Here is a 60948-nt window from a genome sequence, read left to right as displayed (position 1 = left end):
CTGATTTTTTAGCTAAGTCCGCCCTTGGGGTACCTATTGTCCCATTCGTCCCTAATACTGTCTTCTTGACTGCAGCACGCTTCCAGCGGTTCCAGCGCCTCCACTACTTGAGCCATGAGCTTCTCCTTGCTGTAGCGAATTTTCAACACCTGGCATTTCCTTGGAGTGTGCGGATGTGCAGTTCGAGGAAATGTGAGGTGTTCATGACCCTCTTGCGTTGCAGAATATCGCGACTAAATCTCTATTTATGTCGATCAGGGTTATCGCTGACCAACCTTTGTGAGTCTAGTGGCGAAATAGGGTCAACAGATCACTTTTTTTCCTTTTTTTGCCGGCGGCTCGCTTCCCTCCGTAGAACATACTGGGAGATCCCCTCGCTCGACTGGGGCTCTCTCTATCTATTCCGATCATACTCTCCTTTGGGGAAAGCGCCAAAGGATATGCCTTGAAACCTGTGTGCGATTTTATTCACGGGTATATAATTGCAACAGGTCGATTCTTATGCTAAAATGTGAATTCACAGTTTTTCATTTCCTTTTTGTTCACCTTTTCTCATCCAAATTTGCGTCTTCTTCACAAAATTGTCAAATTACTCCACTCCTTACCCATGTGTGCGTTTGTATCAACAATGAACCCTGGCCAATCCTCCACCGTGGATACGTGCCATTCAGCCAGAGGCCATCATCATCATCATCCATACAGGGCGCTTAAGAAACTGGTGCTCGCTAACACGTCTTCTCACAAAGTGGGTGCAACAGGGCCAGAACATTTATTTTTGTTTTTACAATAAACACAAGTTCCGCCATAACGCTTGCCTCTATAGGTGCTCATCACCGTCTAGGAATAATGTTCTGCTTGGGGCAGAATGCTAATTTCGCGGCTCGGACCAATCTAGATGATTATCGCTTGTCCCTTGTTCACCTGTGAAGGACAAGGCTACGAAGGACGCCATACTTAAGGGCCCCGGAAATTTCGACCACCTGAGATTCTTTAACGTGCACTGACATCGCACAGTACACGGGAATCTAGAATTTCGCCTCCATCGAAACTCGGCCGCCGCGGCCAGGATCGAGCCCGCGTATTTCGTGTTATCAGCTGAGCACCACAACCACTGAGCCACCGCGGCGGCCAGGAGTGGTACGAGGAATCCCAGGGATCTATGAATGTTAAGTAGTGAGAGACCAGTTCTGGATATTTGGGCATTAACCCATTAGCTGTAGCGTCATATACACTTAAAGGGGCTCTGAAACACCTTCCGAGGAGAGGACATTAACTTGCTCAATCGCTGCATTGTGTAGTCCTGAACACCTCAGCCAAATAATACACTTCTACAAGCAGCAGAGAGCTCACAATCAGGCGCAAAAGTTGGCGAGCCCTTCCCGGCGACTATTTCATGTTCGCACCCTCCTCCGTCGCTCGCATCTACGTATACTTGTTGAGAGACGGCTTAGATTATTTCAGACGTCAGGCAGCTACCAAGGCCGCGGTCAATAAGCCGGCGGGTCACGAAGCTCTCTCCTCCTCCCCCCCCCCCCCCCCCCCCCATCGGAGGAGGTGGGGCCGGCGGAGGAGCGCCGACCTTCCAATGTGCCAAAAGTGACGACAGGAGAAGGAAAGGCGCGAAGACGCTGAAATTCAGATTTTGACCACACATAACTCTGTTTCTTATAAAGCACATTTAAAAAATTTTCCTGGACAATATTCCTGAAGCGGCGTGCTTTCACATCTCAGGCATACCGCAACTTTATTCGAGCCCCTTTCAGAGCCTCTTTAAGGAGAAGCGTGGGCCGCGGTACGGTGGCGACAGCCTTCACGAAGTTAGCGCGCAGATCAAAATGCGTGCGGTCGCGGCTACGCAGAGCCATGCGGAGGTAGAATTGCCTGCTGCGTGGCATCGGGTTACATGACACCGCAGCGCGCAGAGACTGCGTTCACAAAGTGAGAGGGCGGGCTTACGCCTTCTCACATGTCAGCAGTCCGAAGTGTCTCTGCCAACTTTGTTTTGCAGTCAAATACTAAAAGTTTTGTATTGTCTTCTTGGAATCATTTTTTTTCATGACAAAAACTTTTCAGCAGAAAAACTACTGCATAAGTAAAGAAATACACTGCATACCTTAATCAGCAATGTTTTTATTCCTCGGGTACGAACAGTCAGGACATTTTTGCTGAGCCGCACTGCACATATGCTCGCGCCGTGTAAAAGCAGAAGCTCATCAAAATGGAAGGAACACAAGTTGCAGTCTTCGAAACATGGGGCTGCTGGAACTTAAAGCAGAACATCACATTGCAAATCACAGTGTAAAAGGCGAAAACGAGAGCAGCAGGCAATATGAAAGATTGGCAGAAATGTAGGCAAAAAATAAAACAAATATACAGGCATTGTTCGTAGAGTATTGTCGGCGCCTGGCATATAAATGCAGTACATTTCCGTGCAAAAAAGACGTCAAAAGCAGATCTACATGACTGCTGGCAGCAATAATAATTGGTGCATTAGCTGGCAGCATAAAAAAGTTAGATCTGTGCTCAGGCTCCCAAGAAAAGTGGTCAAGAAAGGACCGCATGAGGCAGTAGAAAAGTAGGGAAGATCCTCTGTTAAAATACCATGCTAAAGGCTGAGAGATTGCAGCAATAATGCAACCATAAAATCTGATGCTCTGGATCAGTGCAGCACTGCATTACTTTTTTGCATTGATAGCTGCATGAGATACTCTCTCCCAAGCAAGCAATGTTATGGTTAAAGCACCACTGCCAGTAAAATTATGTTCACAGCATGGAAAAATGACTTCCTGAATGCTTTCCAATTATGCCCGGTCAGGCCCAACTTAAAGGTGCACTAAAGTTCGTACTTTAAATGTAGTAACTAGATATACACGCTCCAAGCATTCTTAGAAACTTCGAATTATTATTCTCTGCGGCCGATTTCCTTATTAACTCGGATAAAACTTCCCGGTGCAAGCCTTCTTTTTTTTTTAGGAACTCACCACGAAGAGCAAGAGTCACCCAATATGGTTGTCATGGCGAAAACATGTGCGGAGTGCCTTTCAGCCAATCACGAGGTGCCTCGCCGCTCTGCCGTCGGCGGAGTAGTGTGCGCATCACCCTTGCGGCAGCAGGCGAGGATAAGACATAGTCCGATTGCTTCGGGCTCATTTGGTTATGTCCTCTGAACCACAAATATGTAGCGGTTTTATCAAACTGTTTTTTACGTCGTGTCCAAAAGAAGTTAAAATTTTACTCTTTTTACAAAACAGGCCCGTTCACTGTTAAGAAAAATGCGGATGCAGTACTATCACAACCAAATGATCGTGGCCAGTGTGAATGGTCCGTTGTCTTACATTTTGGGATGCAGTGAATGCTTTTCTGAGGAACAATGGATAAGAAAAACTGCAACTTACTAGAACCACCATGACTGGAGAGTAAAATTTCTTCAATGTTGCTCTGTCCATGTAATGAAACCATCCCAGCAACAACTACCATCTTGAACTCCTTCTCAAGCTTCTAGTTCAGCCTTTAGTGGAACAATGACTATTGAAAACAAATTATTCAGGGTTCAAGCCCTCGAATACTACTCTGTCACTGTAAACATGATACTGGAAATTTGAAACGACTGAAAATGTTGCTAATTATACTGAAGAAACCTAAATTCTGCCAAAATGCCCTATTCCCTCAAATTTTTTCTATCACCTCAAGGAAAACGGGCAGCGTGACAAGAATGTGCTTAATGTTTTCGATAGCTGCATGCTCACTGAACTTTGGAGGCAAATGACCACGAAGATGTTTGCATCCTTTCCCAAAATATGCACTGAACAAGTAATAAAGAACAAGGCACATTTTTTACCCTGGAAGTGCTTATACTTGAACTACTTTGGGTTATAAAAAGGTTTTGAGTGTTCCAGGAAATTCTTTGCGATTTCACAAGATACAACACAAGCTTTGCAGCCAGAAAGATGAGGCAATATATTTGGTAAAAAACTATGCAGCGAGTATCGAAGGCTCATCCCTTGTCCATAGATGTCAGGACAGCAACATACCAGGTTTATACACATTTCATGCATAAATAACAAAATGCTTAGTTAATTTTCTCAGAGTAGCAAGAGACTTGTATGCATTTCCAAATGTCCAGAAGTTTGTTTGCTGCGAGAATTTTGTGCTGAAATATATTGATGTCGATGGACAGTTGACGTATGAGGGACTCACTGCTCAAGTCACTATTAGCTAGTTGCAAATCTGACTGCGTGACGGTAACAAAATTATGTTTCCACGCTTGCCATACATCCAATAGACAGAATTTTGGAAAGTACACCGTACAAGATGTGCCTTATGTTTGCTTAAGAAGTTTTACAACTGGCCAGGTTGTTATTCCCGTGAGTGAGCCAGGCGCCGAGGGATGTATATGACGTTGCCAACCAATGACACTAGCCAATGCGTCGCATTCGCACATACAGCACCCATACGACCATATCAACTGCTGGCCAAAACATGCCGCAGCGGCCCTCGTGGTAAGCGAGACCTACAAGCTTCCCACACACAAAAAGAAGGGACACTGAGGACAATTTTATAAATTTTTTTTAGTTATCAAAACTCGATAGTTCGGCATTTTGTGGCTTTGTTGCCGCTTGTCCCCCAGCGAAAGGTGCATTATTACTAAGGGATTTGGATTCGAAGTTGAAAAACTTTTTCCCATCGCTACGATTCAAACTCGGGACTCTCTGATGACAAAATAGGAGAACAGTGATGTAAAGCAGCAGACACACAAATGAGCACTCCTTGACTACTGGAAGAATGCGCTGCTCGCCCGCTTAGCAGGACACTGAAGGCCTCTATCAGCTCCCTGATGGATCCCGTTCCCGATTCCGACATGGTAAAGATCCCCAGGTGGTCGAAATTTTGCCGGGGACCTCCACTACGGCACCTCTTTCTTCCTTCCTTCCTATATACCTTCTCTTACGGCGCGGTTCAGGTGTCCACCGAGATATGGGAGACAGCTACTGTCATTTCCCTTCCTCAAAAACCAGTTTTCATTTTCATGTTCTCGCAGAGAACTGCGGCCTGCATTCAGCGACCTCAACCCCACACAGCCTGCTATGAGAGCCGTTGCGCGAATTTCGTCCAAGGAGCACTTAGAGAGGCACTTGGAGGTCGTCTGCTTCTCCGCCATCGTAAATGAAGGCGCATACCGAAAATACGCGGGCATGCAGAACGCATGGCCACGAAGCACCCCACATACTGAAACTCAGCAGGCCGCCTGTTGCGCCGCCAACTGCAGGTTTTCTTTCGACTTCAAACATTCATGTTGTCTTTTTTTCTGCGTTCCTCGTCAGATAAAAGTGCACTGGTGGTTTCAGAACTAAACTTAAAAGCTTCAATATCGATCAAACACGTAACCTTCTTGGACGTTTGTCAACTTCAGAGATCTGTGGTCTTGCACCCCAAAACTTTCACTTGCGCTAGCGTGATAGTGAGATTATGACACCTACAAGAAAGCGGAGACGTGAACTTTCAGTGCATCATTGTAATGGCAGCGTATCGTTTTCTACATCTGCCATCTGTGGCATCTTCAACAGTTTAAAACCAGCTGCTTTGTTTGACTGCTATAGGGGGGTGGTGCAGATGGAGACTGGATTCCTGCTGCACTGAGTGGCTGCGGTGAAGGCGCACCGCCTAGATTGGAGTAGCGCCCACCACTTGGGTACAGCGCAGCTGGCTGCGGTGGATAAGGTGAAGGTGGAGGTGTAAACCTTCTGGAATTGACGGGATTCACATCGAAAGAGGCGTATGTTGTTGCACCATACGTCACCGGGCCTGGACCTGAAGCTGCTACCAGTAGAGGTGGCACATGGCACTGCTGCTGTCGCATTGCCTGCGATATGTTACATGACGAGCAACTCAGGTTAGAAAGTATGTTACAAATTCGTGTTGGTGCTCCTGCTCAAAAGGGGAATTTATATTTAGACCAGTATATATTATACAGAGCGTACCTCATATATTGTAGCATACCCATTTGTATCTTGTTTCTGAGTTTTGTTATAGTCCTTTGTTCTTTAGCCTCTTCGATCCGCAGACTGACAAATAACCTAATTGAACCCTAAATGAATTAATGAATGAACAAATGAACAAATGAATTAATGAAGCTGTAAAGGTGTTATCAGCAGTAAAATAAAAGGCAACGTCATTTATCTTGCCAAAAATCCCCCAAAGCTATTGTGACATTGCTGCAACAATGATAACCATAACGTGAACGTCATAGTTATAATACTGTACATACTCGCGTAAGATCGATTGTTCGCGCTGATCGCGCTGAGATTAATTTGGGGGAAAGGTACATTGTGCGGGTAAAAAGTGTTTTGGCAGATCTTTTTTGTAAAAGTCGAAATTTCATGTATGTTCATCCGCCAGCTCCCAGAGATCCGCAAACAATAAGGTGTTTCGTTAGTGTTCCAACAGAAAAAAAAAAATGAGTTCCCACAAAATTAGCAGGTCTGGTTTCCTGCATGTCATAATACCTGTGAGAAAAAACTGACAGGGTTTATTGACACAAATACGCGAAACAACACTGCTAGCTATCAGAAAGAAAACAGATTTGCTGCACGTCATGAAAAGTTATTTAGAGATTTTAACAGGCAGGCTCACATTCATTTATTTATTCAGAGTACCTCCAAAGGCGCTGGTTGTAAGAATGTTACTAGCAGGGGAGGAAAAGGTGTTATGCATCCAATAAATAAATAATATAATAAATATCTAATATGTTATACAGTTATTATGATAGGCACGTATTAAACAGAGTGGCATTATTCCTGCTAATTTCCTTCCTATTCATGTGTATCCTCATTCATATTTGTTCTATGTTAGGCACTTGTTCTATTACTGCTTTCCACCGGATCCTTAACCAGTTCTCATTTGAAACCAATTGCGTTACTGCTGTGGTCCTACAACCAGTGTTTGTCTTCAGAAATAAACTCAATAAGCAAATATAAAAGAAAGCAATGAAATAAATAAAATGCCTTTGTGCATTCATGTGGTGTTGGCAGATGTGTCCACTCACCCAGAACCACTGCTGCCTGCGGTATGCGATGCAGCAAATGATGATGCAGGATCCAAGAAACAACAGCACGATGACAACTGGCACGACAACAGGCACAATAGCGAAGGAGCTGTCAAAGCTTTTGAATTCTTCTTTCGCTGCATTGAGAATTTAAAAAAAAACGTATAAGAATGTTTTACGACTGCACTGGCAGTCATTTTCAGCACATAGCCTAATCAATCATTAGTCCAAATGAGCTAAACAATCAAGAAATGAATTCGCAACAACCACCTCCTGAAGATCTGGTAGCTTTAAACTGCCTTTTCTCGAAAGCGAGGGTGTCAAACACATGGCCCACTAGTGAGAAATAATTTCAGCTCCAATTCCGGAACAATGCCACTCCTTCCTGCTTTGCTCCTTGATCAATGCATAGCCATAAAAACATATCTTAATTTCCTGTAATCTGTGCCTAAGTTAGCAGTTAGCTAAACTTGAGGAGGGCGCTAGAAAAAAGAAAAAATATTGTTTTTATTGACGTGTGGCCGTCTTTGCTGGAGTTTCTGACTTAATAGCTTTTTTTGGGGGCTCGAATTCGATTCTGGATTCCAAACACTTTTGGATTTTGCCAATAATAAAGCTAGCTGCCTTGAGTGGTGAGAGTTCATAATATCCTAGCTGACTAGCGATTATTTTGCTTAACTTTATGAATATTTTCCCACTACAGGTACCACGAAGTATTACCGATAGCAATCAGTTAAATATGCATTCTTTGTGCCATTCTCAAGTATTTTGATGTCTGTTTCTTTACTGTGTATTCTTTTGTATTCATCTAATTCCCAGCTCTTCTAAATATTTTTTGCTGTTCGTCGTAAATGTCGTGCTACTGACTTGTTTTCGTCTGTTCCTGTGGCAGAGGTTTATTTCCTATTTACTAATTCGTTATAATTTCATAGACATTGTGCTCCTCCCATCAACCGAACGGAGTTCAATGGTAAAAAAAATAGACAAATTAGAAGTGCAGGACTAACTACAACGTTCATGAGGTTCAAGTTAAGGTGACAATAGGAGGAAACATTACCTCTCTCGTGTGTCTCTTGGAGTTCCTTCGATGCTTCTTGAAAATTCTTGTGTGATTCTTCATAATCAGCTCGTGCTTTCTCAAAATCAAGGGAGAGTACGACGTTCCAGAGGAGACTGCAGATGTAGACAACTCTAGCGGTATGCCTTATGAAGTACTCCATACTGCCTCTGCTCAGTTCAGATGAGCTGCTTCACGGAGGCCTGTCGCAGAAGAGCAGCACTGTGGTATTACAGCAAACATTGCTTGTTTCAATTAACAGCTGCTTAATAGCACAACTGAACGCCTGCCAAAAAAAACATTTATTTTTATCGGCTCGCTTAATATAGATGATTATCTAGCCAAATGGCAATTTCCTCCTAAAACGGACAGGAAAATTGTCCCCTCAATCGGCGGACTGAAGCCTTCTACGCACGAAGGCTTCAGTGATGCTGGCAGCCCTAAAAAAGAACTAGGAGTTCCGAGCTTTGAGTCAGGTGCCACTGAATATTGCTGAAAGTCTTTACAGTACGAATAAAAAGCAAGGGTTTACTTTCCATCCTGACATAATGAAAAAAAGATAAGGAAATGAGGTATTGCCGAACAGCCAAACCATTTTCCGACTCGTTGAAGAGGAAATGAGATAAAACACGCAAAACTTATAGCAAACAAAACAAAATCAATGCACTATCAGTGCCAAAGGAAAAGCGAACAGGATAACTGTGATGCAAATAAAAGAACTAAACAAAAAGTAGCTCTTGAAGAATAAACAGGGGCAGGATCCATTTGCTCATACAGATATCGTTGCGCCATCGATGTGAAAATCAAATGCGCAGATGTTCAGGGCCACTCACGTAAAAACTTCTGTTTTTGCCATTTCAAATTTCTTCCTCGCGTTTCATTTGATGCTCACAGTACTGCAAGCTCCCGCTAAAAAGGAGGAGTATTTCAAGGGTACTTCTAGAACTAAAAGTAATGCGCATGTGAACTGTGCCAGCACTATGTTCACGTGAGCATTTAATTTGTGCGTGCGCGCGTGCGCGTGTGTGTGTGTGTGTGTGTGTGTGTGTGTGTGTGTGTGTGTGTGTGTGTGTGTGTGTGTGTGTGTGTGTGTGTGTGTGTGTGTGTGTGTGTGTGTGTGTGTGTGTGTGTGTGTGTGTGTGTGTGTGTGTGTGTGTGTGTGTGTGTGTGTGTGCGCGCGCGCGCGCGCGTGCGTGTGTGTGTGTGTGTGTGTGGAAAAATTTGTGCTAAAGTTTAATCACTGTGTACAAGTAAATTAATTTATGGAGAGCTGATATTCTGCTGGTACGCAAGCCGAGACTTGTGTTAACCCTACCAGACTAGTGTTTTCTTAAAAGCATGTGAATGTGAAAACACCTTTTGAGAAGATATGTAGGCATGCCTAGATAATTTGGATAAATGTACTGCGCTCAATTGTGGAGTACTAGGGATAGTACGGAAAGGACGTTTACCATTTGTTACATAGATATCTGCAGTTAACCAGAATCTGAATGCATTCCGGGCTTTTTCCACGTCTGAAAGTTGAAAATGACTGCTTAAATATTTTAAACAACCATATTACTGCGACGAATACAGCTTCTGCCATCTCACACAAACTAAGGTTACCTCTGAATCATATCTGATCACTTAAGTAGTGCTATCAGGACAACTCTAGCACGCTGCGGGACACCATCTAGCGTTGTTAGTGCTGTCGCCTTCGGCGCGACGGCTATCGCACGTGCTGACAACAGCTGCGGTTGGCGCGGGAAATTCAAGGCAAGCTTCAACCTCGCATTTTCGAAAAACAGTGCACATTACGCGAATGATTTAAAAGTAAAAAACAGCGCCTTATAGATTTGTTGAATTGCTACTATTTAATTTATATCTTGACACGTATTCACGACGTCACCCGGAGGCATCGTGCCCGGAACTTATCGTTTACACCGACTGCAATCGAAGAAGCCAACCGGCATAGCGTTAGATGCAACTGGTGTTATGCTCGCTGTCAGAAAGATGTACGTCTTGAATGAAGCAGGACAGGACATATAAATATAGCAAGGAAAAGACCTAAGTAAGACGGTGTGTCCGTGTGCGTGCGTGTGCGCGCGTGTGTGTGCGTGATTAGCTGCTTTTCATTGCAGAACAGCGCTTAACGGAGTCGCGAACCGAAAACCAACCCAATTGCTCCTCATACCGTCGAATAATTTCCTACTGTCATGGAAGCAAACATCTTTGCCTAATATTAACCAGGCTAATAAAAAATTTCACCTATATATATAGCTCGTAGCTCAGTGCACAAGTGGTTATAACCGAGGATATCAGAGCTCCGCGTGAATTGTGATTCCTGGGAAACTACCGAAAACGTATCTCGTTACAACACCAAACGCGCCCAACTATACCAAGACGACAAAATGGACCCTTTCGCGGATACGCGAGCTGCGAGTGGCACCCGCGAATAAAGCGAATTTGGTTACCTCTTATTTATTTCGCCGTTCGGAAATAGGAAGAGGCACAGCTCAGCTTGGCTTCTTGGCCATACAAGCACACCACACAAGTGAAAACCACACAGAACACTCCGCCAGGAGCACGAACCAAGGATACAAGCGTAAGAACTGCTGCCGTCTGGTGTCATTGCCGCCGATTGCCACATGTTTTGTGCAATGGTTGCGATCGAGGAAAACCCGAACCGTAAACTCCATGAGGAAAGAAAGCTAAACGTCGACTCGGCGACCCTGCAATCTTCTGGTACTGCTGCTGCCACATGGTGCCGCATGCACAAAGCAAGGCGTAGTTATTAACGCACGGCCCCCAATATTCGTCAAAAAATTAAAAAAAACACTTCTGTCATGAAAGCTTTGACGCGCATGGGCAGAAATACGACTATCAGCGAGTTGCGTTGTCCAAAATTTGGATATGTGCAACTACTTTTGTCCATTTCTGGCTGCTTATTTGATTTTTATTTGTACCCTCCAAGGCCACCCTGGGCGCGGCAAATTTGAAAACACAAGAATACTATAATTTCCTGACCTTTGTAAACTGATCTGATTGCTGAATTTGCTTAATAATCTTCTTCATAAAGATGTCTCACAGAGTCGTCAGACATCGTACAGAGCTTTTATTTTTTCTTGCAGAATAGCAAACACGAGATTCAATTTAAACCACACTAAACGAAAACGAAGCTTTTATAAGCTAGAAAGAACCCCTTAAAAAGTACGTGCGTCGATACCAACAGCCGATTTTGGAAGCCCCAAGACAACGCAACGCCGCCAGTTAACTTCAAAACGGCGACAATACGTCATTTTGGAAGGAAGTCATGAGTTCGTATCGATTGGCGTGATTATATTTAAATCACATTTTTGGCGTTAAACGCATATCGTTTGTTGCCGAACCCGTCAACATAGCCGCATAGAACCGTAGAATAATTTTTTACTGATAAATAAAAGATAACGGCAGAAAAAAACTACTAAACTGATTCAACACGTTTCAAATTCGTGACGCCCAGACCGAGAAGGAATGGTTGCCGCTGTTTTAAAGTGAATAGCGGTGTAGCATAGACTCTGGTCTGTGTTGTGTTGTGTTTGTGTTGGTTTAATGGCGCATAGGCAGCTAAGGCCATCGTGCGCCAAGCACAAAATATATAAAAGTTTTCTGGAGAATTTAAAAAAATGGGGAAATGGTCGGTAGTGTAGACGGCCTAAAATGTTAGTTTAAACACCTAGTAATGTCAAATAAAAGACATTTTAAAAATGGACACTATTAAAAGCTTTAAAGAAAGTCGGGTAACCTCTGCAATCATTTTTGCCTGCGCGAGGATGTCGAGGCTCTCAACCAATCGAATGAATGCGGCCTTCTTCTCAGGAATGGGAAATTGGCTGAGGTGAAAACACCTGCTCTCTTCAAAAACTTGAAAGCCTGTGAAATGTCAGCAAGAGCATGGGGCACACCACACCGGGAGCCGGAATTGCAAGCACCGCCTCGTGGTCCGGAGACAACAACCACATAGGCTTAACGAGGGTGCGGCCCAGCATCACGTGGAAGGTGCGGCCCAACATCACGTGGAGCATCACCCGAGATCCAGGCACCGATCTTCGCTGTCAGCCGTGGTGTATAGCACCTAGCACGGATCTTCTGCATTCTGCCTTTTCTGACGAATTAAATGTTCTCCAATCCAATCCAATCTTCACCTAAGAGTAATGTTCGGTGGAATGGTGTGTGTTCCCTGTAAAAAAAAAACTGCAATATGCTTTTCCCTCAGTGTTTGTAGCTTTATGCATGAATACAAAACATGACTTACTGTTAGCTCATCTTCGCATAGTTCACATTGGGGCTTATATTGTTTTGTCAGTAGGAAATTGTGTGTGAGGTGTGTGTGTCCTATACGAAGACGGCATATAATCACTTCCTTGAAAGCGGCTCGTTTCGGTTTCGGTGCGTTAGCACTTTCGTCTTCCCGGACAGTAGGCTTACTTGATAGAGCCACTTTTTGCGCGTTCCGAATGAAGGAAGGCTATCCCGTATGTATCAGGGATCAGCGAGGCGCTGGCGCGGATGTTCTGCAAGCACGGCGTCCATGTTGAACATGTCCGAACAAGAAAGATAAGAAATCAGCTTGTAAACGTGAAACACCAGCTCCCTCGTGCCAATTTTCCCAGCGGGGTTTACAAGATTGCCTGCGCCGACTGTTCATCAGTTTACATAGGCGAAAAGAAAGATTTCAAGAGACGTCTGAAAGAACATCAGTACGATGTACGAAAAGGAAAAGTGACAACGAACGCAATCGCGGAGCATGCGCAAAAGACTGGTCATGAAATTAACTGGGAGGAAGCAGATATAGTGAAAACGGAGAAGAATGTATCAGCCCGCCGAAATCTCTAGTCATTAATCATCCAGACTACGCCCAACACAATAAATAAGAATGACAGCACATTGCACTCTATCTAGGCGAAATGCCTCAGAACGATAGTAACCGCTCCAAAAAGCCCGGGACGTCCAGCTGGTTGCTCATTGAGAACAAGGGAGCCGTAGCGCTCCCTAAACGTCATTATTTTGTTGACCTTTGTCAGTGACCAGTGAACCTCATGAAGCCATGATTCCTGACCAGACGGTATGCCGTCGAACCCTCGACTACATCGACTAGGATGTCATTAACTCGCATTTGTTCCCTCACCCACTCGCCCGCTTCCAGTCCCTTAACTTTACACCTGTCATTTTTCTTTCCGCAGCTCTCTGCGTTGCGTTGTCCTTAACTTAAGCTGAACCTTTTTCGTTAGCCTCCAGGTTTCTGCCTCGCAGGTGAGTACCGGGAAGATTCAGATATGGTTGGTAGGTCTGATCTTTAATGAACGTAAAACACTGGAAACATCAAGTGGCTTTTCTTCCTCGAAAAATATAGGGCCGAATGGGATGTGTTACTCATAAAATTCCAAGAAATGTTTTTTTTTTCTTTAGTTCCTTTAGTTCTGACTGAAAACGATATGCAGTTCGTGGTGACCGCTTCTCTGCATTGCTCGCATGCCTTTTCCCCTTGCTTTCTGCTATAAAGCTATGTTTATGGTGCGTTACCAATGTGAAGACGGCATCAGATACCATCCGAGAAGCGTTCATTATTTATGCATAACTTCGATGGGCGTCAGCAGGTAAAACTTACTTGCGCTGACAGACAACGCAATTCTCCTTCCAGAATTTCTTCGCGGTGCTTTATCCCAGTCAGTGACTCTTTATAAAAGGAGGCATCGACGATTCGGTCCTTTAAAATGCCGCACCAAAGGTTCACTGCCCACCTTTGATGGCGTTTATGCGTTCGGTGAGGGTTCAAATCAGCCTAGTAATGGGTACTGTACTGTTCACAGACCAAGTGTGGCAGAACTGCAGGCTTCATCCCTCCAAATCACCTTCCGTAAAAAGCCAGGATCTCTGTCTAACAGAATGAGGGCTGAATTAGAGAAATCGTGCCTTCATTCAAACTCTGTCGCGCACAGCTACTGGTGCAGTCTCACACAAATAAAGGGTACATGCAGTGCTTGACAAGGGCTCTCCACACTCACGTCATGCTTGCACCGGCACATTGGGCTATTTGTCGAATGCTATTTTCTGACTGCGCTCTTAAGAAGGCATGCACGCTGAATTCAAACTGTTTGTCCACAACATACGCTTTAGGCCTCCTTGTGGATGCCACAACACACGCAGAAGCAAATTTGCTGCAAATCCTCACAAACGATGTCTCGGCTGGAAGCAGGCGCCTCGGGTGCTTCCAAGCGTACAACTGCGTCGCCTAACGCTTGTTCTTCTCCACAGTTACATATGCGACAGCCATGTCCGTTTTTTCTTCGGTTGATAACCTTCCTTCACTAAGCAACATTTCGAGGCCAATGCTGTCAAAGCCACAAGCGGTTATGGCACGAGCCTTTTTTTTTCTCACCCTTCCACAAGCTTCCACGTATTTCAAGCGCAATGACAGCGCGCCTTGGGTTCCGGCGCGGCGCCAATCCACGAAGCCGGGGAGTGAAGAGAAACTGGCAGCGATAACGCCTGCCCGCCCGTCTGGGCCTCAGGTGACGTTTGATGCAAAGCGCAGGACGTGCCGATCGATGTCAGAGGCGCTCATTGCCGCTGCGTTACGGTGTGAAGGCGCTAATCAGGGTGACTTTCTCGCCTCTTAAAGCGCGCGCTGCAAATACAAGAAGCCTTCGAAAATAAAGATTAGAAAAGTTGGCTAACGTATTTTGATTAGTAAACCAATGAAAACATTCTTCCTCTTACCTGATGCTCCAGGGCTAAAAAAATCTAAAGCAAGCTACCTATTTTTATTTCGGACCTTTTTAAAAAAACACCCGGTATATACCATGTGTCCCAGACAAATGTAACCTGGCTTTTAAACAATACCGGGTGTCCCAGCCCCGTAAAAGCAACTGAAACACGCATATTACACAAGGCGACCTATGCATATCAGGTGCCACAGATAAATGTAACCTACTTTTTAAAAAGGCAGAGTCCTAGCCCCGTGAAACCAACTGAGAGTTGTTCAGAGTCGCGTTGCCCAAAGTTGTTTAACTAGTAACAACAAATTAGCTAGCCTTTTAATTGTTGCCTTGAGGAACAAATTGCCAATACAAAAGTTGTAGATCTCAAAAAACAGCTAGCAGCACGTTTCCATCAGGGTACGGTTTAGGCAACTACCACGTGACCAGCTGCTGATCTCTACACCAGTGCGCACGCAAAGCTTCATCGCAATGGTGCCTCGTGTCCGCCAACACTGGTAATATTACGGCGGAAAAGCCACACTTTTACGCAAAAAGTGTATTTTTGAAAATTGCTTAAGGTCTTCCTGAAACACCCGGTACAAAACAGCTAATGTCTACATCGTGATTTGTATGAAAGTCTATTTCCGCCAAGTTGGTTTGTGCGCATGACTGCGGCGCAGAATGTACAGTCGCAGACAGAATTTTATGAGCCATGCCTCGGCGTTCAAGTTTTTCTGACGCATTACCTAGCAAAAAAATTCAAGGGTATTTGTTACCCATGACTCTCATGCGTTTCCGAAAAAAAAAACGGCAAACATTTCTGTCTACGCTACGCAGTGCATGGGAAGAGATGAAACACGAAAGCGCAATCCTTGTATTCCTATCCGCGACTACACATATTCACAAAAAACAGGAACAGCACGGATCGCGTAGTTCGTGTTTCTCGCCCTTGCATATCTTCCACCTTGCACTAAGAATGTGCACATTGCTGCTCGAATCTACATTAAAAGCAACAGCGTGGCAATTTCAACATACTAGGGTACATGTTATGTTGTGAAGAGGTCAAGGCAGGGAGGTGGTAGTTCCAGACCAAGGTGGTCCGAACCTTTCCTGCAACGAAGGGAATATTAGACATGCACATGCTCGTTAGATGTCACGCATGTAACCTAATGTTTTGGTGAATGAAGAGCTCGAGGTATTTAAAAAAAAATTAGCAAATCAATCGCTCACACACTCAATCTGTTTTAGATCTCACGTTCATTAGCCCTGGAATTGGCGTAACGAATTGGTCGACTGTTCACAGCGGCCCCTCAAGTGACCATATACCTATTCATTTTGATATCATATGTCGTGTTACTCCGGCGTCTTCTCAGTTGCGGTCACATGTAAATTATGACAGATTTCAGACGGCGTTGCGCTCAGCCCTTGCTTCAGTGTCTAACATCGCCGAGGTCCACCAGTCAGCAAGCATATGTCTGGCTATAGAGGAAAGCCGTAAAAAGTCGGAGTTCCTGGTGAGGCCAACAAAAGGGAATTCTTCTAACTGGTGGAATGCGGACTGTACAAGAGATTACAGGCGGAGGAAGGCAGCATGGAAAAAGCTTCTTCATAGCCAATGCCCGAATAACTGGAGTGATTATAAATTTATTGCAGCCACCTTTAAACGCACAGTTTCTCGCGCGAAGGAAAAATATAACTGATAACATTTCGATTATCTTTCAAAGGCGGGCAACCGACGTGCACTATTCGGTTTTCTACGGTCTGGGAAACAGCTCATGTCCTCTCATAATTTTCAGTCATTAGTTATGTCACTTGTAGAAGCTATCCAGGCGGTTGAATTAATTGCCACAGGCCTGCAAAAGCGGTTCTCGTCTTTACTACATTTGCGCCCATTGTTTTTTGCACCAGTCGTGCCAAATTATAATGCCTCACAAGTAAATCTATCAGAGCTTTCACAAGTTGTCCAGAGATTGCCAGCTGCTGCTCCTGGTCCTGATGGTGTTACTACTAAGATGCTCAAGATTCTATTTGAAGAGTCTCCCAACTCCTTATTGCACCAAATAAACTATTCTCTTAAACACGCTTGGATACCTTCTGAGTGGGAGCTGTCCAAGGTGATCCCTTTACTTAAAAATCAGGGTGGAGGCTATGAATTGGATAATATTAGGCCAATTTCTTTAACATCAAACGTGGTAAAGTTAATAGAAAGGGTGTTACTAATTCGGGTGTCAGCCATTGTGGACCGCAAAACTATACTCAGCCCGTGCCAACTCGGTTTCCGGCCACGGTGTTCGATATGGAATGTACATGCTGATCTTGAGAGCAGAATTCTCCTTGCTCGTCGTCAACGCCTGGTCGCGGCTTTGGTTACGTTAGACGTCGCCAAAGCTTACGACAGTGTAGAACACTCCATCCTGATACATAGGCTACAGTCTCTTCAATTTCCAGATTATATAGTTGCATGGATATCTGCATTTCTTTATAACAGGGAATTCTTTTGCGTCCATAATGGTGTTCATTCAGAGAGGTACAGACAAGCGCGTGGTGTACCGCAAGGAGCTGTTCTTTCTCCTGTGCTCTTTAATATTCTGTTGAGCTCAATTCCTCTCCACCGCCATGTACGCACTTACGTCTATGCGGACGACATTGCGTTTTTTTGCTGCTGCGCCGGATATACATTCTCTGTATGGTCTGTTGCAGTCATAATTGAAAACACTTGAGCACTGGTTGAGCGCATTACACTTGAAGTTAAATGTTGGAAAGTGCGCCACTCTTGTTTTCCATCTATTCACTCCTGTAGTGGTCTCTCTCACTTGCCAGTTAAAAATAGTACCGCAGGTTCAATCCCTAAAATGCCTAGGGGTCATTTATGACAACAAACTCACCTGGCGGCCTCACATTGACCATGTCGCGGCGAAAGGGGCTCGTGCCGTGGGCATGTTACGGAGATTATGCCATCACCGGTGCGGCATGCGCAGAGATGCGCTATTAATGATCTACACTGTGTATGTCAGGCCAATTTTAGAATTTGGATCAGTGTTGTTTTCAGGCTCGGCTACATATAAACTTCGCCCTCTCGTCCTTTTAGAGAGGGAAGCACTTCGCATGTGCCTCGGCCTTCCAAAATTTGTGGCTATCAATGTGCTGTACCTTGAAGCCCGCATTCCGTCTCTCTTATCACGACTTCAATTTTTAACTGTGCAAACTTACCTCAAGATCTATGAATCCCAATTCCACCGTTCCCAAAGCATTTTCTGTTCTCAGCCGACCTCCTTTTTTGGTGTCCCTTGGTCTCGTTTCAATTCCCCTCAGGTAGTGTTTGTGCAAAGATTACTTCAGTCTTTAGATGTAAACATTTATGACATCCTCCCTGCGCTTCGCAATGGGCCCGCTATCCACATTGTTTTCGACGACATATTCCCAAAAAATGCAAAGCTTTTGCCACCCAGTATTCTAAATGGTCTTCTAGAAGATCATCTGAGGACCCTACCTACAGTTATAGCAATAGCCACTGATGCATCGCAATGCAATGAAAAAGCAGGTGTGGGAATATTTTTCTCGCATTTAGACTCGTCCTTTTCACTGCGCCTTCCAGATTTCACCCCTATTTTTCAAGCAGAGTTTCTAGCAGTTGTACTTGCTCTACGCAAGCTAGACCCCTCTATTACAGCAGTTGCAGTAATTACTGATTCTTTACCTTTGTGTTCGTCCCTCGCTGCTCATGTTGACGGTCCCATTTTAACAACTTTCTTATCCCTACTTCCTCCGCATTTGAGCCTTGTTCATTTAGTATGGGTTCCCGATCACAGCAGTGTGACAGTAAATGAGATTGCTGATAATCTCGCAAAGGCTTCCCTCAGCGGCCCCGTGTTGCGAATCATCCCGGCTACAGCCTATATTACAGCATCTAGATTTCGGCGACGTGCGTTTTTAAGCACGCAAGACACATCACTTTTAACATCGGCGGATTATGAGCACCTTAAATATTATTGGAACAGGAAAATTTGTTGCTCTGGGCAGCTTGAAGTATCACTGACGAGGCTGCGCTGCCGCATCCCCCCTCTAAATTTCTATTTACTCAAGTCGGGTTTGGCGCTCTCTCCCCTTTGTGCATTTTGCCGTGAGCCTGAATCTATAGAACATTTTTGGCTGTATTGTCGCCGATTCAACTCTCTGAGAAAAAGGTTGCTGGAGCAGCCCTTGCAGCATCTTGGCCTTAGTTTGAGCAGCCCGCTCTTGCTATCATTCGCCGCCACCACATTTGTGTTCAGACACACATCTGTTTGTACCGCTGTTCTAAATTTCTTGATAGAATCTCACCGACTGCAGGCCTTGCTAAGTGTTTAAACTTTTCTTTTCCATCAATTATTACATTTTGACTAAATCATTATTATTTAATCCCTCTCTTTATTATTTTTCTTAAAATTTTAAAATCAAAACTCTCATCCCTTTTCTGTTCATGACGAAAAATTCACCGGTGTTGCGCTCCCACGTGCTTTTCCTTTTTTGTTAACTGCGTTCAGGTGAATAGCCACCCGATAATTGGCCGATCCCCCAGTGTGGGTATGTGCCATCTTTTGATAGGCTAACAACAACAACAATCTACCAGTTGCAGTTATGTATTCATGCAGAATCCCACAAATTGAACCCAATGCAAATCCTTTGGTGCTCGCACCGAACAATATATAATAACACTGACAGAGATAGCGGGAGCCCTAGCCTGGAGAGAGGAACCTCCAGGTAAATATTTCTCTGAAGTGCAAACTGTGGACAGTAGAGGAGAAAATGGCCTACAGATTCAACTTTCTCGCATTCGTCACATAGGTTTGTCGGTTTCAACCCACACCTGCATAGATACACATTCAAACTGGGAATCCTGCACCGCAACCACGTCATTGATACCTCACACAGCCTAGTTTTACACGAACGAACGTTCCAGTTACATGCTAAGGGCTGATAATCAGTGGTATTTAGTAACGGATCACGTAACCTGGCTGATATGTGTTGGAACCGCTGAAACCTGGAAATCGCCAGCGGGCTGAAATTCAGGACGGGATGTGTCACTGACCCGTCAAGAGCCGACCTTGCTAAGTAATCAGCCACCTCATTTGAATGAATACCTGCATGGCCAGGGACAAAGACAAAACGGACATCCTTCAAAGTGCATGAGACAAAAAATCGCAGGGAACGGCTCAGAAAATCTTTTTGTGAAGTTTCAAGCGAGAGTAAAACTGACAAACAATCAGCGAGGATAATAACGTGGGGCACATGACAGAATTTCGTGCAGGGCCATTCCAAGAGCCACAAATTCCGCAAAGTATATTGGAATATAACCAGGGATGCGGACAGAATAGCTCCAGGCCAAATCCTGCGAAAAGATGCCAACTGCAGCTTTTTGGCAGCTGACGGAGGCATCGGTAGAAAGCGCCGTATGATAGGGGCATTCCTCTATGTGATCAGAAAGAAGACCGTTTAAAATGTTTGCGGGCATGTGTTTCGCATGAGATGGGAAGATGTGGTCTTCTTTCACGCACGGCGCACCTCCTGGCTGCAAAGGCAGTGAATGAAATGATGACGAAGACCAGAAGTCTTGGACTATATTTCAGGTTTATTTAATTACCGCTATTGGCTTCCAATAGCTCGAAACGGTGCGAAATGAAAGAACTGATAACCGTTCCACTTCTGATGACGGGTGTTATTTTTTTGTGTAATCAAAGGTAGAGTGCAGTGAATGAGGAAAACAGCTACTAACGCTGGGTGGTGGACGTCACCGTTGGCTCCTCGTTCGAAATGAAGAAGACTCCGACACCACCAGCACTTTAATAACTAAAGTGTAGCCCACTTCGTGGTCACTGTTTCCGCGTACCTAGTACACTTCACAGCGGCCTCTTCGAGAGTCTTCTCTTGCGTTCTTGTGAAGGTGTTCTTCACTTAAGCCTCACGATGCTCTTAGTGCTTTCGCCGATAGCCTCCAGGATTCTTATGTCGTACGTCTGTAATCTCGGAGGCCCCACCATGCCTCGTACCCTGGGTCTTGCACGTCGCTGTAATTTAATGGTTCAGTACGAAATATGCACATAAGTGTACTTTCCTCCTCTATTAAAATGACAGCACGCCTATCATTGCGCTGTTTTTTATTTCGTTCTATCCACTCACATCATCGTTGGTCCTACGCAGCTTTAATGAGCCCCCATTCGAGTGTGCACGCTTCCTTCGGCCTACCCTGTGGCGCAAGTGTTCGCATTTACTCTCCGGCTGAAGACAAGCGAGTTTTGATGGATCGAGTAGCAAATGAACAACACAAATTTCGCAGTTTACCCACAAATGGCGGCGGTTATATTGCCGAATACGCGCATGGTCACGTACTAAGACATCGAAACCACATAAGTGGCTAGAGCGCGTATTCCGAGTCAAGAGGGAGGGAGCCGATGCTGACAAGTGCAACGCGATCACGGAAAAACGCAGCTTATAAACGTTCCTACAAGTCAGAAAACTAGATCGATTCCATGCGTTAGTCCCGGCGTACCTAAATTAGAAAGACTGAAGGCACTGTTGTATGTAAAGTCATGGTAAAAAAAAAAGAACTCAGTCTGCTGTCAATGGACCGGGAACGACAGCGCTGCCCGACGCTGGGGCGACTTTTGAGTGAAGATTCATGCAACGCTCTACAGCACAGAATATCGGGGCGATTTTTCATAACGTTTCCATTTTTTGTATTTAGTGCCCGTTCGGAACTGCTAGTCTGCTTTGTTACAAGTTTTCAAACCAACTGCCTGAAAAAGAATTTAATGTCGGTTACCTCGCCAAAAGGGACGCGTTCGTCATCTCGTGGCCGTGGTCATATCATAACCACCAAGGTAGTCGTCTCGTGGTCTCCTTTACGCAATTGCAACTTCAGGGTAATAAATTTCACGCTACCATAACGCCTAAAGAAGACGTTTCCCATATGCTCCTGCATTGTGTGCTTGGAAGTAGGTATTGACGGGAATGAGGCAGATCTGTCCAGGTCATCAAAACAGGCCAGGCAGTGGGCACTTTCAAAAATGGGGAGGGAGTGGTTGTAACTCGATAGGCTACACAAGCAGGGCGAACGTCCTCGAATTCCCAAATGTTTCCACAACATTACTGAGGATTTATTAAAAAAGTAGCTTTATACAATATAATATACCTTTCAATTATGATTATGATGACGATGGATTTATTTGATTTTAATACCACAAGTACAGCTGAGCCCAAAAGCGCCATTTCTATCGTGTTTGGTCAGCACAAGTTGGTCAGCTCAAAGAACCATTTTTTTCTTCACTTGTTTCACTTCTGTTTAGAGCCGACTCAGAGAGACCGGAGATGGCCCAGCACGAGGTCATGGGAGCTTACACCGTTTCAAAACCTTAGGTACACGACGGCGCTGGGGATCAAAGTTCATCGCTCTCGGACACAGACTTATGTGCTGTCAGTCGTATTGAACGCGGTGGTGTCGCTGGCACGAGCCAAGGTTTTGCCGGCATATACTCGGACATCGACTACGTCAACAGAGAGTGATAGCGTTGCGTGATTCGCTTCCGCCGGGCACCACTCCGTACACGCTGATTGGTCGCCACGTGGCAGGCGCACATGCAGCTGACAGGCACGTGGCGCCATCTGGCGCCCTCACGGCGTTCTGCGCACGCGCAGTGGCGCCTCGCGGAAAGGCACACAGTAACGGAACGCTGATCACGCTATGCTATAACTCTCCATTGCCTCAGTGCGGATAGTTCGCCCGGTAGCCGTAAGGCGGCGGCGGTTCCGGTGGCGCAGAGGGTGATGGCATTGGTATCGTCGACGGCTGCTGCAAGGGAGGCCCCATGTTGCTACCGACGTACAATCCTTCCTGCGGGTAGGGCGGTGCCTGGTTTTGATAGTAGTTCTGCTGTGGATAGGGTGCCACCGGTGATGTCATCATAGCTGGCACGGGAGGTTGCGGTCCAGGATAGCCGTAGGCCGGCACGCCAGCCGTCGCAGGAGCCAAATTTGGTGGGACCATGGCTTGCTGAGCTGTCTGCGATACATCAATATACTTATTTCAGTAAAAGTTGCACTACGCCAACACCTCCGCGGTGAACGCCGGTAATTATAATCCTTAGCGGAGTCGAAAGACGTGGGTTCGATCCCGGCCGCGGTGGTCGAATTTCGATGGAGGAGAAATTCTAGAGGCCCGTGTTCTGTGCGATGTCAGTGCACGTTAAAGAACCCCAGGTGGTCGAAATTTCCGGAGCCCTTCACTACGGCGTCTCTCATAGCCTGAGTCGCTTTGGGACGTTGAACCCACATAAACTATAAACCAGAAGGAAGTTGTGAAAAAATGAAGAGGGCTGTAGCGTACGTAACTACTCTTCGAAGTGACACGGCACGGCTTTTCTTGACCAATGCAAGTTTATTTGTAGGTATGAATATGCTGCGAACTGCGCCGTCAGGGTCACGTGTGCCTCCTATCTCTCTGCTATCGTTTGCGCCGAAGACCCCGCGCGCCACTCGACAACCCCATTTCTTTCCTCCTCCTTCTTTTCCTTGGCTATAAAATCGCAAGCCATCGAATAGACGCCGGCCACTTGCCCCGACTGCTTCCCTGGTTTGGTTCGTCCCGGCGCTGCCGCCGGCCCGTTGCTACTGAATACAGCTCTAAGTAAGCAGGAAATTTCCACTAGAGATTTATGTATGATGTGCCTAAAACAAGTATACCTATACCTTATACTGTGTACTTTCTAAAACAAACATAAAAAGCGCCATTTTATAAAAAGTTTTCACAAAAAGCACCAGTGACCAAAACCTTGAAAAGCACCAGTGTGGCTAGAATGATCTGAAGGTTGCTCTAGGGTTAGAAGTAGCAGCAGATCGGCGAGGACTGTAAGCATTACGGCCATTTCGCACGCTATGTGCATGAGCAGAGGGCGTATTGCAATTGTTCAGCGCGTTGAATGTACGAAAGAAACGGGCGGCAGTGTTAGTAGTCTCGAGAAAAAGTCATACGCCAAACTTGCTGCCATCTGTCGCCGAAAACTTAGACGGAAGAACAAACATTGCGTCATAAGCTGGCTTTGAACACTAAGTACCAAGGACAACGCTGTTTCTTTTCTAATAATAAAAACAGGTGCGATGTAGTATTTCAGTGCAAAGGCTAAGGTCGTATGTCTCGGTTTAATGGCGTAAGCATACCGCTAGAAAGCCCGTGAATGTTGTACTATTTTGCCCATTCACATTCACCTGTTGGAAGCCAATATATGGAGCATCGTCTAATATGAGAGAATAAAAAGAACGATTTAGAATGCAACAAAAATCACCTTAGAAGCATTAACTTTGAACTCGCTCAAGCGTCTGTCGCCACGGCCTGGACCGAACGCGGGACATGGCCTCAGCTGCCGAATTTCATAGCCACGAGCCACCATAACGGGTGAAAAACAGATAATTCTAGTGGCTTGAAAGCAGATTTATAACTCAGGTACTAATTTTAAGGACTTCGCGACTACTGCAGTTTTTAAACACTTTAAATACCTCATTCATTTTTATAGGTCTGCTCTCTCGTGGCATTACCATATGCCAGAATTTCATAATCGGCGCTCGTTTGAATGCTTAGCACACACGAAATTCATGATTCTCAATTTAATCCTGTATTGCGTCATTATTTTAACCTTAATACTTGTACATTTCTTTTGAACGATACATGAATTTCTAGCAGAGTGCAGGATGATAAGAACGCATTTTATTCTTTTTTTTTTCGAAACCGTACATTGCCATATTTTTGAAACTTTGATGTCTGTTCTTTCATTTTACGCATCTACAGATTTCAGTAGAAATGAAACTGCCTACTCTTGCATATCTGCTTTTTTCCCGAACTTTTCTCGTACAAAACTTAGCGTCCGTAATAAAGTTATTCCACATAATTTAGCTTTGACACTTTCTCTTAAGTGCAAAAAAAATGCCCTCATTAGAGCGCGACTGTCCGATGAAACCACTTCAGCCTTCTTTACATTTTCGAACACCACTACAATTGCTTCGGACCAAGCTCTAGCTCTGCCGTAGGAAGAAGCCAATGCATTTCATATTGCATGCGAAGTTCGCGCAAAGAAGCTGAGAGGAGGCGGTCTCTTTCGATGAGAGCTTTCGACTTATTTCACAGCGTAAGGTCTTTTAACTTCAGAGCAATGCTAATCCGGCAAACAGAATGTGCAGGGATCTGTTTACCGCTCCATGATCCCGTTACTTGCAAACAATGATCTTTCGGAGGTACGGTGTAGTGGTTTGAGCATCGCATGCGTGACGTGCGCGATTCGATCCCGGGAACCCACCGGTGATGCAATGTAGGTACAAGCTTTCCCCTGGCCTGGTGCTCGGGTTCTTTAGGGTTAAATGTCTGGGAAATGGGTCTTTTACCCGATCTTTAGTATAGCGCCGGGCTTGTGGTAGAGCATCCGCCTCGCATTCAGTAGGTGGTGAATTCAATCCCCGTGGCCGTCGGGCACCCATGGATTTTCCGATGGGTAAAAATTTCCTCCGGTCTGGTTCACTGTTATTCTGGGATGAACTGCTTAGAATAAGGTCTTTGGTCCCTTCGCCCTCACTCGAAGACATATCTGCACGAGACCGAAATCCGCCTTGTGCGGCAAAGCCCATAGTAGGGCCTGTTCAAGTTCAGAGCGATAGAATTTGTAGGAGCAAACTCCTTTCCCAAGTCATCTATCCTAAAACCTGAGCACCAGTCCGGAGGATAACCTTGTATCAATTTGAAGAAACCCGTGGGCAGGCGCCTGACCGTGGGAGTCGAGCTCACTTCCTTCCATAGCCTAGGCGGATGCTCTGCATGGACGTAAGATCCTTGGCGCCACCTGATAGTACATGTTTACATGCCAGAAATATAAACAGGGCATTTTCTCTGTGAGCAAAATGGTTGCCAGCACTTACAATCACTCGCCGCCTTCTCCGGAAGCAGAACCACCACACCGCTCCAGATGCCACTGCGATCACTCCGATGACAATGGCCACAATCTTTCCGGTAGACAACAGCGGCTTTTTCCGGACGTGTATCCCTGCATATTATCGTCAGACGCGGCACTTGAACTAATGTATGAACAGTCTTTGTGAAAAATATGCAGCCCAAGGGGTTTGCCTCCAAGCCGTGCAGCGGAGCTCTTAAGCACATCTGACAGTTCTAAACTTGGGAGCGTGGAGGGCTTAGATTCCTCCTGCCTTCGTGAGATTAGGGTCCCTGAGTATGCAAGAGGAGCCGCACTGCAGGGCTCAGAAGCAGATCCCTTGGTATACTTTTGACAAAGACTGTACATGTCTACTGCATCAATAACATATAATCAACTGCTCGTCAGTAGACAGCCCCGCAATAAAACCCTGTAATCATTTTTTCCTTTAAATTTTTTCATTTATCTTTAGTTTCCACAATGCAAAAAATTTTGAAACTGTTCGATGTATTTTATTTTTTAAATTGGTTTAAGTCCGTTATACTCAAGCGGCACGAATCGGGACACCTTATTTTTAATTACATTTTAGAAAACCCCACCGTGCTGTTGTTGGCTGTCTCCTGGACGTGGAGGAGGGTGGTGGAGTTGTGGGTGAGTGGTGGTAGGAGGCTTTTTGGAGCGTGTGGCGGGTGGCAGCTTCGGACACAGAGACACCGACATTTTCGCCGAATTAGTGCTGTGCGCATAACGCAGTTAAAGCAGTTACGACAGGCCTGCGCTTCGCAATAACCTGGAATTTAAAATTCAACGGTGTAATATGTGGCTAATATATCTTACCTGTCTCGTTCACCGAGGTCTCAATGTAATCCCGTAAACCTGTTAGCGTGAACGTTGTCTACTACAATAATAACAGTCTAGCTGCTAACCCAAGTATTTGGGCGTTCTATTTGCAAACAATTTATCCTCGTCCGATCACAGTACTTCGTTTTCAGCCAAGTGTGGAAAATTGGTGGAAGCATGGTGGTGACTTGATAGAGACTTGGTGGAGACATGGACAGGTCAGTACCGGTGATCCATGTCATGAGGGGTAATGCAAAACTGAGGCAACGGATGAAGAACAGATATACTCGTCATAGCGCCTGTGGTGTTTATATCTGTTCTTTGCCCGTCGTCGTGGTCTTGAACTACCCTTTGTGCCATGGACCTTAAAGATCAGAATTTCGTCCCCAAACTTGTGAATTTACTACTTTGGCTATTCGCATAGTATGTTTCACTTTCGTTTCAGGTCTCCTCAACTACACACCTCTTCTGCGCGATTTCCCTATCGCTGTCACGGTTACTATTCAATGGTGCCTGAATTTAACTATTTACCCTGCTACTTGTTAGCCTCCATCGCTATATATGTCCTGTACTGCTGACAAAAGACAAGTCTTCTAACAAACGATTCTAGTACTGATTAAAAACACTGTTCCCGCCTTTATCATTGGCACTGGTGACGTCGTTGTTGACAATCATCAATCGATGTTCTTTAGCTACGACCACAAAAGCGGGGTTGACCAATAGCAGTGAAGTGAAATAGTGCTTACAAAACACGACCCGAGGATTTTACTGTTTTCTTACCATGCCCATTGTCCATCTTTAGGCCGCTAACGATGGATGCGAATGCAAAACGCTTCCGCGTCGTTTCTGAATAAGCTGTGCCTTCTGACTTGAAGGTAGAAAATTAGTTTAATTTTTTATATAATTAGTCTTTTTTACGCTCGGCAGTTTTTTTTTCTGAACCGGCTTATATGAAACCAGAGGAGCGTAGAAGTTGAGAATATGTCTGCCTCGGCCAGCGTAGCCACGCCCTGAAACGTGGCAAATCCTGTGATTCAGCTACGCCCATGGTTTCGCTCACTATCTATGTAGCACTGACTCCTAGGGTGCTTTCTCACTATCGGACAGTTCAGAGGCGAACACTCGGGAGAAAAAGCGCCTCGGCAGTTTCGTTTTTAGGCCAATTTTTTGCACTGCTTTAGGCTGCTTGCAGTGAATAGGAGCTTAAACTCACGTACTGTGTTTGCATGTTCTTGCATGCTCTTCTCATTACAAGTTAGCCAGAACAACTGTGTTTGTGATGCTGATGCACACGCATATGCGTGCAGGCTTTCTGGACTCAGCGGGTGTTTTTAAAAGGGTACTGATGTAACCGATGTTATTTGTATCATTCCCAGGGTTTCCGCATCTTTGGGGCAGGATTTGATGTCGGCTAAACTGCGAACGTTTCATCCAACGATTTCCCTCCGTGGAATGGCCAACCATAGAGCCGAAAGTAATTGTCTTCTAGCGGAAATACTGTGCAATTAAGAACGCTTTTCTCCGAAGTATTTGCTGTTGCATATACATTCCAATTTTTTTTTTCTGAATAAAACCATACCTTCCCAAGTTTTGTTCATATTTTGTCTGAACACATTGCTTTCGAAGGAAAAAAATTCACAAGGCAAGAAACAATTTACCTGAGCTCATACTGTTATTATAAAGTGTACTTAAACTGGGTTTATTTTGATGTGTTGCATTAAATTTTAAACCGTGCAGCTGTTGGACCAAAAACGTTAACGGAAAGCCACAAAATACGGGAAATGTTTCCACGGTAGGAAAAAGGTTAATTTCCAAGCCTTTAACGAGTTCCACTTATCCTTATTTTCCGGCGGTGCGGAAGTGTATGAGTATTCAAAACGGTCCAGTCTCTTCGTTTCAAGGGAACAGAAAAGTTTACGCAGCCGCTGACGTAGACTGTGCGTCAGCGCCTCGAGCACTAGCTGACCTCCATGCTAACACCAGGATGCAGCTGCAAGTGGTCGTAGCGATAACATCTTCTTATACGGTATATGGTTACGACACAGCCCGAGGTTATTCAAAATATCGTAACCGCATGTCTCTTCCTGCTTCGGCAAGTATACTCCACTCGTAGACAGGATCGGCTCAGTGAGCTTAGCGTAAAAGATAGAATGATCGAACTGCGCTCACGTTTACGATTAGCCAGCAGTGCTGGTAGGTTCTTGAGTGTAGCATATATTTCCTTCACCAATAGCAACGTGAGTAGAAATTAATGAATTAGTGGACGGCCAGTTGGCCAGTCAATTTATAAAACTGTAAAACGGTTATAAAAGTTACTTTGACGGGAAGGTCATAAAACATTTCTCGGCTCGACTTTGCACGTTCGAGGCTTAGTGTTGGAGGTAACGATAGGCAAACTTACAGCTGTCGGAGTAGTTCGGCTGGTACTGACGCCTCATGGAGTCTTCCCAGTCTATGCCGTCGGCGCACGTCAAGTCCAATAGGAGGGCGATACAGACGCCCCCAAGTGTCGTCCACGTCCGAGGATCCATGGTTCCAGTTCTGAACGATCAGCTGTTTTGTGGAAACCTGCGCAATGGAATTAAAAAAGCCGTAAAGCTTTCAGAAATATCCTGTGGACCTTGTTTAGTCCATAACAACAGTTCATTTGCCGTGTTTACTGTGAAAAGGCTTCTTCTAAAGCGTTCTCATCGCCTGACACGCACGAAAATTGCCACCGGGAAGATATACAGCCCAAATTGTCGCTTAAAACTTGGCGCTTATTAATGCGAAAGATTATATGGCCTTATAAGGAAGGAGTTCTGTTCAGGCTCGCTATCATTTGCGGTAGTTGTTACATAGTTACAAAGAACAAAAAATTCCGCTGGTTCTAATTTTTATGGACTTGAGATAGTGTTTGGCACCCTCCGGTTTTATATTTTTTTTTTCAGAAAACATTGTTGTCCGCGAAATCTATATTCCCTTTTGGCGTCTTTTCTGCATAAGCGCCATTTGACCTATTAGTTTCCTCCGTGTACTCTTTCTGTGCCTTCTTGCCTCGGCAGTACGCAAAATTCATTACTTCCACCATTGCTTTGGAACTTTCTACTTTATGATCTCTTAAACCTTCCTGGTCCTCGCCTATCCACATTGAGGCATATGCAGACATCATTATTCTTGCCTCTTGTAGACTAGCCGCGAGTTGTCAACGCTGGGTTCAAATGTTATAACTTTAATCCATAACTGGTGTACCACGTATCGCGTTCAGTTAAATGCAGAAAATTGTTAATATGTTTTATTTTTTAATAGAGTTCCGGCGTTACACAAACGTAAGCTAACTATTCGACTAGACACTTACTGTCTGAAGTGTCAACCGAGTATTAAATTATTAGGCGTTGTTTTTGACTCTCATTTAAGCTTTATTCCTCATGTTAACCATTTGCAAACTAAAATTCTTGCATATACCACCAAGCTCCTTAATTAGTTCAATTTACATTTTCGTGTTTCTTCTTCTTATATGTGCCAAATTTATCATCAGGTTATTCTTCCCACAGTTACATATGCTGCCCCAGCTTCGGGGCTTCATTGTCCCCTTCCCCGACTACGAGATCGTGTCTTATCGCTTCAACGAATCGCACTTCTCGCTCTTACTGGTGCCTGCAATGCTACGCGAACCGCTGCTCTTCATGTTCTCAGAAACGTTCTTCCATTGCCTATCTATTGATAGCCTATTTACGTGCAGAGTTCATGCGCCTTTATCTCATCACTCGCTGGTGCTGCTTTTGTTGTTCTTAGCCCAACGCAAAATATTGTATACGTTCATCGTCTCTCTTTAGAACCACTCTCTATAGTGCATAATCCGCTGAGCTTGTAGCCTTTCATTCCATTATTTCTTAAGCTATTAATAGCCTTCCCTTTACACCCGTTCATTTTTACATTGATCCCCTATCTCTGCTTTCTGACTTGTCTTGTCTTCAGTTGCATTTTTTAACCCGACAATTATTTCCATCAAGAAAGATCTCTATCGTTTGTCTCCTCTCGCCCCATTTGTTTTATTTCACATACGGGGTCACACCTGAATTTTCGGTAACGAGTTGGCCGACCAAGCTGCTGCTAGTGCCGGGTAATACGGCAATTTACACACTCATGCCCTTTCATGCGGTTGCGTACGTTCCTGGTTACATCGTTCTTCCCTTCATTTATGGCTCACTTTTTCGCGCCAGAATAGTGGTGGCATCGAGCTGTCCAATACTATCCCTGATAAACTCAATATTCCCCCATTTGTCTACAGATAAATCCTCTTACTACTTTACTCACTTGGCGTGGTAGATTCGCCATTATTAATATTCAGTTAATAAGAAGTATAAAAACAGCCACCGCGGTGGCACAGTGGTTATGGCGCTCGGCTACTGACCCAAAAGACGCGGGCTCGATCCCGGCCGCGGCGTTCGAATTTTGTTGGAGGCGAAATACTAGAGGCCGTGTACTGTGCGATGTCAGTGCACGTTAAAGAACCCCAGGTGGTCGAAATTTCCGGAGCCCTTCACTACTGCGTCCCTCATAGCCTGCGTCACTTTGGGACGTTCAACACCATAAACCTAACCAAGAAGTTTAAAAAGAAAATTCGGAGTACGACCATATGAAGACCAGTAATATACACCGAGCCCAATACGTCACCAGTTATCGTTATAGAAATCACTTCATACGCAGTAGTCGGCGCAGAAACTCCAAGTAAGATTTTACAAGCCGATAAAGCGCACGTTACAGAAACTGATGAAGGAAAACGTTTGTACCCCGACTTCGCAGCAGCGCACGTGTCTAGGAGCGAGTTCCGCTTGCAGGACAGTTATAGCTTCGTTATCTTGAATTCTTTCACTCTGACAAACAGGATAAGATAACACATATGGTCTGTATTTGTAGGTTTTTGTTGCCAAGACAGGAAAAACCCTCACATTCACAGTACTCAAATCACACAGTATTTCAGGCTTCAATATCGTCATAACTGGGCTCCACTGATAAGAAGTCACCTGGAAAGCCATGGAAGCCAACACGAAAGACATCTGATAAGAACGGGCCTCCTGGTAACGGAATTTCGATGTTTTTCAGACTCGCCAACATCAGCAGGAAAGCTTACACTATTCAGGTGTAACTGAAATTCAGGGACCAGAAATCAGAGCGATTATGGGCGGTCAGGTCATGTAGTTCCTTGTTTAAGAAATTAAGCCTTTAGGTTTGTTTGTTTTTTTACCTCAGCACTTCGTTTCCACTCATACCATTTCTGGTGCCTCATTTGACACCCTAGTCTTGTAGAAACACCGGCTGCTATTGTTGACAACATCTGCAGCACATTCCGGTAAAACCATCATCATTAAACTATTACAATTCCCATTACAACTCGCATTGCCATTACAACCTCGTCGTGTTCGAAATTCTGTCCGTAGAAGCCGTTGAAATGTATGCCAGAAAGACAAACTAGGACCACATGCGTTCCGCTGTTAAAGTTATGTGACATTCACAAAAAAAAATCACTAGAAATTTTGTGCTTTGCCTTTACATGGGCTTGTGGATGTTTCTCACCTTCGTTATGAACAGGTATAAATGATTTTTTGGCGCGCAAATCGACGCTGCCGTCTGCAGGCAACAGTTAAGGCATATTTTTTGGATTAATGTGGACCGACTGGGGTTTTTTTAACTTGCAGAGGCCAAACCTCAACATGCGATCGTTTCCGTATTCCGCTTCGAACCGGTTGCGGCTGCGGGTTTCGAGCGCGGGACCTTGTACGTACGTACATAGCAGCGACCGCTGAGTCGCCGCGATGGATCACAGCCTATTTGCGACCACGCTGTCCTTACTGCCTTAGCGTCCAACCTATAACAAGAAGTAGGCTTCTGTAGTTCCTGTAACAGTTATTCAACGCGGCATATGGTATAATAGTCCTCTGCAGAGTGACCTAGCTCAACTCATGTCTCAAGCCGTAGCCAACGTCACTGCAAATCGGCAAGAAAGCAAACAAGAAAAACACTAACTCCAACTACGCTTTCAGAAATGACACGTAGAGGATGTTTACATACGTGTTTCAAGACGACTTCGATCTCAATATAGCTCGACGACGAGACGAAGCGAATGCGCTCATTTCCAGTAACCACGGCCGACAGTCCACAGGCGTTCGCTTTCAAGGTGGGCAAGCGGGTAACACTAGACGGCTGCCGTCGCACGAAGCACCCCCGCCGGCCGGCGAGCCGTTATCAGGGCGTCAATAAAGGGCGAACAACAGCGCGTGGGAAGCCCAGAGCCTGCAGCCGCGCTGAATGTGTTATCTCCGCCGCACTTTGTTCTTTTTCGCTTTAGTTATTCTGATCTGTTGACGTTTATTAAAAGGAAAGAGGGAAGAGTGCGTCACCACGCGACGTGTACACGTCATATGCTCAACCTGGCGTACGTGTTCTCCGCGGGTTAGAGTTTGCGCCGGAACTTGCGTGCAGATATTACTCTATGCAAGCAATGAAGCCGCAAACGTGGAACTCTTTTCCGCGCACTGGCCTGCAAGGAAACATTGACGCTATGAGTGTTTCAACTTTTGTGATTTGCTTAGCCAACCGTAATATAACATTAATAACAAAGGCGCGGCGGTTCGGGAATCGAAGCCGAGGTCACCGCGGCCGCCCAACAGCTGGGGAACAGCTTTTGAGATCACCCTGCATTCCTGTAGTGAATGGCGCAATGTGCTTCATCATGCGCCATGCGGTCATTTCACAGCAGCTGTTCTCCTTATGCAGGGCACAGCTATAGTGATGGCCTCGTAGGATAGATGCTACAAAAGTTGTGAAAAATAAAAAAACATCCATCGATTCGTTGTTTTAACGAGATAGCGTCCAGCAGGCCATGTCGCAGAAAATGCTGTGTTGGCGACTGTTGTCGGCGTCACGGATCGTGAGCGAAAATACTACAAAAAATTCGCATAGAAGGAACCTAGGAGGCAGGTGGGCCACTTGGGTCATGTTACCTTGTGAAATTATCACAACCTGCCCATCGTATTGTGAGCAAACCGCGCACCATGTCAGGCGGCAGTTTAATTAATGATATGTCGCGAAATGTTGCTCGAAAAACCAACCTGGGTCGTACAAGGCCCAGCGGTGGCAACATCTAAATGACATCGCAGGGGCTGTGGCGCATCGCTTAACCGCGGCCGCACTGAGCCAGGACGGGTATGAGGACTCCCAGGGGTCTACAAATGCTAAGTAGAGAATGACCAATTCTGCATATATGGGCATTAGCCCATTACCGTTATCGCGTCATGCTCTTAAGGCGCAGCTTAAGTGTTCCCTCGGAATTTCCTTGCACGAAACCCGCAACGTGTGTAATTCAATCGGCAATGTTTAAACTTTTCCTGCTCGTCAAAGTTCCATGCAGGTGTACGGTTGTTAACTGCCTGGCACTCATTCGCCGTTCCGAAATTGAGCAGAAAACTAGAGTAATTTTCGGGCTGTGACATATTACGACTTTTAATAACGGAGTAATTACTCATTAGCATTCACTCGAGCGCAGCCACACGGCTGCACAGTAATGCTATACAGCTTTAACCGCTCCGCGGTGGCTCAGTGGTTATGGCGCTCGGCTGTTGACCCGAAAGACATGGGTTCGATCCCGGCTGCGGAGGTTGCAATAGTTATTGCGCAGGAACAGCTTACGGACCAGTTGCCTTTGGTTACCCTAGCGTAAGATATCCTCGATGCCCAGTGCTGCGTCGTAATCAAGTTGTCTCTGTCATCTTTCACAAAAACAATCAGGTTACACCTACTCTTCTGGAGGTAAAAAAAAACGACCTTCACCAATCAGGGCTACAAACAATGTGCCCACCGAAAGTTTTCGGAAAGCTGAGAGAATAATGACTCGGAAGAGTAGTGCGGAGGACCCGTGTTTTTGTCCAAGACAATGCGCCCACATACTCTGTCGCCTGTTGAAATGTTAAACTTGTGACGCGTTTCTACTTTAGTACCACCCGAGCCGCTTTCTGAACGATCGCCGTGTTTACGTAAGAGGTATGCAGAAGGAATATTTTAGGGCCGATCATTTGGATTGTTGCGGAGTGAATGCGACAGTATTCTTCTTTCACTCGCCAATCTAATCAATTCTAATTCTATTCCGATTCTGAATGTATCACAATTCTGGCGAAAGAGGAGATGGGAACGGTTGGCAGGAGGCAGGCGGAGAGATGGAAATCCCTCTAAGCACAACCTGCCAAGGCTGGCAGGTGGAGACTTTACAGAGACTTCGATGCCGCCGGACAGTTTAAGCCTCCATGGCCCTCCTAATGTTTCGCAGTGAAAAGAAAAAAAAAACGAAGAGACAAGCTCCGCACCAAGGGTATGACGCGATAGCGTTAATGGGTCTTTTCGGCGTCTTCTTTTCGCATCGCTTCGCAGACATGGATACTATGCTTTCTTTCACAATAACATAACGCTTAACCTACGCTAAAGAGTACAATGTGACAGCAGTAGAGATCCCTCCCGTGCAAGTAATCTTCCTCGGTCGCCTAGGTTCTGCCTGCATGCCGATATATGCAGAAGTGGTCATTCTCTACTTTACATTCTTAGATAGCGGGGACATCTCATGCCACTCCTGGGGCCTTGGCGTAGCGTTTAAGCGACGCGCCACTACTCCGGAAGGTGGCTGGCTGTTCCAAAGAAAGCCACCGGTGAGGCCTGTGAGACCGACGTTTCCCTTCCCGAGCAACCACTTGCGCCGAGTCATTAATTTGCCTCCATGGTAGGCAGTTTGCTCACAAAGCAGTAGACAGGTTGAAACCTGAAACTGTGGGCAAACTGTGATGACGTCACAACGTCACGTGACAGAGATGGCAAGTGGGCTCCGTGCTTTCCCGCTCACAACGCCTAACGACGGCGCCGGATTTTCTGGACACTCTACTTTTCTCGTCCTCATCTGTCCCAAGGCGACAGTGATATCTCCCTCGCACATGCCCCAACAATAACTGTTTCTGGTCATAACCCATTAGGCCAGAAACAACCCATCCATCTATCCGCATGTTCCTTGTGGCTGAGGCCAACCTGGGCAGCATTAGCTTTGTCCAGCAGGTCAAAGCTTAAGCATTCGGCCTCGAATAAGACACCAGCATCGTTTAGACTGGACCGCGCCCATCTTAGTGTTGTCGCTCCAAAAATTAAACGCCTAACGGGGGTCGCGTAATTCCTTCCTATCCCAGGATTCCGAAACCGTCAGGCTGCACTTCGGTCAGAGTCCACGGCCCGCCCACCGATCTTTCCGTATTGACGAGATCGGGAGTGGACTGCTAGTAACCCCAGAGGAGGCTGGTTTGAACCGTGGCGAGGAGCGCCAGAAGCACTTCAACCCGCCAGGAACCTCACCACCTCCCATTCTCGCGGGGAGGAGCAGCCTTAACCACTCGTCCATGAGGGTGGTGATTACATAAGGTTATAAGGAAGCTCATATACGAGCAAGGTGTAGTCTTATACATGCTCATCGATGTGTTAAACTCTGTAGAGTTACATCTTGCACGGTGTCACTGCCGTAATCGTAGCGGGCGTCAGCCAGTACTGGAGTCCTGGTTTATACTGCGACGCCAAAATCGGCCTACCTGGTCCACATCCCTAGAAATAGCGCTCTCTGCACCGCCCAATTCTAATCCCAATTGTCAAGCCCATGTTGGCGAGGTACTGTTTTTGACCGGCAAAAGAGAGAAGGAGACAGACGCAACTTTGTTAAAGAGGTTTGACTTTCAGGGTGACCTTATTCCAGAAGCTCAGCGCTGGCTGCGGTGCCCCATGCATGGCGAACAGCAGAAGCAGAAGCCAATTGAACTGCTCTACGCATCAGGGCTAGTCAGTTGTTCATCATGTCACCCGGCAAACAGATATCCGACGGTGTCTTGTGGTAACAAAGCAGACCCATGCCCAGCTTTCTAAGACATTCGGCAGCTTGGGACATCTGTTCGCCGCCAGCAGAGATTCTGTGCGAGCATGGTGATTATCATGGCTGAGTCTTCCTCTTCACTGCAAACCCTGACCTATCAAATACATTGTCCTTGATTTCATAAGATCAGCGAACCTTTTTTTTCATTTAGTTACGCATCATCGTTATCCATCATTACATACCCTTTTATGCCCTGAGGCAATAAACATCGTTTAAAAAATACATCCTGCACTCGCGCCGCCTATTACCAATCGTCATAGAGAATTGATCGTAAATCTCTATTCGCCGGAAAGAGTTTGGTGCTAAGAGAGCGCCTTTAGTGTTCGAGAGTACATAGCCCTCAACGACTTTGGCTGTCTACTCCACCGCTAGAAATTGGGTTCTGGGGTCAGAGCTAGCCAGCACGGTCTCCCAGAGCTCAAGAGAAGAAACGGTAACTAGGTCCATCGGGGGTGGCTCTATTTTGTAATCCGATAGGATGTGATAGTAGTTGGCTCGTTGGTCGCAGTGTTTACAGTTCCGGTTGTACTGAGCAGGATAAATGTGCGCAAGGAGTGATGGGGTGTGTATCGATCTCGTCTGTAGACGACGCCACGTAACCTCTCGTTCTTTAGTCAGGCTTTTGTGCGGAGGGAGGAAAGTTCTCCTCTCTCATTTAAAATGATGGTTAGATCATGATACGTGATCATGGAGTCCTCCGTTAAATTCGGGGAGCCAGACTTATCCACTCTCCGATACACGAAACCTCGGACTTTATTGTAGTCTGCCTCGTTCCCCGGATTCTCCGAATGGGCTAGGACCCATATCGATTCGGAGTAATTTGGTGAGTGTCTCGTGGCGTTAAGGATTTGAAAGGGGATTTTCGCAATTCGCTCTCTTGCGAAATTATTGATAGCCATTCTAGAGTAGTTTATAATGGTACCCTCTTGCGTACACGCTTAAGCGCAGGCAATTGCTGCTTCTACCGTTTCAGAGGATTTGGTTTTGATGGTTTCCGAGACGATGTGGTCATCGTTCTCATTCGCAGCAACAATTGCAAAGATTCTCCCATAGAGAATCATTAGGCTGTGCCAAAAATTTTGCATTCCCGGGGCGATTTTGTGCGTTCAGCGCCTCGCGGCGCATGGTGGTAGCTGTGCGAACTATAAGAGTTTGTCCTCATTTCCTGGGCTTCTCCAAGGAAAAGCAAAAGCATCCCAGAAACGAACGAAAGTAAAGCGGATAGCTGAGACTAGAAAATTTGAAGGGACAGGGTGACCGTGGCTGGGAAAAGACTTGAGAACATTAGGAGAGACCTTTGTCCTGCAGCGGACGTAGTCAGGCTGCTGATGATTATCATTACAATCGTTATCGTAATCACTCGGATTTGGGGGGGGGGGGGGCAACCTCTACTGCGTCCATTTCTTTGCCTATTTTGCCTTTGCGGCCATATAAATCGACATGAATCCCACGACCACAAATGTCACATCATCGAGAGTTCCAACCTCGCGGTGTACATGCTGTAGGTCCACATTAATAACGTTCTCAGTGGAAAGTAGTTCGACGCTGAGTTTGCTGTCTTGATATTCTACGATACTGATGTCCATGGTGACTACGTTAGATCGGTGTCTCGACTTTACGGCGTCATGGGGAAGTCAAGGCGGAAAGCTGGGCTAGTCAGCTGTTGACCATCTTAAAAAGCTACAACTTAAGACGACGACGAATCCTTGTGCTCGCTTCTATATTTTTTTGACCCCGCCTTAAGCGCTAGTCCTTTCTTTTTTTATAAACGAGATTTATTGCTTAAGGGCATCAATGGTCAGCAAGGAAATTGGAGATTTGGTGCCTATTTGTATACTTATTTGACACCACAAAGTGAGCTAAAATAGGTTCATCAGGTACAGGATACCCGCTGCGCCCTTCTGACAGTTTATGTCGAGCTCAGTCATTGAATCCCTGCCTGCTCAAGTATTTTCCGCTATCATTCATGCCATCACGCGCAACATGATCAGCATTCTTTAGTTTTCAGAGTCTCCGCAGCCGATTATAAGGATGCATAGATATTTAGCAACTATGTGACTACGACGCAAGCTTTCGCAACATCTCCCAACTGGAATTTCCTCCTTCCCCGTCTCCTTTCTCCATCCTTTCCATGGATAAATTTATTCATCATTCACTCTTTTGCTCTGTGCTTGTCACGGGCCACGAGCCATCTCCGTAGACAAAGAAGAAGAAGAATGGCAGGCTGATGTCTACCGCGTCAACGGCAGCAGGAGACGTCGCTGAAGTAAGCACGCCGTCACTACATCTCGTACCAAATCCGTCTCATACTGAGCCCGCGTGTGTCACACAGAAGTGGCCGTGGGTTCGGGCATATAAGGTCGTTTAAGGCTCATACATACTGCCAACGCAGGGGTGGCCGTTCTCGAAAGCGGTTGCAAAAGCTTCGCACTCTTCAAGGTTCCTTTGGTGTTGGAGGGCTAAATTTGGGTCTCTAATTGCTATTTTGTCAAAGTATTCTTTCAGTACTTTACACTGTCTTCTAACTTGCCGGAGGATGGCTTGTCTGTTGGTCATATTGTAGACTGCTCTTTCAGCAAAGGAAAACCTCAAGTATAATTTTGCATGAGCTCCTGTTCAGCTTAACAGATATGCTCAGGTGATGTCAGAGGTAAGTGGCGCATGGTCTTGAGAGAAGCGAAAATTTTTTTCGACCTTACTCATTGGCTCAAGCGACGTCTTGCAACCAAGCGATACCATAGCCATGACAGAACACTAAGATCGAATACAATAGAATTGTAATAGTACGATAATAGAACTGCGTACACAGCGTATTGAGCGTATGATGCAGACAAGCTGCGAACCGCAGTATATAGACTTGTATTGGCTTTTTTTATGCCATCTCTTCATTTCAAAGTTCCTAATTCATCTTGTATGCTATCTGTGGTTCCACATTACAGCAACGATTACAGCAACCGGAAGAAGACGCGGTCGTCCGCTACGACTTCCCTCTGGGAGCGGTTGTGGTGATCTGGGTGATCGGTGTGCTAGTCGGGGCCGCTGTGGGCTCGCTGGGCTACGTGGTCTTGTGGTATGCGTTAGCGGAGGAACCCATGACCACAGCGACGACCACCAGGACCGCAACCACGACGACCACCACCCCGACTAGCAGGCCACTAACAGCACCACCTGCCCCGCCTACATTTGCACAGCTTCCGGTCCTTCAATCATTACGACCTGAACATGCGCTACCAACACCCAAGCCTCGCAATCTCTGTTACTCGAAAGAGTGCCAGGACCTGGCGGACTACTACCGGAGTGCCCTGAATCCCCTGATTTCGCCATGCTCCAACTTCGGCGCGTACGTGTGCGGACTCTTCCGTGAGGACATGAACAGCGTCTACAACAAGGTACGCCATGCGACGAGTTGTCCACGTGTCTTGAATAATTTTGATCCCCCGCCCACGAGGCAGGAGCTCAGGAATGGGGTGAGAGGGAAATGTTGAAGGCGGTCAAGGCCCAAAGCGCCACCCTCTGAAGTTATAGTGCCACATATGTCCTGGCCCTCGTTCTTTGTTATCTCGCTCACTTTACACTTCTACAGCGACAGCTGTTAAAGACTTGTTTCCCGCGGTTCCTCGGCGTCGATGTTGTCGGTGTAGCGCACCGGGTGCAATGCTTCGCGCTAATTTCTCAGAATGTAGCGACGTCATGCATGACGCCATGACAACGCGGCACGCTGAATGGGCATGTTAGAGTGACGTGACGCACGACATCCTGACATCGCGAAACGATGATTGACTTCGCACGGCCTCATGACATCGCGACGCACTGATCAGCCAGAATTCCATTCACTGATTGGTCCCAGCACAATGGTGTCACGATTGGCGTCATTGTATTCCATATGCTTGGATACAAATGGATGGATAAGTGACCGTGCGTTACTATGAGGTTTCAGTACCCAGAGTCACAAAGCAATGCTAACTGGCATCAAAATTTCGCCCGAGACCAGCTATACCGGAAATTCGCTTTACCACTGGGGTTAAAATGTTCGTTCAATTCTTAAACGCAATAGAGTTAATACGCCCATACTCCAGAAATTCTAGTGTCGTCCGCAGTGTCTTCGTCGGAGGCGGCGTTGAGAGAAAATGTAGGTGGCCCATCTGTCACATTGGTCACTAGATCTTGTCGCCTAATCGCAGCCTACAAACCGAACTGTGAGCAAACAGCCCACCGAGGCAGGCGGCTTTAAATTAATGATTGGTCGCGAGAGGTTGCTCGAGAAGAGCAACCTGAGTCTCACAAGCCGCATCGGTGGAAGTGTTTGAAACAGCCACCTGCCGAGGATGTAAAGTATCGCTTGACCGCTGCTCAACAGTGCCAGGGTGGGTATGAGGACTCTCAGTGAGCTGTGAATGCAAAATGAATTACCAATGCCGCATATATGGGCACTAACCCCTTGACGCTATAGGTTAGTTCACACACACGCAGGAGGTCATTCCCTACTTTATATTCATAGATCCCCGGGAGCCCTCATACCCCTCCGGACGCAATGGTGCAGCGGCTGAGCGATACGCCACTGCCCTGCGATGGCAGGTGCTCCCAGCGGTGGGCCTTATGAGGCTCAGGTTTCTCTTCCCGAGCGACCAATCATTAATTCGGTGGTCAGTTTTTTCACTATCCGGTGGGCAGGTTGTGATGACGCCGCAAGGTCACGTGACCTAGGTGGCCCTCCTGCCCCCTCAGTTGCTATCTGGGGACCACCTGCCACAGCCATGCTCGTGGCAGGTGGTAACCGCATTCAGTACAATTACCGCATTCAGTAAAATCGCTGTTAATAATTTATGTATGCCATCAACTTTAGGCAAAAACGCTAGCCCTGCCATTAATCATGGGTGCTATTCGCATTTCGGGCGCAAAATCCTCTTTGAATCATTCCTATAGTCGGATACAACACAAGAACGAAGCGGCAGATGCCCTTCAAAGGAGGCGCTCCAGCCAATGGCGTCGACCGATTTTCACGACGCCGCGGTGAATCCGATTAAGCCGTGCTATTTCCCATTCATCCGCCACCCCCCTGAGATTTCATGCTACCAGGTCCGAGATCGCTCTAAGGGGAGAATCGGTCGACACCACTGGCTGAAGGGGCTCATTTTAGGGACATTTTCCCCTTCGTTCTTGAGTTGTCCAACATTCTCGAAAAAAATTCTGAAAATTTAAAAATTGTAAGATACTGTTATAAAAATATTGAAGGTAAAGGTACATTCTTTTCATAAGTAGCACAATCTTTCTTTTAAAGTATATTTATCGATCGCATCGAACAGTGAAGACTGCTATAGAAAGCCAATGAAGAACGCTTTTGACAATAGCAAAAACGTTAATAGCAAACAAAAAGGCAAGACTGCCTTCGGGTGATCTGTGTATATATTATTATAGGGAAATCTTACATAATATGAAAAAATTGCGTTCATCAGCGGTTTCCCGCTGAAAAATGCGTTTGTTCAGAATTCCTGAGTATCATATTAGTTTACATAGATTAAAGAGAACAGGTTTCTGGGGATTGTTCAAGCTGTGCAGACTAACATTGTCCGAACAAAATTCTAACTACACGAAAACGCAGATATTTGGAGACTACTCCATTAGTTTTCCATACTGACGTCTTCAGGTAGTTGCAAACCCAGATTTCCCCCCCCCCCCACCCCTGTCTTCAGCATGGAACTCTGAAGCAAGCACGAGTCATGACGCTAACAGCTTTAGTGTTTGGCAACGACTCTCCTCTTAATGGCGTAGAGCTTTAAAACACATTGTTAACTTCAGTTTTTTGGAGCGAGAGCTCTACTCCTTGGGGTACTACTGCCGATTTGGATGTGGATGAGACAGTGACCTTCAATACCTCACATGGTCAAACTGAACTTAACTGCATGGTGGTACGGCCCAAGCTATAGTAGTATGACCACGTGATCATATGACTGTGATCATAGCGTACCTGGCCTTGACCTTTCAACTTGACCCTTGACGTTTAATTTGAGACAGTGGAGACCATCTTAGCAGATCTTTCGCTCGTATAACTAGGTTCAAGCCACGTTGAACCCTACAGGCCGCGGTGGCTCAGTGGCTAGTGCGTTTGGCTACTGATCTGGAGCACCCGGGTTCGAACCCGACCGCGGCGGCCGTGTTTCGATAGAGGCGAAACGATAGGACGCCCGTGTGCTGTGCGATGTAAGTGCGCGTTGAAGATCCCCGGGTGGTCGAAATTATTCCGGAGCCCTCCACTACCGCACCTCTTTCTTCTTCCACTCTCTTTTTTATCCCTTCCCTTACGGCGCGGTTCAGGTGGCAGCCGAGATGTGAGACGGATACTGCGCCAGTTCCTTTCCCCAACAACCAATTTTCTTTTTTACGTTGAACCTCAGCCATTTTTTTTTACTAAGATTCCATTCTATGGCTCTTTCTATGTTCATGTTTGTTCGGCAGCAAAATTAAAACGCAATTATTGCTGTGAAAATTACATTTGAATATATTCCCGCCACTTGATTCAAACTCGTGACGTCTACACCGAAAGAGACTCCATGCCATGACTCCTGCTCCCAAGGGAATGGCGGTGTAGTACAGCCTCGGGGATCCACGAGAAAAAAAAAACTGCATCGACGCACGCAGTTTATTTTCGAAATTGGCTGGTGGTGGCAACACCCGTATTTCACTCTTTATAAGACCCCCGCTTTCAGTTCAAGTAGCGTCTTTGTCATTAGAATTCGGTAATTTATCCATACAGGCTAACTTCGCTTTATCCACAGTGTCAATTTAAAGGTGTCAATTGTGCTTGTTCCTGCTGCCTCTATCGCGGTGCAAGTCTATCAGTGCACTTACTGAGGTTCTTTGCCATCGCAAAGCTATCGATCATTCTTCCTGGAAAACAACACTCTAAGGCAACAGAGGCAGAGACAAAGATAACGACACAGACATGTGTCTCCACCTTCTTTGCCATGCCCCCTTTGTGTTGTGCATTATAGACATATAGCCGGATACGATTCAACAACGCAGCGGCTTTTCCCTGTCAAAGAACCCTCTTCCAGCCAATGGCGTTGGCCGATTCTCATGACCCTGCTAGCCCGACAATCAAGGGAGGGGACTATCCCCGACCACGAAGGAAGGGGATTATCCCCTTTGATCTGCCACTCCCTGCATCGTCGACGCCATCATCGACGCCATTGGCTGGAGAGCCTTGTTTGAGTGGCATTCGCCGCTGCATTCTTGAGTTGTAACTGACTATACAATGAAGCGGCTTTTCCCCTTAAACGGATCCCTTCCAGCCAGTGGCATCAGCCGATTTCATGACCCTGCTAGCGGGACAATACAGGGAAGAGGCTATCCCCGACAGTGGCAGATAAAAGGGGATAGTCCCCTCCCTCCATGGTCTGGGATAAGAGCGTTAACTCTTACTCATCACGTTTCTCGATTTCTTGGGGTCTGCTACCCCTATAGTAAATCGATATAGCAACCCAATTGGTGATTGACTGGCGGCGTCAGTAGTATATCGAATTGGTGATTGTTTGGCGACGTCACTTATAAATCCAAGATATCAGCCAATAATGGCAATTAGTTGATCACGTAATTAATAATCCGAGACGGCGGCCGGCTTAGGGGTGTAGCTCAATTTAGTCTCATTCATATCAATTCTAGTAAACCAAACACCTAACGCTCGTTACTTCAACGTCTTCCAGACGATGGCGGTATCTTTTTTTTTTGTTCTCTCGCAGCACTGGCGTCAACTCACCCTCGGTCTGGCGCATTTCATAATGGGAGTGTACACTGACCCTACTGTCGACGCGACACTACAGAAGGCCGGCTTGTTGATCAAAGCGTGCACGGATGTCCGGGGGAAAACCTGGTCCGCCAGCGACGACCTGAAGCAATTCATGACGAGGCTGAAGCTCTCCCTGACGGCGCCGCCCTCCGGCGCTCCTACCTCGGCCGACGCCGTGCTCAAGCTCCACGTCGAGCTGTCGTACGCGTACGGGCTGAGCGCGCTGCTCACAATGCGGCCACGCGACAACAACTCCATGGCCGTGCATTTCAACGGCCCTGGCATGCAGGCGGCACTGTCCAGGAGCAGCGATCCAGGGTTAGCGGAAAATAACTTTACCAAGTCAGTTAATGAGGCATTCTTGTCATTAGAAGCATTATTTTATTTATTTTATTTCCACCTGCCATTTTAATGCCCAATGGCAGGTGGAAAGGTGTAGAGAAGAATATCCCCCTCTTCACTTGTAGGAGAGAGTAGGAAGAGGCTGGACGGCGGCTGCCATGGTAATAAACCTCAAAAAGATTGGTGTAACGACTGTTAATGACAAGAGATGACTAAGCAAAAGTGACTACAGCCTTTAATGAGCACCTGCATGTTAAAGTATATAAGAAAATGTGGAGACAAGTACAAAAGAAGCAAGTAAAATCACGGAGAAGATCTCATGCTAACGCGTTGTCAACGCATAATGATTAAGCGCTTGCGTCATTTTCTTTTAGCACGAATACATTTACCATCTACATTCGGGCGTTTAGGCGTCCGTCATGCACGCGATTTTCTATCCGAGCATATAAATGTACCCCATTAATACGGAGCCTTCCACTACGATGGCTCAAACCTCACGGCCACACCATAACATCTATAAATTGACCTGGCGCCGGTGGGCATGGAAGGGATAGCACAGCAAGTGAGGCTTAATGTCGCCAAGCTGCGCGTTGTGTTTGAGACGTCCTATTGCAAGGTTCCGGATTAATTTCGATTACCGTGGGGTTCTTTACCATGGGTTCACCTCACGCAGCACGTGGGCGCTTTCAAATTTTGCCGTAATCGAAATGCGGCCTCCACGACCAGAAGTCAATTCCTCGACATTTGGGATCAGCTGCCGAACTACAAGGCCTCTGAGCCACCGCTGCGGGGGGTAGGCATGGAAGGATAACACATACTTCAGTGTTACCCAAGCGGCCATGAAATGTGAAGCAAAGCACGAGGAAGTACTACACGAAGAGCATGCCTTGTATACGGAGGTGTCAACCACTGCTCGATTGGGAGACGTCATTTTGTTCCTCAGCGGTTTCGTGGACCTCTGATATGGACATAAAGCTGGTAAATTTCCGCCTGAAACGATAAAAAAATTGCTGGAGTTCAAGTAGCTTGAACCTAGTTATACGAGCGAAAGCTCTGTTAAGCATGGTCTCCATTGTCTCAAATCAAAAGAAAAGGTCAAGGCCATGGGTCAAAGTCAGGTACTCAGGGTCATAGTGATATGATCGCGTGGTCAAACTGCCATAGCTTGGGTCATACCACCACGCAGTTAAGTTCGGTTTGACCCTGTGAGGCATTGAAAATCATTATCGATGTGGTGCCCACTGTCTCAAATCGAATGTCATAATAATAATAATAATAATTGGCTTTCTGGGGAAAGGAGAAGACGCAGTATCTGTCTCATATATCGTTGGACACCTGAACCGCGCCGTAAGAGAAGGGATAAAGGAGGGAGGGAACGAAGAAAGACAGAAAGAGGTGCCGTAGTGGAGGGCCCCGGAATAATTTCGACCACCTGGGGATATAAATTATTCCGGAGCCCTCCACTACGGCACCTCTTTCTTCCTTTCTTCGTTCCCTCTCTCCTTTATCCCTTTCCTTACGGCGTGGTTATGAGACAGATACTGCGTTTTTTCCTTTTCCCAGAAAACCAATTATTATATGACATTCGATTTGAGACAGTGGGCACCACATCGATAATGACCTTCAATGCCTCACAAGGTCAAATGTCAAATGTCAAAGCCAAGGTCAAAGTTCAGATCCCCAAGCTTAGGCAATACCACCACGCAGTTAAGCACGGTTTGACCGTCTGAGGCATTGAAGGTTATCGTCTCGTCCACATCGAAATAGGAGTTGTATCGAGCTTTCGCTCTAATACTTTTCTCTGTGATAGTTGTATTGGATTTTCTCGTGGCCGAGACAGCCGCAAATCTGGGCTTTCGGAATAATATTCATGTGAATCAAAATGGCATAGTTCTCATCCTGAAACCTTAAGAAAATTCTATGTGGGTTTTTTCAAGGAGGTTACCGTAAGAAGTGCAATGTATGGGTAGAATGCAAGGGCTACTGTGGGGCCTCGGTTTCAATACATGCGCGGAGTTTTTTGAGGACAGGAAAGGCGTTGTGGGAGTTGGCCACTCGAGCTCTGTCGCGCTTCACCGGCGGTTGCGAGGAGGACGAGGTTGTGAAGAGAAGGAGTGCGCGTTCATTCATCCCTGCGCGCATTACAGCTTTCGTTGACACGGCTGCGAATTTCTTTCATCGATGTGTAAGGTGTTCCCTGACATTCAGATACAAATCTTTATAGGCGGTAGGTGAAGCATGCCAATGTTTTTTCGCAAGCATTTCATATAATGGCGCACTCGGCGATTAAATCTCAGGCTTCTTCGCGCAGCACCGGACGAGTGCGGAGAAGCTTGGTGATGACATCATAGACGTGGAGATTTCAAATTTCCACTGCTTTCTCCCGCAACTTGCCGTGTCGGTGGATGCCGCTAAACAACGCTCCACAGGCGCTGCCTTGGATGGCGTGGCTTTTTTTCCTTCAAAGAAAGAGTGTCTGAGCGGTAGGTGTACTGGCACCGTAGATGACGTCTTCATGGGCCTTCCACCGCTGTGCGCTGCGGAAAAGCCTGAACGCCTCCTGTTTTAATCGGCAATTACGTCATCATTTCCAATGCTAGCCCAAAAATACTTTCCACGTTTCACCTGAAAACTCCACGTATTCGGCGCTATTAAGCTCGCAGAATCCTGAAACCTCTTCAGTTTACCTTTGAACGTTCTTATGTGTGCCGTTCACGAGTGTAAAAGCCTCGTATTGAGAAGTATGAATATAGCCTAGAGTTAATTGATGATCGAACATCTGAAATCATATCAGCGCACAAAAAGATGCGGGAAGAGCAGGAAACTATGGTCTGTGACACTTCTGTTTTAATCCGTGTCTTTTGGTGGATAATTAAAGCCTCAGACGGGTACAATGAATGTAATTGTCACCACTTATCAGTTTATTAATCACCGGTCTAAGAATTAAGGATGACTAGGACAGTACCTACGCACACCTTTTCATGCAGTGACCTCATGAGAATAGCGCATGTTGCGGGCGTTAGGGGAACCCCGATGCTGTTGGCGACTTGGACGAACCTGTACGTCAAGATGAAAATGGCCGTCGCCAACGGCCACCAGAGGGCGACCGCCATGACGGCAACGTTCACCGAAAAGCAGGTGAGTGACGGACTGCAATGTACCACGTGCCTCTTGAGCAGTTACGGCACCTTTCTACGTGCTTCATCCTAAACAGATCACGAGCAGTGTCCTCTTGGACACTAGTTTATTGAAGTGAAAGCTTCACTACGCTAGGTAAATCCGATTTCACCGTGCGTTGCCGTTTTACCTTCAAGTGAGCCAGAGATCAAGTATGGCTTTATGCCTTATTATATGCTGTCCGACATGGTGTAGCACCACTTTACCTTTGACCTTTCGGTTCGCCGGTAGAGGGCGGTCGAATAGGCAGCAGCGTTCATTGGGAGAACAACCTCTCACGATTAACCATTAATGCAACTGCCACCTGCCAGGGTGGCAGGGTGGGCGCTCTGCCTATCCAGTGTGCGGAACGCACTCAACGTTACAGCCGCCAAGCCGCGTATACCTTCCCGATACACCGCAGCCTTCGCTTTCTAACCAGGCCTTCAGCAGTAGTTCAACCGCAGCTAATTTTTGTGTGTATGTATCTTCGCGACGTGTTTTCGATGAGATGATGTGGTATGGTATACAAACAACACGCTCGTATGGTATGAAACAACACGCTGGCAATGAGAGACGCCGTGGAGTCAGCATGAGCGTTCCATTTCCCTAACTTGACCAGAGCGCTAGTCTTTCAGCTTCGGGGCTAATTTGCAGCGCCTCTTCGTTCGCTATAAAAAGTGGTGCGGCCACGACTGTTCGTTTTATCAGAGACGTAGTGCCATATATAGTCCTAATACGAATTTTGCCAGTTCCTCGTTTGACAGCACCATTCTCGTTCGTAATAAGTGAGTGTTCGCTATAACTGGGACCGTTATATGTGGGCTCGGCTGTACCTCTTAGTTGCGGAAATAAGGGCATGCTTTCAGTGCCGCTGGTATATACCCGCCACACGCAAGAACAGTTGACAAAATAACTATTGAGTCACATGAATCTCTTACGAGGTGTTTAATTTTTTATTCATGTGGCACTGACATGCGTACTTTATGAGGTGCGCATTATGGTCTGGATCAAATTTAATTTCCAACACTAACGGCAATATCATTAAATATAGCTGTACTGCTATTTATACACTTCCCCCATTTACACATTTCACCATCTCCTCAAAGAAAAGGTAAAAAGGTCATAGGTCAAGTGGTGCGACACGATGGTGGACCACATATGATAAGGCCTATAGCCACACTTGACCTCTTGCTCACTTCGGTCAAATGGCAACGCACAGCGAAATCGGCTTTAGCTAGAGTAGTGAAGCTTTCGCTTCAAAAGAAGTAGCAAAGTGACCAGAAGTGGCGCCACTTAATCTTTTTCCCTATGTGATCGCAGGTGAAGGACGTGAGTTTTCAAGGCGTCAGCAAGGGAGCTTTTGGTGACGCGGTCCAATCCAAGACCCCGTACAATCGGGACGCCAGAATTCTCGAGTCGCCCATACTCGTGGTCATGCTGGAGTCCGTGTGGAGGGGCATTGGGAGCAGCCTTGAGCTCTTCTTCTGGACCAGCTGGAACGTTGTGGACGAGGTCTTCCCTTTCGTCGCACCCGGCGAGTAAATATCGAATCAGTTCAGTTTTATCTTACTCAAGCTGACAAGAAGCCAAGAACGCTTGCGTACATTGATATTAAAGCTACTCGAGGCACATAAAAGTTGCACATTGTCACCAATACTCTGCATATTGACCGAAATCACTCGGATAGAGTCAGTCAGTCAATGGTCCTTAGGGATAACAGACTGGATACCAAGGGAACGTAAGCGTAGCAGGGGGCGGCAGAATGTTATGTGGGCAAACGAGACAGAAGTTTGCGAGGATAGGCGGGTCGCAAATGGCACAGGACAGGGTTAACCGGAGATATATAGGAGTGAACTAAAGCGGCTGTTTGGGCTTGTTGGTCAGTGAACATGGTAAAAGAATGCAGCGCGAAAAAAACAAGGACGAACAGAAGTCAGCGCCCTGTCCTGTCCACTTCTGTTCGTCCTTGTTTTTTTCGCGCTGCATTCTTTTACCATATATAGGAGAGGCATTTGTCCTGCAGTGGGCGTAGTCAGGCTGGTGATGACGATAACAGTCAGACACTGATGAGGGAAAGGAAGGGAGTGCAGGCGACGATGGTTCAGGGACCATAAATAATTGCTTGTCATAGGCCATCACTTTATAATACACTTTCTAAGAACGTCCACTCTCGCCTTCCTATCGCTCCTTGCCTGCGCGTGCACCTGTCGTCTACGACGTAATTTTTTTTCCCCGATTGCGTTCTGCTTTCAAGCACCCAGCCTAAGCTTCGAAGTGACATGCCAGAGATGGTTTCCTGCGGCCTTTTCCTCCCCAACAACTTCTGCGTCATCGGTGAATCCTCTGGGCATAGTAACAGAGACTACACCTATTCAGCGATACTAAGAAAATGATGTATACGTCAGCAAACCCACCAAACTGGTGCTGCTCAGCGAAGATTTTTGCTTGAGTAAATAGGCTTCACAAATTGCTAGCTGGTTGTTGCCCTTACTACGCAGAAGTTACAGCTACTCACCAAATTAAAATAAATCTTCTCTCACTTGCTCTTCGGTGTCTCCACTGACACGTTATGTTGAGCCGGGTTTCTTTTGAAACAGCGACTTTACGATGAAAACAGTGGTGGACAATGAGCAGAATTCTTCATTTTCACGTCTCCACAGTTTGGCACAGCATCACGAGAAAAACTGCTCGTTGAGGTGTCAACACAGTGGTGTGGGTTTGTGACGTGACAGTGAATGAAGCGCCATGGGTCTTTTTTTTTTGGTACCAATAATCAACATAAGGACAGTGCTTTTCGTTCAAAACAGGCAAACTTTCAAATTATGTTTCGGGTCCTTATTCCAAGTTTGTGTCATAATAAAAAGCGTCATAATCTGCCGCAACGGGCACACCTGATTGGTCGAAATGCTGGAAGCAGATGTGGTGGTTCCGATGCAGCTAAAAGGGTCGAAGAAACCGGACGGTGACGTCAAACACATAGCGTACGCAGCAGATGTTCAACTGCCAACATGGCGGCGCGCTCTGAAGTGGAGCCTCTCGCTTCGAAGTGAACTCGGCGATGTTACTGCGTTTTTCGGCTCGTGAACTGGCTATAAACTGGGTACGGGACTTTCGCTTCGTCATCTCTTGCCTATAAGAAATTGGATGAAAGATAAATTGGGCCTATTTTTGTATTTCTTTGGACGATTCGGTAGCTCCTAGGCCTAACGAGCAACGGTTTGTCGCAGAAATTGTTCTCTTCATTCAAACTGTATGACGCCACTATCCCCGAGCTCATCCCTTTTATTTATTTGCAGTGCTAGCGTAAAATAAATGAAAAAACGTAAATTTCCGTCTGCACAACTGTCCGATTACAGCACCAATTAACATTCAGCGATGTTGCTGGCGGCAAGTCGTCACGGCGTCTTGGGTCAGCCCGGCACGAAGTGCGCATTGTGCAGCGAATGAGTGCATGCTACAAATTTTCCTCCCCGTTCCCTTTTCCTCAAGATAAATGCAAAATGCCGTGTTGTTAGAACAAGCTGGCTGCCTTTTATTTACCATCGGCGATCGACGGCTGTAGGGGCCGCCTTCTGTCACTGAAAAGCCACGTGTGGTTGCGTACAATATTTCCTCCTTTAAGTACACACCCGGCCTTTACGGTGCAGAAAAGAGCGCCTGAACTATATTGTTTGTATTGCTGAAGTCAATTGGGTAAAGTAGCTTTGATATTACTCCTTTACAGTGGAATCCGATGCGCACCCAAACTTGTGGCTAAATGTTTCTTCTGTCACATTGGTCGCGTTCTTTTTCTCGGAAAAGAGCAAAAGCTCCGCTGGATGTTTCGCTGCGGCAGACACAACGCAGTGACATACTGCCGCCGCTCACAGTCACAACCGAACCGACATCTACTTCCGGTTTTTTTACCAGTCAGGGGTGGTCGTTGCGGCAGATTATGACGCTTTTTATTATGACACAAACTCGGAATACGGCCCCCGAACCCGTTCCTGTATTGTCATTTTTCAGCGTTGGCCGGCTGTTATGGGAATCGACTTATTGTAGTTATCAGACTATGGAGGTTTTGATGCCGCTGCGGAAATCTGTAATTCGCCCTCTAAAAACCATCATCATCATCGTTAGTCCTTTTGCGTACACTGCAGGACAATGGCCTCTCTCACTGATCTAAAAGTAACTTGCGCGCACTCTAAGGCAGTAGAAATTAAAGGAGGCACAATGGTTTATTCCTTTCAGGGCTAAATGATTTACCACAAGCATTAGTCTCTAAACGAGCAGCCATTACTCCCTTAGAAAAAGTGATCATGGGGCTCAGTCCCGAAGCAACATATGACCAGAAGGGACGCCGTAAAGGAAGGCCTCAAATTAATTTAGACACCCTGGGGGTTCCTTAACGTGCGCTGTCATCACACAAGACACGGGCATTTTTGGATTTCGTGTGACGGTCTTCGTGCATAACAAACCACGCAGACGAGGCACCTCGCAGAAAGAACTTCAATGAAAGAAACGCGGCCGTGCAAAAACTAAAGCTTTCGCATTCCCATATATAAGCAGTCTTAAGTGTCTCGACCATTTTTTTTATTCCCCCAGCCTGTTCTGGAGAGTGGAGAGGAGGGAAGTGTTGTACGCGCGTGAAACTATACGTAAACGTGGTGCTACCGCATAGTATACGCGCATGCGCACTATTCGACTATCGCTCATTTGATAGTCCGTGGTGGATTTAAAAAAACCGCTTGTACTACGGGCTCATCGTGCTGCTTGCATCTTGCCGATTCGCAGGAATAAACGTTCCTCGAAGTTTTGTTTAGCCGCCCAGTAGTTCCTTGATGCCATGCATGACAAATGGCTTAGACCGAAAAAAGACTGCACGAATCCAAAGGAACGAACCTAACAAGTCCACTGCTGAAACCACTGAAAAAGGTCTGCTGAAACTCTCTTAGTTGCAAGAAGGCCAGTAAAGGGTATTTGCCCGTGGCTTGTGCAGGTCGTACGCACGGGCCAGGTTCTATGACCAGTCCGACTTCTGGGTTGACTGTCTACGCAAGGTCTCGCACCCCATGGAACCGGTTACAGTCTACCAGGCTGGCCTCGCTCACCCCAGCAACGAGACCAAAGATAAGATAACCAGCATGACGAACGCTATCGCAAGGTGCCTCAGCGCAAAGTGAGTAAGGATTTTCTGTTATAGAACGAGAACCTAGAAGAGTTGTGGCACTAAGTCAGAGGCAGGAAGCTTCCTATAATATACCACTGTCCATAATATACACTATACCACCTCAGCGCCAACTGCTGCCATAGCGGCCGGAGGACAGACACTAGGAGCGTCGTATGACAACGTTATCCTGAGAAAAAAAAATCTCCGAGCGGGATTCGCACCACCACCTGCGAAAACAAAGCAGATGCACGTGCGCGGCATGTGCGCGGACGATTCATTTCTAAACTACAGTTCTCCTATACCAATTGTGCAACAGTAGTTGAAACCGAAACTAGCCGGAGTTTCCTACCCCTGACTAAGTTTTCAGGTTCCAACGGTTGCAACGGTTCAGAGCACCTTACGAACTCAGAGTTAGAACCCTGGCTCTAGAGCGAAAGCAGCTGTCTAGATCACATGCACTCTTTTTTTTCACACTTTCTTGTAAAGCGTTTTTGCAGCCCCCCCCCCCCCCCCAAAAAAAAAAAAATTTTTTTTCGAACTGTCACGCACCGCTGACCAAAACAACCAGCGGCGCCGGAAGTCATTCTGGATTTTGTCACCTAGAGTGTCTTTTTCAGACTAGAAAAGACATCTTGGCGCGAACATTGCTAACTCGGGTTGGATTTCGTGGCAACTCCCATGCACCTGGAGTCATGTAACGCAAGGGGCCCCATCCTAGCGCAAACTGTCAAGGGCCTATCGATGGCTCGCTGTTGCGACCAAAATTTCGGTGCAATTACTCGCAATGCATGACCGGTGACAGCTGCTGCTGCGCAGTACACTGGAACGAAGGACAGCGTCAATACGGCTTTTCCCTGGGGCTTCCCCGGGGAAGCCCCCAATTTTCCTCATAAAAATGTAAATGTTCTTGAACGACAAACATTCATTAAAATATTTGTCCTCTACTGGCTAATTTCATGGCCTTTACGTTTTTCATATCAGCGGCATGCACTGCTTTGCTGGATCAGGACCGATATACTTCTAGACTTCGTGTGGTATCTTCTTTACTTATTAAATGCGGAAAAACATGGAAGCATTGGTATCAGTTATGTCTGCCACGAGTGAACGATGAGGGAATAGTTGGTATTGCATGATTACAAGACATAAAACTGAGCAGGGGACAAGGCACACTGAAAGAGAAGCAAACAGGACGAGCTCGTCCTGTTTGCTTCTCTCCTGTGTCTTCTCCCCTGCTCAGTTTTATGTTTTGTAATCATGTCTGCGACGATTTTGAAGACATACGAATACATTCTTTTATTTAAAAAATACATATTTCACTTGTCTAGACAGTGCGTAGCGTTATCTAATACACCATGGAATTGTCAATGGCAATGCAGTTATTATTGTTACGTTTGATCCTTCCACAAATTCTATGAGGAGGCCGCGCTGCAACATGAGCCCCCCCGGAAACAAAATTTCTGGCTACGCCACTGGCTAGTGCAGAAAGCCTGTCCCACACACAGCGGCCGAGTTGCCACGTTTTATGCAGAAGACATGATGCTATGACAACTTTACTGCCGTGCTCAAGAATCCCAGTACCGATTTGCGAAAAAACACCTGACTTCTGCCATGCACGCTTTCTGCAACGCCGTGCGGAGGAGAGGCACAAAGTTTCTTCATGAACCTAGAAGGAAAGCTGGTGGCGCTACACTTCTTCCGCCATGAAGAGGCGCAGGAATGCCAGGAAGACGAGGTTCCTTACTTGGCTTGGCTATTGTTGGGCATGAAATGTGGATTCACCCGTAAAAATACGACTCTTATCGAGGCAAACTCTGTATAAATGCTGAGAAAGTTTCCATACCATGGCCTAACAACAAACTTTCACTTGCGCTAAATGTATTGAAGAAATGAAAAACGCAATATTGAAATAATTTAATCGGCGCATTGAGGAGAGCATCACCATCATCAGCCTGACACCGCCCACTGCAAGGCTACGGTCTCTCCCATGTCTCTCCAATTAATCCTGTTCTTTGCCAGCTGCACCCACCGTATGCCCGCAAACTTATTCTCATCTACCCACCTAAATTTCTTCCGCCCCCTGTTATGCTTGCCTTCCCTTGAAATCCACTCCGTTACCCTTAAAGAGAGCACTCCGTTACCCTGAGGACAGCATGGCGTCGCAACTACCAATTTCGTGGCACAGCTCCACATTTTCGGCCCAACAATAGCCATACCAAACGCGAAAACCTGGCCTTCCGCCATTCTTGCGATGGACGAAGTGCTTTTTACGAAGCTTGCATAAATGGTGACGCCAGCTTCGCCTCTAGGTGATATTTAGCATTTCTGTCCTATCTTATGTTTCCTATGTTTTCCGTCCTCCATGTACTACGGCAGTTCTGATTCGCAGCAGACAATGGAGCATCGAACTCTTCACAGTACCCTGAATACATGTTAATGTTTTGTGTACCCTCTTGTGACGTCAGAGATTATCTCTGAGCTTGCAGTGGATGTGCCTTATCGTTCGGCACCCCAGTGACGCCACTAGCAAAACACAATTTTTTTTGTCACAAGATTTGTTTCTACCGTTACTGGTCATGAACTTGTAGCAGCAATAGAATCTTCTGTAGTATTGAGTTGCCTTTTGTCGTAGTGGCAAACTAGAGAAAAATTCCGCAGAAAAATACTACACTACAGCAGAAAAATGTCGTTACGACATTTTTGTTTTCATAGAAAGGGCCGGCCCGGTATAAGATTATCTTGTAAGCGTTGGTTCTTGTGTGGTCTGTTTATCGCCTGGGCAGATTGTCACGTGCCATATTGATCAGATTTGAAGTGCGTTGGGATCGCTATATATATTTGCCTTGTATTCCTTCCTTTAGTAAAGTTGTAAGTCTGCGTTAGTGTGTGTCTGCCTCCCTTTCGTCCGTGTTCTTGTTGCGCAGTTCGTCTTTTTTGCATTATGATCAACCAACTAGCCCGACAAGTCCTGTTGTTACGACCAAAGAGCAAAACATGTCGTATTTTGGACCCGGCTATGTAATCTTTTTTCGACTGGGCCAGGCAGCTATTAAGACAGAACAGCAGATTGGGCTTGTTGGTTTCTCAGCTCTCGTTGCGTCGCCTTCTCGTCTCGTGCTCCCGTCTACGTTCTGCACTGCTACTTGAAGACAGGCAGCTACTGCATGCCTTCCGTTCGCTCCCAGAGGCGGCTTCAAGCTACGCGCGGCATCGTGTGTTATGCTCAGTGCACGCAGCAGGCATGGCACGTCGCCGCTTCTAACATGGCTCAGAGCAACACTGGCGGCGAATTCAGCGAACCCGTTTCCTTCCGTTCTCGCAAAATTTTCTTTGCTTCCGGGAATTTCGTTGTTTCGGGACTTCCGTTATAACTGTAATCGACCTCCTGCACTTCTTTCCCTCCGCGACCGTTCCAGAACGCAGTGGCTGAAGAAGTTCAAGGTTCCTCCGACGTCGATCATCTCTCTGCCAAACCTCGTGTTTTACAATGGCGTAGACAGATACTACGCCTCGTATCCCAGACCCACTGGATCACCTGTGAAATTCTTCGCCGATTGGCTAGCCACGTGCGATGCATGGCGCCAGCTTTCGGCGCCCGTATTCCCCGGTTTCCCCGGCGTCCCCTCTACCTACTTCGATCCGGTGCGCATGGAAGTGGACGTTACCGTCGACGGCACAATAACTATACCCACGGCGCTGCTGCAGATGCCCTTCTTCACTGCGGACGGGCTGGCAGCGGCAAACGTCGGAGGCCTGGGCCACCTCATCGCCAGAAGCCTCGTCGAAAGGTGCGGATCTCACGGCCTCTGGCTATATATACACCGGGTTATATATAACATTACCAAATGTTAAAAAAACTCTTCGGCTATATGTTCGGTAGATCGTTTGAAGGCATTAGCAGCGAAACGTTCTTCATAGCCGAGGATTACACATTTAAGTTCGATATATTGCGGTGGTACACTTAGGTTCGTTATATCTGAGGTCAACACGTGAAAGTTCGTTATATTTGGGGTAACACACGAAAGTTCTAATACCCGAGCTTAACACGCGAACGTTTATATATCCGAAGTTACCACTCGAAAGTTCGTTTTATCCGAGGTGGCATACGATACTTAGGGTTGTTATATCCGGTGACGTGCCACGCTCCACGCGTGACCGCGGTCGCCGTTTCCGCTTGCACAAACACTTCTAATGCTAACGCATGAATAAACTGAAGAGGCGTTCACTTAATGTTACGGCAGTTTGTTGCTTAAGGGCTTTATGTTCATGTTAGGGGTTTATGTTGTGTAACGGGTCTCTAATGGTAATGCGTTCACGACCCAATGAAAATGCATCAAATAACTCTTCACGTGAACCGTAATGCGACCAACGATCGCATGACGAATGCGTTACGAGCGTGGCTCATGGTTCATATTTATTTATTAATTTAGAAATACTGTCAATCCCAATCGGGATCATCGCAGGAAGGGCAAAAACAGAATTCAACAAAGCAAGTACATAAAACGCAGCGTTGCAACTATATGTGAACAGAGGATGTTAGGTTTAATAGCAATAATAATAATCGGTGAGAAATAACATGGGAGCAACAATTCAAGGGAAAATAAATAAGAACAACATGATGCATTACACACTAGAAAGAACAACCGATGATGTGACGTCACTAATGAAGATCACGTTATGGCATCATCCCGCGTGAACGAGGTAATCTCTGCGCTACATGCCTTCAACAGGGAGCGCTGTAAAAAACCGAACTCGCTCCTGCCGAATCTATATGCTGCAGAATGCGTCTAAGATCTGCCTTCAAAAACGGGTCCCATTACAACAATAAAGAGAGCTGGACGTGTTTCATCTTAAACGGACAACGGAGGGCTGCTCCATCCAACTTTTCTCTTTGGTCAAAATTCATTCTGGCAAAATCGCCCGTAAAGTGGCTGCAGGCTCTAAAGCGTTTCTTGCGCTTGACAAAGCGGTGATTCACGGCCTCTTTAAGGTACAGTGAAGAAAATTCGATGTTGGCCTATACTGACCGGTTACCGTGTTCCACTGAGAAAGGAGCTCTTACAAGCTAGGAAAGCTAAAAAGAATTAACCCCCGATTTACTTCGTTAAACTAAATGAGGCGAGGGTGTGTTAGCACATTCACTTTGCTTAGCTTTGTGTGTCTTCAATTATCTTGTGATTGTGCTGCCGGGGTTAAATGGGAGGTTAAATTTAGGGCGATCAATTTTATTGGTACGGACGAAATGCGAAGCATGCGCCCTTTCGTCTCCGCTTTAGTAATGATCAGTACATAACACTTTTATTGCATCCATATTTCGTTACATCCGTATTTTCCTTATATCCACTGCTTCCCTACAAAACGAAAGGGAAGACTTCCCTTCCTGTTTTGCCACCTGTCAACTGTGGCAGGCGGCTCTGCCGTTAAACCCCTAGACAAGACAGCTTTTTCGCTAGCGAGGCACTTAGTTCTAGCGCAATAAAAAATAAGTACTAGGCTACGCTGCCATTCCCTTCCGAACAATAATCACGGAGTCATTTCCGGTCATGACGTCACTAGTTTGTATCGAGTATGGCGCAGTTTGTAAATCAGAGATTTTCTCTGCAATAAATTCTTTTCCTGCCACACGAACACTAACATACCCAGAAGGAGCCATTCGTCTGACTAAGAAAAAAACGTGTTGGAGTTGTTCATTGTTTACCTTCCCCGTTCCTGTTTCCTTCGGTTTCTCCGTCATAACGCATCCTCCTCACCAACTGCAAACAACCGGCACTCGAACCTGCAGGTACCTCAAGCCCGGTGCCAGGTTCCCTGCTGAATGCCATGGGCCTAACGGTACCGCAATAGACAACGATATCGAGAACATTCTGGCCTTCGAGTGCTGCATGCCAGCATTGAGGGCACTGAATGCGAGCGCCGACCTACAGCTTCCCTTGCTCGGGCAGCTGAGCCCGGACAGGATGATGTTCGTGTCCGGTTGCCTGAAGGTACGGCAACTCCCCACGCTCCGTGGAGTTCCTCAATATGAAGTATGGAATGATATCACCATCAAACCTGAGTTCAATGAAGAAGACTAAAGTAGCACCCTCCTCTATCCTCCTCCGCCGCGCGCCAAGAGGAGGCGCTTTACAGCATGAGCTGTAAATCGCAGGGAAGCTGACCGGTTAGTTAGGGGTCCGCACGGTTGTAAAGCAGGAATAGATTGAACAGAGGATGGCCGGCCAGAGCATGGGTAGACTGCCCCCGCGGCTTATGTAATCCCCTGATCTAGCACCCCAGTTACCCCATGGATCGTCAGTCAAGCGCATGGCGGCACGGGATTTCCTTATCTAACTGCACGACAGCATTTATTTTATTTCCATGATCTCTCAACACGACGCCACAGTGAGCATATCAGTATAGCGATGTGCTTATAAAACCGATCCCAAAACTCATGCAACAAGTCGAGCATAAATGAATGAAAAGCGCCAAGTGCATCACAAGGTAACAACTTTCTGATGATGTGGATGATAGAAAACTTATTGGTTCTAATACAGAGAAGTTTTCCCCGTCCGAGAGGGGCCCTCAATCCAGGGCTCCTGCAGCGACTACTGTCAGCCTGGCATGATCCAGCAGCTTATGGCCATTCAGGTCCGAGCTGGACAGAAAGGCCAGATATGGTATGGAATAGGGAAGGGTATTCATTACACTGTAGGCGTATGTTAGCGTACAGCGTTGAGTGCAGTTTGTGTCGGAAGCTCAGACGAGTATGTGCATATGGTTGGTAGCTGTGTTAGACGACGGCCTCGTCTCGCGTGAGTCGCTTGTGGGATCTAGGCGGATATCTGTGCCTGTCCAGGCGTTGATGCTGGAACGGACTTGCGTATACTGGTTCGGTACTTGCGCCGGTGAAGGGCTGCGGTCGATGTCGGTTCCTGGAGCCCGGGTGGCGCTTGTGCGAGCTGCAGCCTTTGCACGCCGGTTTCCAGGAAGTGACCCATGACCAGCTGTTCATACCAGTGCGATCTTAAATAAGGTGGTAAATTTGGATCTGAGGATTCTCGCCGCGTATGGGTAAGCGAGGCTCTTCGTGTGCTTGCTAGTCTGTGGATGACGTATGTGGCGCTAGTCGGGGGCTGGCCAGAAGCAATGACTAGCGCTATGGCGGCTTCCTCCGCTTGCAGGGCGGTGCTGATAGGAATGAATGCGTTCGCAACCGTATATATATATATGCGGTATATAGCATATTTCTTGCAGGGCGGTGCTGATAGGAATGAATGCTGTCGCAACCGTATATATATATATATATATATATATATATATATATATATATATATATATATATATATATATATATATATATATAGAGAGAGAGAGAGAGAGAGAGAGAGAGAGAGAGAGCATATTTCTGAAATGAGTGCGATTTGTACATAGTAGTAGCAGTAGTGGTTTATTTTTAAAAAATAAAGGAAAAGAATGTTGCCGGCCGCGGCAACTGCTATCTAATATCCCTTGATGACTGGTGAGAGCGCTGTCGGAATCGTTGTGGTGAACTGTGGGTAACTATTGGTAAGGCATAGCCGAGGCGTTGTAGGAGGCGAAGTCCGCGGCGGTTTTGACTGTCAGGCGTTCAGTCTGGCTTGCAAGGTGGGCTTACTTTATAGTTCCCTGCCCGTATTATGGCGTCTGAGGGCAAAGAGCTTCGGGGTAGATGTGAATGGCGTTAGGACGAGCGCTTGCTTCAGCGGATTACTTGCCACTGATTATTTGCACCTTGCGGATTACTTGCGGGTTACCTGCCCCTGCTTTTGTTTCTTGCGCAGGACTGCACGTCTCTGCCGCACGCATCAAGTCACTGCTACAACTTGCCGCACTACCTGAAGGCATTCCGTGAAGCCTACTCCTGCGGCCAGGTCCAATCTTCTTGCTCCTTTTCGTAGGCCTATCGACCTTGATCGCCTCAAGTCCTTCTGTAAATCTCTCTACCAGCCCAACAGGCACTGCCTTCCCTGC

The 60948-nt window shown here is 46.3% G+C and overlaps 3 protein-coding genes across 5 annotated transcripts in view; 1 reads left to right on the top strand and 2 right to left on the bottom strand.

The window, feature by feature from the left end:
• Nucleotides 1–2112: 2112 nt before the first annotated feature.
• On the bottom strand, nucleotides 2113–10788 carry LOC144109943 (uncharacterized). 2 transcript variants are annotated; one of them, XM_077642721.1, is made up of 4 exons: nucleotides 10553–10788; nucleotides 8100–8321; nucleotides 7043–7179; nucleotides 2113–5860 (listed from the first exon to the last, which is right to left on the bottom strand). In XM_077642721.1, exons 2-4 carry the CDS (start codon nucleotides 8260–8262, stop codon nucleotides 5558–5560), a joined length of 603 nt encoding a protein of 200 aa, XP_077498847.1. In that variant the 5' UTR covers nucleotides 8263–8321; nucleotides 10553–10788; the 3' UTR covers nucleotides 2113–5557. The 2 variants fall into 2 exon arrangements, with proteins under 2 accessions (XP_077498847.1, XP_077498846.1); XM_077642720.1 differs by having other exon boundaries at nucleotides 8100–8302; nucleotides 10553–10784.
• A 9618-nt stretch (nucleotides 10789–20406) lies between these two features.
• LOC144109918 (uncharacterized) lies at nucleotides 20407–32839 on the bottom strand. Of its 2 annotated transcripts, XM_077642687.1 has the most exons (4): nucleotides 32653–32839; nucleotides 29003–29169; nucleotides 25751–25875; nucleotides 20407–22853 (listed from the first exon to the last, which is right to left on the bottom strand). In XM_077642687.1, the coding sequence occupies exons 2-4, from the start codon at nucleotides 29130–29132 to the stop codon at nucleotides 22557–22559; spliced, it is 552 nt and encodes a 183-aa protein (XP_077498813.1). In that variant the 5' UTR covers nucleotides 29133–29169; nucleotides 32653–32839; the 3' UTR covers nucleotides 20407–22556. The 2 variants fall into 2 exon arrangements, with proteins under 2 accessions (XP_077498813.1, XP_077498814.1); XM_077642688.1 differs by lacking the exons at nucleotides 29003–29169; nucleotides 32653–32839 and adding an exon at nucleotides 26361–26496.
• A 5874-nt stretch (nucleotides 32840–38713) lies between these two features.
• The window catches only part of LOC144110207 (uncharacterized), a 23041-nt gene continuing 806 nt past the window's right edge, over nucleotides 38714–60948 (top strand). The window contains exons 1-9 of the mRNA XM_077643045.1: nucleotides 38714–38795; nucleotides 39469–39918; nucleotides 44266–44630; nucleotides 47642–47792; nucleotides 49134–49351; nucleotides 52792–52971; nucleotides 56376–56747; nucleotides 58742–58943; nucleotides 60759–60948. The exon at nucleotides 60759–60948 is cut by the window's right edge and continues 806 nt beyond it. Coding sequence (XP_077499171.1) covers nucleotides 38757–38795; nucleotides 39469–39918; nucleotides 44266–44630; nucleotides 47642–47792; nucleotides 49134–49351; nucleotides 52792–52971; nucleotides 56376–56747; nucleotides 58742–58943; nucleotides 60759–60875 — 2094 coding nt within the window. The 5' untranslated portion in view covers nucleotides 38714–38756 and the 3' untranslated portion in view covers nucleotides 60876–60948. The remainder of the gene's footprint in view (nucleotides 38796–39468; nucleotides 39919–44265; nucleotides 44631–47641; nucleotides 47793–49133; nucleotides 49352–52791; nucleotides 52972–56375; nucleotides 56748–58741; nucleotides 58944–60758) is intronic.

The sequence above is a fragment of the Amblyomma americanum genome, chromosome 11 (genome assembly GCF_052857255.1).
Source record: "Amblyomma americanum isolate KBUSLIRL-KWMA chromosome 11, ASM5285725v1, whole genome shotgun sequence".
Classification (NCBI taxonomy): domain Eukaryota; kingdom Metazoa; phylum Arthropoda; class Arachnida; order Ixodida; family Ixodidae; genus Amblyomma; species Amblyomma americanum.
This window is presented reverse-complemented; position numbering and strand designations above follow the sequence as displayed.

Bases quoted from the DNA above. Each gene is read 5' to 3' on its own strand.
- LOC144109943 (XM_077642721.1), bottom strand. From the start codon at position 8,262: ATGGAGTACTTCATAAGGCATACCGCTAGAGTTGTCTACATCTGCAGT. The intron at 7,180-8,099 runs GTAATGTTTCCT...TTCTCAATGCAG, and splicing joins CCAAGAGACACACGAGAGAG to CGAAAGAAGAATTCAAAAGC. The intron at 5,861-7,042 runs GTGAGTGGACAC...AACATATCGCAG, and splicing joins GCAGGCAGCAGTGGTTCTGG to GCAATGCGACAGCAGCAGTG.
- LOC144109918 (XM_077642687.1), bottom strand. From the start codon at position 29,132: ATGGATCCTCGGACGTGGACGACACTTGGGGGCGTCTGTATCGCCCTC. The intron at 25,876-29,002 runs GTAAGTTTGCCT...GATAATATGCAG, and splicing joins GCCGAACTACTCCGACAGCT to GGATACACGTCCGGAAAAAG. The intron at 22,854-25,750 runs GTAAGTGCTGGC...GATGTATCGCAG, and splicing joins GGAGAAGGCGGCGAGTGATT to ACAGCTCAGCAAGCCATGGT.